General features: G+C 33.4%; 3 protein-coding genes across 16 annotated transcripts in view; all 3 read left to right on the top strand.

The window, feature by feature from the left end:
* Positions 1 to 1,739, top strand: part of LOC106131076 (uncharacterized) — a 7,412-nt gene extending 5,673 nt beyond the window's left edge. For all 6 annotated transcript variants that reach the window (XM_060944867.1, XM_060944865.1, XM_060944864.1 and 3 more), the window contains 3 exons: positions 215 to 275; positions 518 to 685; positions 1,546 to 1,739. In XM_060944867.1, the coding sequence (XP_060800850.1) occupies positions 215 to 275; positions 518 to 685; positions 1,546 to 1,713 (397 nt within the window). In that variant the 3' untranslated portion in view covers positions 1,714 to 1,739. The remainder of the gene's footprint in view (positions 1 to 214; positions 276 to 517; positions 686 to 1,545) is intronic.
* A 1,927-nt stretch (positions 1,740 to 3,666) lies between these two features.
* LOC106131327 (uncharacterized) lies at positions 3,667 to 23,833 on the top strand. 4 transcript variants are annotated; one of them, XM_060944860.1, is made up of 9 exons: positions 3,670 to 3,889; positions 9,573 to 9,765; positions 11,957 to 12,091; positions 16,694 to 16,953; positions 17,868 to 20,376; positions 20,700 to 20,906; positions 21,418 to 21,436; positions 22,185 to 22,290; positions 22,636 to 23,833. In XM_060944860.1, the coding sequence occupies exons 2-9, from the start codon at positions 9,660 to 9,662 to the stop codon at positions 23,416 to 23,418; spliced, it is 4,125 nt and encodes a 1,374-aa protein (XP_060800843.1). In that variant the 5' UTR covers positions 3,670 to 3,889; positions 9,573 to 9,659; the 3' UTR covers positions 23,419 to 23,833. The 4 variants fall into 4 exon arrangements, with proteins under 4 accessions (XP_060800845.1, XP_060800843.1, XP_060800844.1 ...); XM_060944862.1 differs by lacking the exon at positions 21,418 to 21,436 and having other exon boundaries at positions 3,667 to 3,889; positions 22,180 to 22,290; positions 22,636 to 22,775; XM_060944861.1 differs by lacking the exon at positions 20,700 to 20,906.
* Positions 23,834 to 31,493: 7,660 nt separating this feature from the next.
* LOC106131298 (vascular endothelial growth factor receptor 1) lies at positions 31,494 to 62,312 on the top strand. Of its 6 annotated transcripts, none has more exons than XM_060944564.1 (24): positions 31,494 to 31,530; positions 46,754 to 47,113; positions 47,199 to 47,311; positions 48,679 to 48,805; positions 49,422 to 49,576; positions 49,701 to 49,860; positions 50,182 to 50,314; positions 50,676 to 50,854; positions 51,103 to 51,245; positions 51,541 to 51,823; positions 52,049 to 52,192; positions 52,782 to 52,903; positions 53,179 to 53,359; positions 53,492 to 53,743; positions 54,031 to 54,255; positions 54,850 to 55,009; positions 55,551 to 55,633; positions 55,872 to 55,904; positions 56,660 to 56,805; positions 57,111 to 57,233; positions 57,309 to 57,481; positions 58,349 to 58,493; positions 58,660 to 58,849; positions 60,174 to 62,312. In XM_060944564.1, the coding sequence occupies exons 1-24, from the start codon at positions 31,509 to 31,511 to the stop codon at positions 60,569 to 60,571; spliced, it is 4,050 nt and encodes a 1,349-aa protein (XP_060800547.1). In that variant the 5' UTR covers positions 31,494 to 31,508; the 3' UTR covers positions 60,572 to 62,312. The 6 variants fall into 6 exon arrangements, with proteins under 6 accessions (XP_060800547.1, XP_060800549.1, XP_060800545.1 ...); XM_060944566.1 differs by lacking the exons at positions 31,494 to 31,530; positions 60,174 to 62,312 and adding exons at positions 34,141 to 34,716; positions 59,454 to 59,578; XM_060944562.1 differs by lacking the exon at positions 31,494 to 31,530 and adding an exon at positions 34,142 to 34,716.
* Positions 62,313 to 72,089: the final 9,777 nt, after the last annotated feature.

The raw sequence follows: 72,089 nt of genomic DNA, 5'->3' as shown, positions 1-72,089 counted from the left end.
CTGGTGACTTTTGGTTCTGTTTAATTATAAGGAATAAATAACGCAACTAAATATTAGTTGCGTTATTCCTTATCTCTTCTCTCGTCTTTTTACGCATTGTGATATAAAATTATAAGTTATTTAATTTTCTTTGAAAAATGGCTAACAGTGATGAGTTAAATTATTGAAATAATATTTTATCCTGGTGCAAACGAAAGAATTTGCCTTTTTTCAGGCTTAGCGTTTTGCCTGAAGCTATGAAGATGCCACCTAATGTAAAGACATACTTTATGCAGGTATATTTGTTATTGTTATGTTAATAATTTTGTACATACATACTAACCGTGTCAGCTAAGTAGACCCCGAAGTTCTATTAGCCACGAAACACAATACCTATGTAACGGCCATGCCTTTAAGCATCTTTATTGACTTTTTAATTTGTGCGAGAAGAAAGTTGCTGGCATAGAACATGTTTCTCTTACTCACCAGACCATTTAACTAGACCTTATCAAAATTGTATGAAATATGATACGTGTAGGTATGTCAGTTGAATCCTGGGGCCAGCTTCGGCTTCGGAGAGAACATGCGTGACCGGCGGATCGTGGCACTCACGCCTGTGGACTGCATGTTGATGCCAAAGATATGGCTGCTACAGAAAAATACAGCTAATATCTGGACTCGCATACAACATTATTTGGAGAAAAAGGTAAACAATAGAATTGTAAGATTAGATCCGTAATAATAAAAACTTCTTTATTGATTTTGTTTGTTACTGTATATTGATAAACGTAAGGAAATTTAAAAGAAGAATTTAAACTTAATGTTTTATCAGTTGTATAGTTACCAATCACAGTTACCAATAGAAGCAGAATCTTATATCTAAACATATATTGTGTTAACATCAAATATCTACATTTACTGATACGCCAATATTATGTAGGTGTCCTCATACTCGTAGAATCAAAACCTGTTTTGGCATGTCCCATGTAAAGTCATATCAACTCCTATTGTGGCACTCACGCGTTGCTCGCCCACTGCCTTGACTACTCGGTTGGTGAACCTAACTGGTTTTAGTAGCTCGATAGGATTTAGAATACATTGAAATCTAAATAACAACAATAATCATTGTACGCAAGTAATGGTAGTTATATCGTATCGATTTCTTTACCGATCATAGTAGACCCAGCGTTTTCCCAAGGATATTCCTTTCCGGGACTGGGACAATTGACACAAATATAATGATATAATATTTGGTCGAAGTAAAAAAGTATAAATAACTAAGGCTGGCTGACTGAACTGAGCTGGCCAACGCTATGTTTGAACTGCCTTCAAGCTCCTTGCTCGTTTCGGCTCTGAACGGGACGTGTTTTGTCCGGAGTCTAAGAAAACATTGGTACATGCTAAATTATCTATGGATTGGATTGGACTTGTACATTATCTATGGATTCGGTCACACCACAAACAATCATACCCATGTTCGGGCTCAATTCCAGCTACGTCTCGTGTGTGGCTTTGATGTGAGGGGTTTCTTGAAATTGTTTTTTATTTATTTTTCTTTTTGTACAGATACCCACAAAGAAGCAGCTGTTCAAAGAGTTTGTCTCCCAACGGCGTTGGCAAGATTTCCGCAACCAGATGGTGGATGACGTGGTCAGCCGCTCCAATACCGTCAACTGGACTTCCGTTCATGATGTCCCGTACTCTATCAGAATGGAAGAAATGCTCGATATTTAATATAATATGATTTTATTGTAATCAGAGTTGTAGTATTTTTTTATATTCCTACTTTCCTTTTTAATTTAGTAACAAAATGGAAGCTTCGCCTCTATTATAACTTAAGAATCTGCAAATCATAGGTAAGTATGCTTCGTTATTGTTACTCATGTGGAGAGGATGAATGAGAGCAGGTTGACTAAGCAGATATACAAGGAGAGTGTGGAGGGAAAGGTCGGAGTGGGAAGACCTAGACGAACGTATCTTGATCAAATTAAGGACGTCCTGGTAAAGGGTCAGGTCAAAAGTACCCGAAACCGCCGAGCTTGTATGAAGAGAGTTATGAATGTGGATGAAGCGAAGGAAGTATGCAGAGATCGTGGCAAGTGGAAAGAGGTAGTCTCTGCCTACCCCTCCGGGAAAGAGGCGTGATTTTATGTATGTATGTATGTACTTAACATAATTAGTTTAATGATTTCGGATGTGTTTCAAAACTTGAAGAAGCTTCAAGGCTGTAGTAACTAAAACTACTAACAGTAGAACAAGACCCAAAGTTTAGAAAAACACCGAACCTCATGGTGCAAAGGTCCATCAGACTACACCGTAACTTATATTGTGATCCGATCTAATAAATAATCCATTTTATTGTGTTGTACTCTGCAGCAACGCCCCCTGTTGGAATTTTTGTTCTACCTATAGCAATTTAATGTACAACAGAAGACCATTATGTACAAAAAACAATTTAGTATGTACGTACAGTAAATTTGAGAAAAAATGATACTTTATAGGGCGCTGCTAGAGAGTATACAGCAGCGCCACTCAGAATACTTACTTGTATTTATACTAGAACGCAAATTTTTTAATTAGAGGATGTACGAACGTTTATTAGTATGTACGTCTTAGAATAATAATGAAAATGTAAGCAACTTTTGTTTTATCTAACTTTAAAAGAAAGACCGTAGTTAGGTATGTTGCAGTGAACACATCTTCTTTCCTGTCAATAAGGCAATTAATAAAGTAAGTACTAAATGAATTACACAGATTTTGTAACAGTAACAATTTCAGGAGAACTATATTGACTGCCTTTTATTTTTTCATTATGAATTAAAAAAAACTAGCTTTTGCTAGGTAAGCTTTAAACACGTAAAATAAATTAATCGTTAAATAATACTAATGCTTTGCAGGACATTTCTTTTAAAGTTAGATAAAACAAAAGTTGCTTACATTTTCATTATTATTCTAAGACGTACATACTAATAAACGTTCGTACATCGTCTAATTAAAAAATCAGCTTTCTAGTATAAATACAAGTAAGTATTCTGAGTGGCGCTGCTGTAGAGTATACTCTCTAGCAGCGCCCTATAAAGTATCATTTTTTCTCAAATTTACTGTACGTACATACTAAATTGTTTTTTGTACATAATGTTCTTCTGTTGTACATTAAATTGCTATAGGTAGAACAAAAATTCCAACAGGGGGCGTTGCTGCCGAGTACAACACATTTTATTGACAGAAACAAAACAATACTTTTGTTTATTTTATATAAAGTCATGGGTAAACTGAGCCATTAAGGCCTCCCTCAATGGTTCAGTAATGTATAACTTATAAGTCAAAATAAAAAAATTAAAAATTGAATACACACATAGTTACCAAGAATAAAATTGAATATAGCGAATAACGAAAACCTACAGTAGGTACGGATACATATTATGTCGTTTATAAAATCAAATTCTGTCTAATTAGATCAGGAAATTAAAAACACTACAAGTTTAAAAACATTACTAATACCTACACACAGATTTAGAATTAAAAATATAAATAAGTGAATATTTTTTTAGCTTTCTTTCGTCGAAGAAATTGAACCTCGAATAGAACGCAAATGATGCAGATGACGTTTCACCTCACGCAACGAAGGAAGGAGCTTCGTTTTGCTATAGGTTTGGCGGGAAGCGCCCACACTCTCGTGATTGTCGAGCGGTATCAGAAAGCGAGGCAACATTCCGACTCGACCGCAGTACCGCGAGAACCGAACCACCGCGACTACCGACGACAGCCACGGCTGATCGAATACGTAATTTTACTGATATGTAAACAAACTTTAACTCTTTTCTTTTTTCACTTATTATTCTTTGCTAATTTTATTTCTTTAAATTAATAATAGCAGCGCTAACACACGATAACTGAACAGCGATAACAGGTGAGAATTTTTGTATTTTATTTAATTTCGGTGTATATTTTATTTTTTAAACTGTATCGAGATATAAATTTTCGAGATTTTAACGATTTAAATCTGAGTGTATTAAGATTCATATTTTAAATAAATTGTATTTATTTATAATCAAGTATATAAAATTGATTTAATTCCTATTATATTAAAAGTAACATACAGACTAGCTGCTTTGATTTTATTTTAGTATAGTCACAAAACAAATTTATTTGACGACCCCAGTGATGAAAATGTAAGAGAATTTCAAGTGAGTCAGAAATTCTCATAAGGGAAAAAAACTAAAGAAGTAAAAAATTGTGACAAAATCTGTCATGAGCTTAGATGAGCCTGAGCGTAATAAATCAGTGTCAGATTGAATGGTTTAAAGGTAATGCCTACAAATCCTTGACATTTTGTGCATCTTTAATATTTCCTGCTATTAAATATTGTAAACGATTTTTATTGCCCCATCTGCATATAAAATTTAATGCAGTTTCATTATATAAACCACTACATGGCAATTCCATTAGGTTTTTTTCAAACAAATTTGACTAACTAACCTATGAATATAAAAAAGTTTATTTTTATATAAACGGAAGTACATACTTAATGAGCGCTTCCCTCTTCAGCAAATTTCCAACTAAATTTAAGTTACCTATGTTTGACATTAATAAGCGCAACCTGGAATTGGAGTAGGAGAAATATGTGATGAACACGTAGGTACAATACAGAATGGAATAATTTCGATCCATATTTTTAAATACCCTATCCATATCAGTTTTTTAAGCAAAAAGGTTGTTCATCTGCAAATTGAGAAACTACCTACAAACAAATGCGGTTATTGCTCAATTGCATGCAGTGTAAATTTTCTCCATCAGGAGCAGACAGGTCATGTTGGATACATTGCTAAATTGTCGATGACAACACTCAGTGTGGGGTCACCGCTAGGGCTATCACATGCACAGTTATACTTCCGGGAAATTAAAAAGGTTATACAAAAAATTAAGAAAGCGAAATAAAGCGGCTTTTTACGAGATGACCTCTTAAATAAATAGAAATATAAATCTGTGTGTCTTTGTGTGCCATGTGGTTCTCGGCAGCAATATTAAAAAGAATAGGACCACTCCATCTTGTTCCCATGGATGACGTAAAAATTTATTAAGGAATAGGCTCATAAACTTGGGATTCTTCTTTTAGGCGATGGGCTAGCAACATGTCACTATTTGAATCTTAATTGTAGGTATTATTATGCCTAACAGCTGAACGTGGCTTAGTCTTTGAAGACTGCTGGCTTTGTCTAAGTTATAAAAAATATCCATAAAAATGCCAAAAACATCATAGAACTCTAAACATTACAACCCTACTCAGTCACCAGGAAGGTTATCATAACAGCATCAGGTTATATATTTAATGAGCTCAATTGACACGGTAAGATTTACAAATGGATAACGATACTTTATGTGATAATTTGCAAGGCTGACTGTATTTATATTTTGATACTGCATAGGGCACTCAACATTCGATGCAAAATGCGTTCACTGTTTACTTCTTAAAATAGGTGAAGTCATCTTTAATTAATAATATCTATGAATAATGTGTACAAGGATTGAGAATATAATAAAATTAGTACGGAACAGAGTAAGTAGTATATTAGTATCTCTGTACCTAATAATTATTTGTTTTGTTTTTCTCTGTCTGTTTATCTGCTTTAGCGTAAAGCTTATCTCGGCATAAAACAACCATAAAACGAGAATAATACAACAATATAGGTAGGTAATTTTGTAAGTACTTTGGGATTACCAATGTTAAGGCCATATAAATAGCAGTTAATTTTTCCGAGTTGTACATTTGTCATAGAACCAATAAACATAAAATTGTTTTTTATTCATTGCAAAGGTAAATTGCTTGTGATTCCATCAATGTCGAAGATAAAATATTCTCATTATTTATTTGTCCCAGTTTAGAGTTGGAATTTTCAAATAATGCTGAAAATTAATAATGTCTTTAATGTGGTGATGATAAAACCTATTTAAGTTCGATAAAAATTTGTTCCGCGAAGGTTCTGGGACAAGCTATTGGCCCAGATAGGAATTTATTCATTTTTCATGGCGACAGCGCCTCGCACGTCCTGGCACTGAATGCCTTTTCTTTCAGTCGCCTAGCCGCCGGCTGTTGACTTGCATTTTTATTTTTGTATGGGATTTGTGCAAAGTCTCCCTGTAATAAATGTGACTGATTGAAGAATAAAGAAATTAATTTTTGAATCAGTGCCCTTCAGGATTACCAACTTAAGTCAACTTTTGCAGATCAATTATTAAATGACAATCAAGCAAATAGTAAATAATAGTTTTTGAAACAAACACCTTCTTTCTTTTGTAGATTAAATAAATATTAGACATTTATTCCTGTCGTCCATTTTAAGCAAATTACCGTCTTTATTTCTTACGGAGTAAACAAACCAACAGTCTCGCAAAGACAGAAAGGTCACTAACAAAATTGCATAAGAATGTTTAGCCAACAACACACTTTTTTGACTTTATGAATGAAACTATGAATGAAACTGAAATAAAAGATGGTAGTATCAAAAAGAATATTATAAAAGAAGGTAGTATACTCGTACACGGAACAAAAGTGACAAATTAACGTGGGCAGTATCTACAAAATCAATCACTTTTCGTGATCGAGGCGGTGGGAGTGTGGAGGCGGCTTCAATGAGTAAATCTTGCTAGCTCATGTTTACTGGCCTGATGACAGTAACATATTGTGTCATTGTTCTTGCTTAGTTGTAATTTACCTTCTGATTATACTACCTATATTTTCCGATTATACCTACCTACTTGTGCAATTCCTTCCTTATGTTCTTACTGATTTGTTCTGAGTGCATAGCGAAAGAGTTCTTTTGACCAATGTATTTTATGCACTTCAGCTCTAAAACATTCTTCAACAATATACCATCGACATAAGTAGGTAGTTACCTAGAAATAAGAATCTTCTCATTTCTGGACTTAAAGTAATAATCGTATAATTTTTAATCGCCTTTTACAATGTATATATCTATTTAATTTGATGCATTTAGTAACATTTAATAAATTTATTATACAATATCTAAATAACCTAATGAATGCAAACTGTAACTACACATAAAAAGAAGATTGTAATTGTAACTTCAGACAAGGCGAAGGCAAATGTTATATCTAACAAAATTAAATCCAATCAACAATTTGTTCATAAAGGTTTGCCAAGCAAGGTTTGAAAATCTCACTTTCATAACAATCTACATATTTTTTGTCTCTGTTTACCAAAGTTACGCAGAGTTCTAGGCAAAAGTCGCAAAAGTATAGGTTGCTGCCGATTACAAAGCAAGTTTCATGGGCATTGATGTCATGTGTTCCTTAAAAAGAACAAAGACTTTCTCTCTACGTAGGGGTGATGAGGTAAACCTACCAAGAAAATAACGCGCCTTTATTGGATAAATTGAATGTTTCTTGATGACCATTACCATATAAAGTGTTCCCTGTCCTTGCATGTATGGTGATAACTTTTAAAGGTTTTCTTCAATGTAGTTATCTCCATTCATTCCATGAATTATATCGGTTCTAAGAAAAAGAAACTAGTTTAACCTGAAATAAAATCTCGGTAATCTAATGGAAGTTGGAAATTCAATATACTCTTTTAAATAATTAAATTGAAGTGGTATCTTGGGTAATATTTCACATTATGGGTGGTTTAAAGGTGAATTTATATATCTGAAAACTAGTTTTAGGAGGTAAGTGTAAATTTTAAAAGAGGTCAAGGAATTTTGCTTAAATATTTATAATTAAAAAATAATAGATTTCTAGTAGGTCAAAGTGATAAGAAAATCGATTTTTGATTTGTTTTTATGTTGCATAATAATTATATTTCTCATGAAACATTATCTATCTACCTTAAAACTTTACATTTCATATCAAAATGATATTTCTTTTTCAGATAAAGAAAAAGTGCAAATGTTAGAAATGGCGGATAGCAATAAGCCTCTGAAATATATGTATATATTCAGTTACTCACCATACGAAACCTACTACATAGAGCATGTATATTATATATATATATATAATTATCGTACAAATATTCAACAAAGTATTTTCTGATAGCTGTGCATACCTTTCAGAGTAGCATAATGGACCAAAATAGTTATGACGCCACCGTTATCTCAATGTTATATGCTAATTAAAAGCTAACAAAAAAGAGGAGCAAGTAGCGACCATAACATACTAAGTTACATACTACATAAAATCAGAGTCCTCTTTCCCAGAAGGGTAGGCAGAGACTTCATCTTTCCACTTGTTACGATCCTTGCATACAACTTTCGTTTCATCCACACTCATAACTCTCTACGCAAGCTCGTTTAGGGTACTTATGACAAACCAACTTTATTAAAAGGTAATTTTTTTTTGTTCAACAATACAAAACCACTTGAATTGCATTTTGTGAAGCCAACACTAAGTTCCTAGGAGAGAAATCGTTATATTTATTATCGTTATTTTTGCCATAGGTACTTTGCTGCTAGTTGCCCAAAAATATAATGCATATTTCGTTGTATGAAGATACCTTGTCAAGGTTTTGCGGAAAAAAGATCCTTAAAATTATTCAGAAAATCGGACATATATTAATGGTTCTATTTTGACTGGACATTATTATTTCTGAATTTTTATAACTGGTCTTATGATGAGGTCAGTAGTACCGTAACTAGTTTTGACGTAAAATAAAAATATACTAATTCGTAGATAGGTAACTATTTTTTTTAACTTTGACTGCCGTCCAACAATTGGAGGACCAGGTAATTTATTGACCTATTTGTACCCCGGAAAGGAAAAAAAATCTGACCAGATCCGATAATGGTTGCTGAAAGTGCGTGTAGGTTTACCAGCAATAATTCCTTACGATGAGTTATAGTTAGTTAGTAACTAATACTGGTTGCATTCAACTAATATAACAAACTCGGGATTGTTTGATTGATACCGCTGAAGTTAGCCCATAATACCTACCTATAACGTGAACCCTATACCTACCTATCATGTACGAACGAATCAGATAGAATCATCATTTCATCAAAAATAAAAATTTGAAAGGAAATGGTCTCGCGCATAGTAAAAGGTACTAACACCCGTATTCATAAACAATACTATGAGTTCTCACAGTGTGCGTGGATGCACAGGGTTAAATGTTTTGTTTTGATAAGTGGAGTTATTTTTTTTTAACTGATTGCGTGTGATGTTGGCAGACAATGTCATGATTCGTCATTTTGAATTTTCTACCTCAAAGTTTTAGATATTGCTAATAATATTTTTTTAGATTATTTTCTATGTGTTACAGTAGTGTAATCTATTGTAAATATTTTTTAGTTAGATTTTACGGGAAGGCTTTCGGAATATTGAATCCGCCGCTATGACGTCAAAAACAATGAGTACGATTACACCTAAATCGGTAAAATTTGTTAATATTATTTGTGGAAGGATAGATTGATTGTAATTGATCATATTTATAAGATAGAAAACGCTAATATTTATGGTTATATTCGCGTTTCCTCCTCTTACATTTTATAAAGATTCAATCTAATTAGGTAAATCATAATAGAGTAGGATTTTATTTATTTCATTGACTATTACCGTTTTAACTGACAATATTTTTTTAGACTACAACAACTGCCCGACGACACAGCTTTGGATTAGCGAGGACATCATCATCTCTGCCGAAGAAGTTTTACCCTTGCGAAAGCCTGATGGGAATTCGCCAGAACCCGTGGACGCCGACCAAACGTCGTGGACCCATTGCTGCCGAGGCTGCCAGTCCAGGACCTGCTGTTGTGTCTCTGCCTACCCTTATAGGTAAGCCATCGATACTGTTACAGTGTTTTCATCGTTACTGTTATTGTTGTGACTAAAATCAGAATCTTTAAATTAAAGCTTCATTTTCGGTACCCCAATCATATTTATAGCATAAGTTACGTAACCTAGTTAAGGTTTATCAGAGTTCTTTCTATCAGTTTTTTAAATCGATTTTTATCTAGAACCATCCATAGTTCTAGATCGATAATCTAGACTTAAGAATAGATGAAAAATCGCAAATAGACATATCTACTCGTATTCATTTCTGATGTGCGATATCATACCACGAATGGCCGGTTCCCGAGCAAAATAAAAACCAAATATTATATTATGACAAAGTAATCATACTGCGCCTCAGTTTCTTCTATTATATAAAATATACACACCTGAATAACAAACCAAACGAAATGTATCGGCAAACAGAGAAAACCCCAAATATGTTATGGTAAGACTAAACATTGTATAAACATGACTTCAAATAGTTATTTCTTTTGTGTGAGTTATTAGTTTCGGCAGCGTATTGTTGGTCTACTCTCGCTGATGTCATTCCCAGGTTGGCGAGATTATCGCGGCTCGCGGCCGCAAGCCTCGGCCTCGCCGCGAGTTAGTACACATAAATGACATCATTTTACTTGTACACTGACTTAAACGATGTGTACTTGCTAGACAGTGGACAGGCGTTGTCAAAACTGGATCTGATGGTTTGTGATGGTCTGTTTTTGAAATACTGAATTATGCCTCTCGTTAAACTATTGTTCATAATTCTAATTAGGGTTTTTTCTACTTAGCTAAAGAGATAATAGTAGGTATCCTTTAATTATTTTCCGTTCAAAGAAAGCCTCTCTTAGTGCACTCCTAAGAATCGTACATACGAGTACATCCCAACAGTTTCAGTTGTAGGTACGTTGTCGGTCAGTCGTTCAGTAACGGAAGAGTTTCATATTCATATTTACAGTGATTGGCGATTCTTTGATTGAGTTATGTTTCTCGCTAACAATAAGCCTATCTAGCGAAGAGGTTTAAATGTGATCGGTGTGCTCGTCAAATAAAGCCGCGCGATCACCACACTTTTCAAGAGCAAAATCAATTCCGTATTCATCTTTACATAGATCACTCGTGTCAAGCGAGAATTGTTTGTTGACGTAAACATTAACTTACATAAATTTGCTATCTGCATTAGTTTTAGAAATAAAATATATTGCGGACTGGTTGAATCATGATAGTCTATGTGTGGTGATCAACGGGTTATAAGAATTTATTACAAGTAGTATTTGGAGCGATCGTAGGCGAAAACATTGACCGGGTCCAAGGTGAGCTCAATCAGTGCACGAAATACTTTATGCTTGACATGGGGCAGATATGTAAATGGATGGTTTCGAAGATATTTGCAGTAAACTGTATATTTTTTATATATCAATAAGATAATTTTAAGAACAAATTTTATCAATGTTCTAATTTTACTATGTTTTTGACTTCAAAAAAGAGGTTCTATACCTATGCAACCGGTATAGTATGTTGTATGGTCGCGATTTTCTCAAAAACTATTTTTTTTATTGAATTACATATCTTATATTTATCTTAAATTAAATGGAAGACCTGCATAGATATGTCATGAAACTTTCCAAGGAGCAACGAATTGAAGACAATTTTTAAGATTTTAATATTTTTTTTGCCTGCAATATACTAAAAATAAAGAAAAAACATAATAAAGCCGCCCCATCAAGCACATTTTTCTGAGGGTGTTACTCGAAACAAAGATGGGAGAGAGAAAGTAAAGATATTTAAGCATGATTTTTATATCCTTAAATTTTTATGTGACACAGTAAAGATGCTATATTTTCTGTAAAGTAACAGTATTTTGCTAAACAATTAACACAGGTTTGACATAATATATTCTGTTGGTGCGCATTACTTCTTGGACGAAATCACGACATAGTTTTATGAATATACAATACATACATTTAAAAACTGAGAAAAGAATGGTTTTATTTAGTAAGACTTTATCGAACCTTAAATTCGCAACAGTTAAGTATCTATTATGGAGGTACTCAAAACATGAATTTGGAAATGTAGATCTACAATATGCTGTAACGATTTTTTTTCTTTATAATTGTGCAAAGTGTGGACTCGGTTAAATATTAAAGAAAGTGCATTTTTTTTTTACCTAATCAGGCAACATGTTGCTTTTCAGGTAAACCCCCGCAGGAGTCCCGGAAGTCCCGTGCTCCAGCTTTCACATTCGGTCACAAACTTGATCCTGTGGGCGCTACCACTAAGTCAGGACCAGGACCTGCTACCTACAATACTGAAGGAATGACTGCTAAAGGTAAGGTACACGACATAAACATTTAATACTACAGCAAAAACTTCATGCTGTTTTAGTGAGAATTTTCCTACCACTCCGAGAAAGAGGTGTCATTTTGTGTATGTATGTAAAGGGAGAAATAGCAGAAAGCAGACCGAGATTAAACGAGAAGAAAACGCAAAGAAGAGCCAGAGAGTTTGTTTTATTACCATTAGGTACCTGATCTGAGCTTTGAAGCTGTAAACTACAAATGCGATCAAAAAAGCTTTATGATAAAAAGATGTTAATAATTATGTCATTTTATATTTTGGGCAACCAATTTAGTTTGTCTCCTCCAACTTCAACTAATTCAAAGTTTAAATATGTATTTTATCTAGGTATAAGCCTTAGATTTACGTCATGCATCTACATGTTTGGATTCTGAATAACTTATATGACGTATATTTATTACATTACGAAAATAAAATTATAAAAAATTTAATTTATCCAAAGACATCGTAAGTTTATCTAGTAGATACTTTTTATTTAAACGCAACGTGTAAATAGCAAATAAACTTCAGATACATAAACACAACCCTATTCGGTGCTATTTACTGCGTACGAAATGTAGTTTCCTGAACCTTCCATATGGGGTTGCGTGCTCGGTTTGAATTCCTCGACTTAACTGCTCGCCAAATTGGCTCCCCACGTCGTTAGCCACATAATTTGGATGTCGGGCTGGACATTTTCGATCTTCGCACGACATGAAAGCTATTAAAACTATTCAATCTCGTAGGGTTAACATTGGGTCATTGAAATACGTTTCATTATGAACCTTGTGGCGTTTAGGTAAACGAGATGAGAGATAATTTAAAGATCCATAGAATAACTACAACCTTTTTAAGCGGGCTAGTTTAACAATATTCAAGAGGTTAACCTTAAGACACGAGATCTAGCAAGTAACCGCCAGAGGATTTGCCACTGATTACTTGGTTAGCGCTGTATTAGTTCATAGGCGAAGGCTCGCGCGCTCATGAAGAATATGAAGAGGGGCGCAGTCACGACCAACCTGTTTATATATATTACATATTACAGTAGGTTTTTTTTACCGTTATTTTTGACAATGTGGAATAATAAGGTGGTATATGTAACTGTGGAATAATAATTCAATCGGTTATTTAAGACGCAAAGCAACAACCACCAGGGCGGAGTTCTGTCGAAAATATTTAAACTTACCTACCCCCTTGTGGCGGCATTAACATTGTAGACTATAAATATTACATAACAAATCGTACAATAATAGCTTTTAGCGCCCTATTAACACGTAGCGTTTTCATTGCGTGGTCTGTCAGTCTCTTATCGTCATCGTAGAGTGAGCATAGCGCTAATAAACCGCGCCTACATTGTTGTCGCTTGTCGTCGGCCTACTGAAGCGCATCTTGGTTCATATCGGGTGATAGATTTATCGGAGACCATAGAGTAAGCATTATTTTCTTTGTTTACAGTAGAGCATACCTTACTAAAACTCGATTATTGTACATGATGACTAAAATATAGTAAAATTAAATTGCTCTATCGTTGGAAATGCAATCTCTTCTAGATTATTATTCCGACATTACACGAGGCCGAATAAGGTGTTCTATGAAAGATATATCTAGTTTTAAAGTTAATGAAATTGTTTGAGGACCTATAATTTAATATTTTGTGAATTACCTAAGTATGAGTCACTTGTCATATTCACTTTGGTAGGTATTAATGAGATGACCTTTTGGAGGCAAACTAGCATAAGTGTTGCAATGGGCGAATAAAACTACTCTATGTAAAAAATTATAAAGTTCGTATACAACTTCTCAATATATTACAAATTTTCGTTCTGTCCGTATAGACCTATCGTTCAGTTTTACTAGTACCTAGAACTAGGGAGAGAAAAAATACCTGAAAAAGTTATAATTTTTTACGATGAAATTTTATTTACGCTATAAATGATTGTTACTTTGAAAATTTTCTCACACGATTATACCTTTAATAGATATTCTAAGACAAACCCAGATACAGAAAGGCGTGGGTAGCTCTGCAATTGCCGTTTACTGGATAATTGTTGTCTTTGAAAACACGATATTGTTCTATCGTCAATTATACAGTCTGCCGCCCACTAAACGATTTCGAATTTACTTTAGAACTCCGGTTTTTGCGACTCATTCTAATTCTGTAATGGGAAATTTATATCACGTGAAACATAAGATATTTTTTAAGTTCTTTCGCAACTTATTATGCGACACATGTGTATGGTAAGGCACATAAAATACTTCTTAAACTGGGTCACGACTGCAGTAATAATTAGCATAAGCGATGTCGTCTGCAGTGTTTTTATTTTCTGTCTCTATGCTAATTCGCATTTATAGCGCACATTTCAGTCTAATTGTAGCTTTTTAGGTATAACTGAAATGTTAATTTCTTGGAGAATGAAGTGGTAGACAATCAATATCAATATCTTACATGAACTCAATCTTTAAACCGAAGGCAACGTTTAACTGCCCAAAAATTGTTGATAAAATACCTATAGTCATTTTGTTTTATGCACGTTATAATTGTAACTGTATAAAATTTTATTCGTCGTATTATTTGTACTCGTATTTCCTACAGTATCTCGTTCTCTTACTCCATAAAAAAATGCATATATAAAACAAACGCGGAAAGTAATTTAAGCCCATATTGTATACTAAATATCAATCCGTACTCGTTTAGTTGCTTGAATGGCATTGGGTGTATTGTAAGTTGTTTCTGCAGCCGATGTCTCCAAATATGTACGTAAGGATGAAGGTGATCGGCTGACTCATTGCCCGTGTAGGCGCCTTACCAGACCCTGAATTGACTCGATCGGAATAAGCTCAGACATCCACCACGCTTCATTTACCAATATGTGTTTACTCGTTTCATACAAGTCTGAGTGTTTGTGTGAATCGGTTGAGAACAGTGAATCGTATACTCGGAAATTATAAGGTAGGTAAATGTTTATTAGAAACATTCTACAGTGATTTTATGTATTTAGATTCATGAAACCGGTTTGGGGATTAGAGCTGTTATAATTGTTTAGCATATTGCCACAAGTTTGTCAAACTGAAGGTTGTATTATGTATTTTAATTATCTTGTTACTTTATAGTCCGATTGTAAAGAATTAGTTGTTACAAAAATATCACCGTTGAATAAACTCCATACGTCCCTGACGTGAAATTTAAAAATGCTTACGTATAAACACAAGAAATAAAAGTTAAGAGGAAATAAAACAGGATATTAGTGTCTATTAAAACTAATAAAAATTCTCAAATTTTTAAATTTTTTGAAGCTTGCTTTTTGCTACACCTTGATTAGGTGTAGATAATTTTGTTTGGGTTTTCATTTACGTAGGTTTATTAATTTGGCAAACTGTCTTAAGTTATTCGTTTTTGATTAGTTTGAGTTTGAAATTGTTTCATATAGAACTCTTTTATATATAAAACTCTTATTTAAAAATTATGTGAAATACAGAATTTCCCAATTAAAAAACCATAAGGTATCACAGAATTTATAAATGTACTTACTAAATTACGTCTAATTTCCGATTTCTGCTTTTTTATTTAGGGTATAACTTATTTAGTACAAAAAATTTTACTCATTACCAAAAAACAAAGGATAACTTAAAAACGTAACATCTTTTAGGAAACTACATATATTAAATAATATAGGTCAATCAAGTAGTCTATTGACTAATTTACTTGGAAACAGGACGAGCATTAGCACCTGCTGCGTCTTTACACAGTCGCTGGCCTCCGATGCGAGTGGCCCCCACCCCAGCTCCTTGCGACTATGAACCCCTCAAGGCAGCCAGAGCAGTGTTAGACCACGCTCCGGCTTTCTCCATTGGTATACGAATTAATCCACCACAGCCAGGTGGCAAATCGCCAGGTGCATAAGAATCTTAGACCTATGATCACAGTAGCAATTTCCTCATCTTCGTTCTTGGCTGTGTATATTTTTAGGTCACACATGCTCTGCTTTGTATGAATTTTTTGTTTGTAGCACTCGACTATTATAAATGGTTTAAGCTAATTTATTGTTTTTTTTAATATAGTTTTTATCATTTTTCTTACACGTATGAATCATGTTTCGTTACGTTACACCAATTTTTTTTCGTCTCATTTGTTGGTAGTATTTCTACGTACCTGTTTGCATTTCTTTAATATTTTGAGTATGTTATCATGTCATTGCATTAGACAAAAACACTTACGTACCTACCACATAGGTATTGCATAGGTTAGGTATTGAATGTTACCGCTTCTGTATATTTTGAAAACTAATGTTTTCTTATTACAAACTTTTATGCTGCAAAAAATATAGATACTGTTGATCGCTACCACATTTCGGGTTTTTCTTTAAACTCATTACCATCTGTTCAACTCTAACATGACCAGCTTCACATATTTTAGTCATGTAATTGAACCCATAATAAAGGTATGCAATTTCATGTTTATATTTTTGCGTAGTATGATAAGCTTTTGATAGGTAAAATAAAATGATGTCATGTCGTGAAATAAGTTATTGAGGTCAATTTGTTTTTTCAACTGACGGCATATACATATTTATATTTTTCTGTTTTTCCATTCCAGCACCCAACGTGTATTCCATGCCGCCCGTTCTTGGTGAAGCCAAGGAAGGTGGTAAACGAGCAGCGCCCGCCTTCAGCATCACAGGTCGAGCTAAAACCATTGAAGGGAAGACACCTATGCCTGGTCCCGGGACGTATACTACAGACAAGGCAGCTATTGTTCTGACGAAAAGACCTCCGGCATACACCATGGCTCCTAGAAGAGAGTTGAAACCACCGTCTGCATCTGTGCCTGGCCCCGGTGTTTATTGCCCTGAAAAGGTAATTTTCCTTAAAATTTAGGTTTTAGTTTGTGGAAATAGCTTATATCATAGAAGCTATAATAATGCCTCTTTAAATATTTTATAAAAAAAATCACCAGGAAAATTAAGTAGTCTAATCATTCCATCTAACTGGTACCCAAGTTATCTTTATTTATTCTTAATCTTAGACCTCTCTCATGTAAGTTTTGTGTAGCCGACATCTTTACAAACATGGCGCAATTTTCTTGTTTTATTTGTGCCATCATATTTGTCAGGTGACTATGATATTTTCTGAAATAATAATGCTTTATTAAATAATATTAATGTACGCTTCATTTTAATCCAAATACTAACATTAAGCAATGCGCATGGCAGGTTTGTGTGAATCTCCCCTGGGCGCCTGCACATACCTTTGGCATTCGACACTCGCAGTTCATCGGTCAATCGGCTCATTACCCAGCTCCTGAAGGATTGATAATATGAACCGTCGCAATATAACCCCACGTGTCTGTAACCAGCTTTATCATGACGCTCCCTAACATCAGCCCCTCTGGGTTGCTCGTCGCTTTATCGAAATCAAGCTTTAGTAATAATAAATTTACTTATTTCCTATTAGTGTTTATTTGTAATGAATATTGAAATTACGTATTAAATATTTTTCTAAATTAAAATAAGACTTTGTAATTTATGAAATCTTCAGAATTGTTTCAATATTGATAAAGTTAGCATGTAGAAAATAGTTTAAGAAATATACATCAGAACGGCCATTAACAAGTTTTTTCATCTTGCATGCTGCTCATAAGTGTTCGTCTAAGTTAAGGTACTTTCTACTTATATTATTTATTAACTAAGATTACATTGTCTATATAATAAACATTATTTGATAAGTTTCCATATTTCATTTAATATAATATATCTTCTTTGGAATTTCAGGTTGATATGATACAACGCTCTAGTTCGCCGAAACACACTTTTTCAAGCAAACAAAAAATTGTAAGGTCCGAAAACATTCCAGCTCCAAATGCTTATAGTCCCGAAAAGGCAGATAAATTTTTGAGAGAAAAATCACCCGCTTTTTCGTTCAGAACTAAAACTGAATTTATAAAAGTACACGACGCACCCGCACCCAATATTTATTCTCCAGAAAAGGCTTTACATTCATTGAAGAATGGACCTAAATATACGTTAGCAGGAAAGGGAGTTGCAGAAAAGCATGAACTTACTCCAGCTCCTAATTGCTACAACCCTCAAAAAGCAGATAAAATTTTACATGAAAGTTCACCTGCTTACACCATAAGATCAAAAGAAGTAATTGATAAGATTGAACACACACCTGCACCGAATGTTTACGCTCCAGAAAAATCTATGCATATGTTAAACGGTGGACCAAAATTTACGATTTGCGGAAAAACAGAAAAAAATAAAGTGTCCGATACACCAGCACCTAATAGTTATAATCCTCAAAAAGCTGACAAAGTTTTGCATGAAAGTTCACCAGCTTATAGTTTTAGAATAAAGGAGCAAACAATAATTCGAAGTGATTCACCAGCGCCTAATGTATACACTCCAGAAAAATCCATTCATATGCTAGATAGTTCACCAAAATTTAGTATCAGTGGTAAAGGTCATTCCGATAAAATACCAGACACTCCTGGTCCTACAGCTTATTGCCCAGACAAAGCTGATAAAATATTACACGAATCATCTCCAGCATATACATTTAGAGTGAAAAATGAAATTACAAAAACAAACGACACTCCAGCACCAAACGTTTACGCTCCTGAAAGGTGTCTACATACTTTGGATAGTTCTCCAAAATATTCTATGGCTGGAAAAGGACCTGAACCTAAAATTGACAACATTCCTGGTCCAAATGTATATAGTCCAGACAAAGCTGATAAAATCCTTCATGAATCATCACCTGCTTACACATTTAGACCTAAAACGATAATAGAAAAACCAAGCGATACCCCTGCACCTAATGTTTATGATCCCCTTTTACAAGATGGCACACCAAAGTATAGTTTGTATGGAAAAGGACTTGAACCAAAACCATTGGAAACTCCTGGACCCAATGCATATGATCCTCATTTATTTGACGGTACTCCAAAATTTAGTATGTACGGAAAAGGTCCTGATGCAAAACCTTCAGACACTCCAGGCCCAAACGCATACGATCCTCATTTACTTGATGGAACTCCAAAATTTAGCATGTGTGGCAAAGGTCCAGATGCTAAGCCTTCATTTACCCCTGGACCGAATGCATATGATCCTCATTTACTTGACAGTACTCCAAAATTTAGTATGTATGGTAAAGGTCCGGAATCAAAACCTTCAGATACTCCGGGACCCAATGCTTATAATCCCCATTTACTTGACGGTACTCCAAAATTTAGTATATATGGAAAAGGTCCTGATGCAAAGCCTTCAGACACTCCAGGACCAAATGCATATGATCCTCATTTACTTGATGGTACTCCAAAATATAGCATGTATGGCAAAGGTCCTGATGCAAAACCATCAGATACCCCTGGACCAAATGCTTATGATCCACGTTTAATAGATTCTAGTCCTAAGATCACAATATCAGGAAAACGTAATACTGGAAAAGTATCTGACGTACCAGCACCAAATGCGTATAATCCACAACTTCCGGATAATACTCCAAAATTCACCTTAGCAGGAAAAGGCCCAGATGGAAAACTATCAGACACTCCAGGGCCAAATGTTTATGATCCTCATCTTCCGTTCGATTCTCCTAAATTCACAATGTCTGGAAAAGGGCCTGATTCTAAAACATCTGATGTGCCTGCGCCAAATGCATACGATCCTCATATTTTGGATGGCACCCCTAAATTTACAATGTCTGGGAAAGGACAGCCTGCAAAAATAAATGAGACTCCAGCCCCGAATGCCTACTGTCCAGATAAGGCGGATAAAGTACTTTTGGAAAGTTCTCCTGCTTATACATTTAGGTCTAAGCATCCATTATATCAACAACTGAATACACCTGCTCCTAATGCATATGACCCATGTAAATATCATTATATGTTAGATGGAGTGCCAAAATACAGTTTTGGCATGAAAGGACCTGAAGATAAACCAGTAAATACTCCTGCTCCAAATGCATATAATCCTGATAAGGCAGACCAAGTTATATTAGAAAAATCACCAGCTTACACTTTATCCCCAAAAGGAAAGGACAGCAAAACAAGTGATACTCCAGCACCTAATGTGTACAATCCCGAAAAGGCTGACAAAATCCTGTTGGATAATGCTCCACGATATTCGTTTAGAATCAAAACTAATTGTCGCAAGCCTGATAACAACCCAGCACCCAACAGCTACAATCCTGATAAGGCTGATAAAGTTTTAATGCATAATGCACCACAATATACATTTAGAATTAAAACTGATACATTGAAAGTTTTAAACACTCCAGGTAATTATTAATTTCTTGTTAATTGATTTTTAATTTACAACTTTAATTCCACCTTGTTACGAAAAATATATATGTATATCATTTTATCTATATTGGCAAAATTTCATGTCCGATGGAAAACTGAAAATAAGAATAAGCGCAAGAATATAAACTCTCGCTTACAAGAGAGTCTTAGGTTCTCGTAAGTCGAAAATTACATTCCTTCACTGAGGTATCTTCTCTTGTAACTTTCTGGAAAACTAGTTTTTTAAAAGTATATAACTATTATTTAGTCTTAAAGTATCATAAGTTTTTTAAATGAATGAAAAATACCGACGTTACAGCTCCGAATTCATACACGCTCCCTACACCAGTAAAGACACCACTATACACAATTTCTGGAAGACATAAGGAGCCAATAGATGAAAGATTAAAAGTTCCTGCTCCTGGAACTTATAATCCGGAGAAAGGATATAAATTTGTTTTAACATATTCCCCACAACATACTTTTGGTATAAAAATACATACTGACAAATATGCGGAAACGCCTGGTAAGAACAATAAGCAATTGGGTGACCTAAAATCAACTAACATAGGCAAAGACTTTTTAATCAAAGCGGTTCTATTGTTTTGTAAACGACTACGACTTATAAATTTATATTATTTTAAACATTGATAATTAACAATAAAAGCATGGCAGTTGTTTTGCAGCCTTCAATGGATTTTCCCAGCTTAAAATTATTTTTAGTGCGATAATTAATAAAAAAATAGAAATGATACATAAATACATGGCTAAAAATAAATCGGAATATTTGGACTCGATTAACTCTGGTTCTAACATATCAGTTAGTTCTTTTTCAAATTAAACCAATAAAATCAACGTCAAGTTCCTAATGATTGGTTCTTTCAGGTATATTATAATGGCTTAACGTCTAACAAATTAACATGCACTTCAATTGATACATCATTTTCTAATAAGGGTTATTTAAGTTGATTAAAGATGGAGGTAATAATGATATTTTGATTTAACTTTAACTTTGAATGTCTCACGTTTGGTTTCAGCGCCTAATACATACAGAATAGGCTATTACACTCTTTTTTGAAAACTGTTTTAAATCAATCCTGAGACTGTGTTATACCTATAGAATTTTTATTAAAATTTTTTGAAGCCGAAAAGTGCTCTAAAAACGATTTATTATTTATGATTTTGTATTTTCGCGCGAAAACGCCATCCGCCATGCTGTTTTGACTCGTGACGTCATACTTTTAGTAAACAATACGGCTCTACGTAAGACTAAAGTAAAAAGATTTTTGTAATAATGAATTACAATACATATTGTTGGTGTAAGAGAATGTTTAATACAATAAATACTTACATCGCTGTTTTAACATTTCTTAACTCAGCAGAACAGAAATCGGGATTGGACGCAAAAAATTTCGCCACCATCAACGTATTAATCCTCGGTAGATTTATATTGTCTGCTTTCACAAAACCGTCTTCCATGATTCTATTAAATTATTAAAGAGTAAAAACCCAAAAACGTGATAGAAATTTTAAAATTTCAAAATAAACAGAGCCTGACATCATCAATATGTTTTCGATTCGATATTTGTTTACTAAAAGTATGACGTCACGTCAGTACCCAACATGGCGGATAGCGTTTTCGACTTTTGAAGAACAGATTAAAAAAGAGGATTTTTTAAATTGAATTATAAAATCCATATTGCACTTTTATGAATAATGATCGATGTTTTTCTTTTATTTTTTACAAAATCTATAAGATACGTGCATTTTTATATTTTTTTTTACATGGTGTAAAATAGCCTATTCCATCGGTTCTGGATACGCCAGTGTACACAATTTCGGGTCGGCACAAAGTACCTGTCGATGATCGTGTACGTGTGCCAGCACCTGGCACCTATTCCCCAGAAAAGGTAAAATATTTTTTGTACCTTGTGTAATGTTTTCTGTTAAAAGAATACTATTGAGTGATTTTGATGAATGATGAGTAAAATAAACGCGGTGAAAACGAGAGCGCTTAGAAGTATGATCGGTGTAAAATTGAGTGACAGAATAAGGAATAGCGTGAAAAAAGAATGTTGAAGATATTGAACCAGGAAGAGGAATGGGAATGCTTAGATGGTTTGATTTTTGATGTCGAGATGATGAATAAAATAAGGTTAAATCAATATTATCGAGCTCCGTTAGTAGACTTTCAAGTAACGTTGAATAAAACCTAAACCCATGGCTTTTTTTAAATATAATATTTTCTGTTTTAGGTACAATTGAGTAAAACACCACAAATTACATTTGGAATCAAACACTCTCCATTATTAGGTCAGTTGAAACCAATGGAATCGCATAACGCAGTTGGGAAACAAGTGACCGCAAAAATAACGTCACAAAACTTCTCTCAAACAACTCAAAAGAGTAAAGTTAGTCAAGTACAGAGTAATAACGAAGTTGTAGAACAAAGAAACATTGTAACTCAGAACGAAACTAATGATATTAGAAACGAATCGAATAACTACGATATTCAGAATGTACGCACACATGTGACCCATTTACGGGGAAATGATGTTCGGAGTTTAACTGTCACACCTGAGCCTATACAAGAAGTATTGGCTCAAGAGATTGTTTGGGTACCAGAACAACCTCGCCGAGGTTCGTATACTATAGATAGATGTGATGGATTCACAGAAAGATTCGAGAATAACGAAGTGCTGCCCACTGATAACGGAATTATCAAAACTGCAATACAAGGCGAGCGTGGCGCTACATACAATGAAGCGAGTAACAGTGAAGTTGTTAAACGAAATGGTTTCGAGCAAACTATTGATAAGAACGTAAAAAATGCTTCCGCTCACGAGAAGACCCAATCGGCGACCGAGGAAGTTCTATCTGGAACTGAAGTACAGCATCTTGCAAATGGAGGTATCTCTAAAACGACGACAACGACTACAATTAGAAAAGTGGGGACAGCCGCAAAGACAGCCAATGCAACAACTACAGTGACACGCACTGCAACGGCGGTAACATCGCGTGATGTCGGTGTAAAATAAAATCAGTGCTTATATTTCATTGTAGGTACATTGTCATACATTTGGCTTGGCTACGGTGAAACAGTTTAAATGTACTATTGCATACTTACATTTCGCTTCTGAACAATTTAACGACGAAGCCGTTCTGTTCGGACCATTTAATTAATCCTTTGTTTGAGCGCCTGCTTACGACTACAGTTTTATATTCCTACTAGGTTTTTACGATTTGTCTCTCTATGCTTGTTTATAGATCGACGTGATATCCAACAGTTAACTTTTTTGCATAAGTACATTATTTATTATATATACTTTTCGTTATCAATGATGTTTTCAACTAATTTATAAGAAATAATATTTTTCTATAACTTTATTAATGTTATTTAAGTACTAATTCATGTGTTAAATCATTAAGAAATAAATAATAATAAACACATTATATTTTATTTTATTATTTAATATACCATGTTGCCAAGAAAATTACATTGATGAGCCAACTGTTGTAAAATTTGTAAAACTCAAAGATTGGTTAAACAGAGTATTACACCAAGCAACTTTTTTAGTGATGCCCGTAATGGAGGAACAGGGGAACCTAATCCTACTTAGATTCAGGTAGTTGATAGTAGTTTTATGAAATCTGGGAACATATGTAGTTAAATCAAACCATTGCATTCCATTCAAGATAATTGCGGAATGTATGTAATAAGTAAAAGGGTGCGTTAAAAAACAAACAACAAATATAAAAGGAATGACAGGCACTTTATCAAAGTTCTCATTTAAAAATAATTAACAAAGCATATTTGTATTATCGCCCTTTTTCCATAATCATGGCGGATGTGATAATTTGTAACGGATGTTTCAAAGAGGCAAGTTCACCCACGCCGAGCAATGCGAAGCGCGCGACAAAAACATCTATGTGGACGATGGCCCCTGTGTCTGATAAATTTATTAATATGTTTTCAAATAAAACACACTAGGTACGCGTCGGTCATAGTATCAATCATGAGCATTTGAAATGAAAACTCATAACAAGAAATAAAAAGTTTTGGGTTTAGGCCAAGCTTTACACCCTTATACAAAATTTGATAATTATGGAATGCTTTGCTTTGTGTGCCGTGAGGTTTCCGGAACCAATACAAAAAAGAATAGAAGATGCAGTCCGTAATAAAATCGATCCCAAAGAATGATGACGACAGGCGTCTTCCTGATTCCGCGCCGGTCATTAAACGGTATTTGAAGAAAAAAAAATAGACCCAGAGATAAAATAGAACGGAGGAAACTATTTTAGGTTAAATTTTGCAAACAACTCTTAATCGCAAATCTACTTGCGTAAGATTGCATCTAAAATAGCCTTTTTTAGATGGAGTAGGTACTTTGTGTTTTAAATTTTATTGAAATCGTATGTGCATAGGATATCAATCATCACATCATGTTGTTCCAATTTCTATTATATCATGTATTCAGTTCAGTTTTCGAATTACTGAGAACCGTCATAGGAATTGTAAATTGTGAAGTGTCAATACCCTTTATTTCTTGTTCCTAACGTGTAACAAACACAGAACATGATCATTCCATCTACATCGATAGGCGCGGCCGTCTTCAGCGCTCGGTGGTTGATTGAACACTACCTACCTAGAAGTATTTCTGCTAGATAGATTAATTGATTCTGTCGACACGCCCGAGACAGATGTAGTGTACATCTATCCCTAGATAGAGACAAATTGTATAGATAGGAGAACTAAGGCGCACACAAGGACAAAAAATGAAAAGGTAATGTTTCCGTGGAATTTGCGGTTCCTAGACATAGACATGATAAATGTGTCGAGTCGTCATGCAACTATTTATTTAAAATTTTTGAACAGTAATAGTAAGCTTGAAATACCTTGGATTGCGTGACGAAGCTCCAAATTTTTTAATTACTCTCACTCACGCGTGTTACTTCGCGTCGTCAAACTACTACTTTGTTTAAATTAACATTGATTTCAGTGACGCAAGTTGCGAGGCATTACCATTTGTATTCTACGAAAGTGTTTTATCAAAACGGAAATATTTAACCAAAAGTTTCTACTAGTTCTTATCTTAATTTTTGTTATAATTAGTTCTTACTTTTAATAAAGGATGAAGTCGCCTAAACCTTTTCTAAGTAAAGTTAACAATGATAAAAAAGATAAACACACACATATATATAAATGTACAGATTAAAGAACGCGATGAATTTCCCCTAAGAATGTATTTTTGGAAACTTATAAGGCAAGATGGCTCGGAAACTCGAAAACAGTAAAGTTTTGATGATCTAAATCAGAACTTCAAAATAGTATTTAGTTATCGTTGATCGTTATTAATACCGTATTGGCTGTTGTCTTATTAGATAGACAGAGCCAACAGTCTTGAAAAGACTGAATGGCCACGTTCAGCTATTTGGCTTAATGATAGAATTGATATTCAAATAGTGGCAGGTTGCTAACCCATCGCCTAAAAAAGAATCCCAAGTTTCTAAGCCTATTCCTTAGTCGCCTTTTACGATATCCATGGGAAAGAGCTGGAGTGGTCCTATTCTTTTATGTATTGGTGCCGGGAACCACACGGCTTCTTATTAGATTATAAAACAAATACATTTAAAGACTTTTGAAATGACAAAAAATTGTACGACTGCGTGTTGTTTTATTTAGAAAAACCATTTAAAAAAAGATTTAGAGGTTTCTCGACTACTTTTATATGATACATACGTAATACATTGCGGGTGTTGACGCCACACACCCGCCTGATTGACGTAATAGCGAGCCGCCCGAGCCTCGCACCCCTACAATAAACCAAATTAATGCTTGTCCCTATCGGGGATGTGCCTACACTTCACTATCTTGTCAGGCTATTCACAATGAAAACACAAACTCAATTGGCTATATTTTTGCAATAAAATGTTGATAAAACTTATAAGTATCATGAAACATAAATACGCTACATTTGTTGTAGCAATGGAGCTCGATGATAACAGTTATATTTTTTTTTATAATCAAACAATTTTTTGATAATTAGTTAACTTTTACGTTGAGGGAAATCATTGTGAAACCTTCATATTTATAACAATGTGTAGCTAATGTATAAACTAAGCTGGTTTAGGTTTATTTGATAAAAACACTTTTGGATTCTGACCATAGGCAGAGCCCGGGCTCTCTTCAATAAGGACGCAACAGGGATAAACGCCAAGAGGAAGACCTTACTTTCTGATTAAAAATAACCATTAAAATGTCAAAACTCTTAAGTAATTTTATTATTCACTAGCTTCCCCCCCGCGACTCCGTCCGCGCGGATGTCGGTCTTCGCGTGGATGGTTTATTTCTCCATTTGGAGTAATTCTGACAATGACATCTTATTAATACCTATCTATTGAACCCAATTACGGCTAGGCCTATAATAATTAAGGAGATCCCTCTATTGAGCTACTGCTGTTGAGTTTGCGTTCTGTAGTAAGTATCGGTCAATTTAGACCAAAAAATAAGAATGAAGCTACAGTAATTCCCATCAAGCTGAAAATGAGTATAATTGTGAAAAGTGAAACCTTGAGACAACATCTGTCTCTCTGTTTAATTGTGTACGTGGCTAGGGTCGTATACCTGCTTTATCTCAGAATGCTCAACACATGAAATACCGTTAGTCTTTAAAATAGTAGTCCTTACGGGGATACCGTTGACGGCTATGACGATGATGGCGACGGACACCACGGCCTCTCATGCCCTAGGAGTGCCGGCCGTTTAGGGCGCCATGCCGCCCTTAATAATATAATCCTCCGTGCTCTAGCCACCATCCATGTTCCAGCTGTTCTAGAACCAAACGGTCTGGCTCGGGATGATGGCAAGAGACCGGACGGTATAACTTTGGTACCCTGGAGATTGGGGCGGCCTTTGGTGTGGGATGCTACTTTTGTCGACACACTTGCTCTTGTCTTATCTTCAGGTTACTAAATCTAAGGCTGGTTCTGCTTCATATGAGGCAAAAAACCTAAAAAGGCGCAAATATGTAGGTATCGGTAATACCTATACTTTTGAACCTTTTGGGGTAGAAACTCTGGGACCGGGGGCCTATCTGACCATCAGCTTTTCCGACAATTGTCGAAAAAGCTGATTGAGGTATCTCTTGACCGGAGGGCTGGAAATTATGTGGCTCAGAGAATCAGCATTGCCATTCAAATTGGCAATGCTGCCAGCCTTCTGGGCACACTCCCGCATGTTGATACTATGCAGGGACTGTACAATTTAAATTTTAGTTTGTAGTCATCTTTTTTCTTTCTTTTTATAAGTAATTTTAGTTTAAATTTGATTTTATTGTAATCTCTATTATTGTTCTAAGATGATTTTCTTCACTTAAGGTTATTCTATTTTAAAAAAAAAATAAATGCGAAAGTTAGTCTTGAGTGCCACTGCGTAGTGAAAACACGTGTTTATTCTAACCTATTTCAGACTTTTTCAAGTTTAATAATAAAAATGACGCTTGCAACTATTTGCATCGTTATATTTCAGAAACGGTAGCTTTATTAAAAAATATATTGATACCTTTTTTAAAGATAACTTTATGATCTACAATTTATGTCTGAGGTATTTTCCGATTTGAAAAACTTACCGTTTTGAAGAAAATCGCGGAACATCCATTTTTTACCTTTGACCTTGGGTAATTTTTTTTCCTTAAACCGGAATCATGGGAAATTTTGAAATACTGCTTTTGATTGTATTTTTTAAACAATTATACTCATTTTGAGCTTGATGGGAATTAATGTAGCTTCGAATGTCTAGATTGACCGCACTAAAGTATTTTTTTCATAGTAATTAGTAGCGGCTCACGTGTACCGCAAACAGTTCAAGCTAAATCCGACTTTCGGCGCTACAGTTACGGCGCTGAATCCACTGCGGGTAACGTAACGTGTTCGCGGTTCTACAGAAAAACGTCTACGGATAAACTGAAAAATTAAGATTTTTTTTCTTCGTATTTTTCCTGGATAATAAGTATCCTATTTTATGCCCAGAATAATAACGTATAATTATACCAAGTTTCATCAAAATCGAACCGTTAGTTTTCACGTGATGCCTGAACATACAGACAGACAGACAAAATTTTTTTTATCACATATTTGTGTTTGGTATCGATCCAGTAACACCCCCTGCTATTTATTTTTTCAATGTTTTCAATGTACAGAATTGATCCTTCTACAGAACAACGTCTATAGATGAACTTAAAAATTAAGATTTTTTTTCTTCGTATTTTTCCAGGATAAAAAGTATCCTATTTTATGCCCAGGATAATAAGGTATAATTATACCAAGTTTCATCAAAATCGAACCGTTAGTTTTCACGTGATGCCTGAACATACAGACAGACAGACAAAAATTTTTTTAATCACATATTTATGTTTGGTATCGATCCAGTAACACCCCCTGCTATTTATTTTTTCAATATTTTCAATGTACAGAATTGACCCTTCTACAGATTTATTATATGTATAGATAGATGATCCATAGCAATGAGCAGTGTTTTTGGCAAAATATTTTGCGTTATGTTTTTGTCAGTAGGCTTTAACGTTTAGTTTGTTAAAATTTTCAATTTTTAAATATTCCGACATATTTTTCCACTTTCCTAACCGGTCATATAGGTTACTCTTATTGTCTTTATATTTTTTCATTATTCAATTTATAGAACAAGTTTTGTGTGGCTCCCATCAATTAAGATTAGGGCTAATTCATCTCTTGTCGTTTCATAATAGGCAACCCAGGGAATAGGCTCATTCATCTAGTTTTACTTTTACCATGATCCAATATGGGGTTCCTGAGTTCAAAGTTTGAGGAGGTCCGACTAAAGTCGCTTCATGTAAAATATCTGATTTACCCAGTACCTTGGTTAAAAGTAGTCCTCAGGGCTCATCTTTAGCGAGCTAAGAATGTTAGAAGAAAAACCATCCATAACAAGAGCAACAAATCATATGTATTTTTAACCCCTGAATAAGGTCTTAGTCCAAGGCGACTTGCCGTGCCGTACGACTAGAAGTATAAGCGAAGCAACATTCATATGTAAAGTAAGTACCTACTACGGTAAATATAAGTGCTTTAATGACCTGTTGTTGACCTTTAATAAATCCCTTGATACATGGTCGAGGGCATCCACATTGTTATCTAGCTTCTATCTAGACATAACAATTTCATCGTAATTAGCTGTCGGTCTCCCTACAACCTTCGTGCTTTCTACTACTTCAGTGGAAAGTAGATAATTCAACAATTAACGCTTTAATACACCACTAGTTGAGTTAGTAGGTACTGTGATATATTGTTCAAAATTATGAATTTTTCCATAGAAACACAGGCTACTTGTACAAATTTATTTTGGAAATTAAATTAAAGGATCTATTTGGACAGTTTTGTCAGAGGAATAATAAACTTAGGCTAGTTTAAAAATACTATACAATCGATGTGCGTGAACATGAAGAGTATCGTCAAAAATAAGACAGTAAATCAATATGCATTAGCTTTTTTTAGATTCTGTATTCCGTAAAAGGTCTATCAGCGTAAATTTGTCACGCAACAACCGTCTTAAAAACTATACATTAAAAGGCTTTAACATCGAATGTTTGTCCTTGAAAAGTATGTTGTCTAGGCAACTTTTTGTACACCGTGTTAAGTAATACTTCAGCGATATCAGCGACATTTAAACGACACGCGACAGGTCATGGCCTAAGATATACAATAGGAAAGGTAGAGAAGAGAAACTTGTGTCTACATAGTTTTATGTCCATCAGTTTAGGGGCAGCAAGTTCTCTAGAGACCATTTGGAACTTGAAACAGCGATACCATGTCAATCTAATTTGATCGGATGTACCAAAATGGGAAATTAAATTTGTGGAATGATATGGCATTTCATAAATATGTATTATGCCGCCCTCGAAAATAGTGCATTCTGCATGCACATTATAACCCACGATGTTCGTTACGTTACGTCTTACAATACATGTGAGAAAAATGATTATTATTAGTGTAGAAGTAATTCTGTTCTATGTTTATTTAGTATTGTTTAAATTAAAATTTGCTTATTTAAGAAAAAGAGTATACTGTAAAAATCTGATGGTCAAAGAAGTTTACTAATCTTTGATGTGATTAGATTAATAATAACTTTTTTTTGGATTGTAGAGTAGTACATTACTGTATCCTTCATTTTGTGGCCGCGGCCTCCGCTGCTTACAGCGCCCTTGTGCACCACAATTGTCATTAGGCCAATTTGGGAAATTAATGTCCACTGTCTATTGCCACAGGATTAAATTGGTATTTATTATTTCTTAGTAACGCCAACATACAACCCTCATCCCTTAATTAAGATGTTATTATATTGTCTAAACAAAGGTGAAACCGACAGCACTATATAAATATGAACTGTTTGAAGGAAATAACATTTAATGCACTTACGTTAATTGTTTTTTGAAGGCTCAAGTTCTCTTAAATATATTTAAATAAATAAATATGTAGTTCTTCAATAAGCCAAAACCTATTGTTTCGGAACTTTAAGTTCAAGTCATCATAGAATATTGTATAAACAAAAAAAAACAAACATTTATGATCAAAAAAGTATAAGTTGACATAAAGTTTATTTATAATGATGTATTATAATTTATGACCACGAATTTTTTTTACTTATTTGTTTATATATAGTGCTATTCATATTTATTTCACTTAGAGGCATTGGAGAATGAAACAAATAAGTATATTTGGTCTGTATAATATAAAATGACATATAAACTATTTGTTTTACTGGTGTACTAGCGTAAAAAAAAGCTTTATAGATTAACGGTAACAGTAAGTGTTAAAACATGGAGCTCTGGAAATAATTGTAATCCGAAACGTGTATCACTATCGTTATCACTATCGCAGAGTAAACACAAATCGAGAGATAACAGAATTTGTGAGATGTCATATTATCATACATACATACATACATAAAATCACGCCTCTTTCCCGGAGGGGTAGGCAGAGACTACCTCTATAGTCATATTATCAAGTTGTCTACAAAGTGTATTTATTTGTGATTGCAATATCAGCTGATAATGCGCTTGTCACTTTTTGCAATTTGGCCTTTACATGGAAAGTAATGTATTTTGTCAGCAGTTTTGGTATGTCAAAGTTATTCTTTTAGTACAAGTACTTTCCTGCCATACATACTTATTTTTTCTAAACTCAAAAATAATTTATTTAAATGATTTGATATTTTAATAATAGGTAATTATGTACTTTATCGATTTAAACAAATAAGATCACTTAACACCAACATCACCAGATTTCTAGGTAATTTTCAGCTTTTCCTTTGTTAGAACGATTGAGTATCAATTACATATAATATGATCGCTTCAAGGATAATATTTTACCTACTACCACGATTTATAATTATTTCATGTTATTTCCTACATACAATGAAGACAACATTGGTTTCTTCAAACTCAGCTGACGCATTCGTTTGAACGTGCATATATTTACCTCATTATGACCGTTCAATTTATTATTTGTTATTTATAAATAGTAACGCATCACTTTTACCGTACGTATTTATCAATGAAGGGATGACCCGCGTAAAATTAAATTTGCATATTGTTTTAATAAAAAAGTGACATCTACTATATAATCCAATGTTTTTATATATTTTCAGTAGCCAGCAATTCAGTTAGAACCACTTGGGAATAAAACTTGGGCAATAACTATCAATTAGCTTGCAAACCATAAACACGCTGTTTCTCATAAAACAGAAAATGCATAACATAAACTACTGATTGAGATTTAGTGAGTAAGGTATGAATTAATACATTTGCCAAGTCTGTATGAGACTTGGCAGATGTATTAATTCAAACCTGCAAAATTTTGTCATCATGTAGAAAAATTATTCAAGTTTTTAACAAATACAAATATAACGACACCATTTCAAAGTTACCAGCATTTGAATTTGGCAGGTATCAATTTCCACTGTAGGTACGTTTTTTACAATTGGATTAATTAATTAAACTGAAATTTTCAAAGAAAAAACACAAATACTAACGTACTACTATCTACCACAACTTCACGGTATCAGATTTGTGTTCTCTAATGGCTATGTAAATAATGATGTCTTTATCTCTTACGGGCTAGACAGAGCCAACAGTCTTGAAAAGATTGAAAGGCCTCGTTACTAATACTATTAGAAAATTTGCTAAAAATATGAATGATATATTTATATTTAAACATAATGTGACTTATTTTTACAAAAGCCGTTAAGGAATAAAATGCCATGGGTTCATTCGCAAACAACCTTAAAAAATGCAATTATGCATAATTTTTAATTGCATAAATAACGAGCGTATTACTCGCGTTACGGTGGACCGTTCCACGCCACGGGGGCCGGTCATATTTTCAAAAAATTCCCTGGCGATCAGTCGGGTTAATTAAGTTTACGTTAAATGTTTCGCTATATTTGTTTTTACTTTACACGAAGTTAATTTATTATCTTTCAAATGTGTACAAAATTTAACTTTACAACAAAATAGGAAGCAAATGTTTTGCGCTTGTTTTGCTTTTATTTTTTATTGTATAAAACATACATACAGTCACGTCTAAATACCTTGCGGAGATGCATGAACAAGATCAAAAGTCTTGAAAAGATTGAAAGGCCACGGTTCAGCTGCGATGGAATTAAGTTTCAAACAGTGACAGGTTGCTTGCCCATCGCCTAGTCGCCTTGTATGACATCCATGGGGAAGATATGGACCGGTTCCACTACAAAACGTCGGGAACCACCCGGCATTATTACCTCTTATAAAAAAAAATATAATAAGGGGAATTACTTATGGAATTTGCTGAGGCACAATATCGATGGTGACGTACTAGAGTGCTAGGCTAGGCGTTGACTTTGAATTTTTTTTTATTAAACCATACGAGCTAACCCCAGGTAATAAAAAAATAAAGGTTATTCAATAAAGTCAACATCAAGTTTATTGAACTTCAGGTTTATTGAGTTTATTAAACAATTTCAAGGAAAAAAAAATATGTATCGTTTTTTATTTATCCTCATTTATCGTGGCTATACTGTGATGTATTGAAATATGTAAATTTTGATAAAAAGTTCCAATGTTGTAAGGTAACTTTACCGTTGCCTTGCCAAAACTTTTTAATGGACCTGTGAATGAAAATGTCTGAATCAGTGGAGCAAAAAAGCGGCACGGCAGTAGGTATGTGCTGTGCGTTGACATGACAGTCAGTCATTCTCTTTCTTCTTTTATATATTTAGATGATTCTAGATGACTGAAATTTCAATGAGTAATTATGACACAAATGTTACATTTAGAAAATAAAAATCTTTCTCCTTGAAACTAACTCATTATTTGACTTTCCGTGCAGTTGAAAATAACCAATGACCGTTTCAGACTGCATCAATCTTAAAGTTTCGACACTAAAATTTTTATTCTAACACATAAACGTCATTGAAGAAAGTACTTACTTTAACATAAGATAACAATAACAGTAAAATTATAGACATACAATAATATCCGTGTATATTGATGATCTCATGGTAATCCACTAATTACACCGATAAAGATTAGCTTTAACAGTTTATCATTTAAAGATTATATAGGTAAGAAGACAGTGATACTAGCCAAGCTGATAGTAAGATAAAAACTACTAGTAACATGCTTACTTGAGAGTCATGTTAGTATTCTTTAACCAAAACATTGAACGTGATCTTTATTACCTTTTGAACGTAAGTGTAATAATGTAGCCCGCGATAGGCAACCCTATGTCGTCACCGCATTCCGTGCAAGTTGATGCCGCGCACCGGTCGTCTCGCTCGACCACGCTGCGTGCTGTACTCAAAACAAAATAGTAAAAACTTTCGACGCAATCCTTCTTTAAATAATATCAGAAATATCCAAATTATTTTAAATTTTGACTACGTTTGTGTGCTAAGATCCAAAATGTGAAATAGTGGAATTATACGTTTTTATCACATGTTTACAATTAAACCTCACATATTGTTCAAATGAAGTGACTCAGAGTTGGAATAAGGTGTTTTCTATAGCAGTGATTGGAATTTATGCAACGACTGGAATGCGTACAGTTCAGCTTCGTTGAAAGCGAGTTTTAAAATAGAAGCAATCAAACGAAGGAATAGACTTGATTCCACCAATTGGTAATGGTGGACCCCGGTTGAATAAAATATAATGAGACTGTTGTAAAGGATTTCTAGATAAAAACAATGAAGACTGTCGGAAGCAGAAAAAATATCAAAACATTGGTCGGAATAATTTTATTAGTCTCGACCATGTTTGGAGGAACAGGTTTGATAATTGGTTTTTTTGGTATGCTTATGATAACTTTTGTTAATACACGCATTCTATCTTCCCTTGGTAGCATGCTAAATATTGGCATATTTCTAGTGGAACAGGTTCTGCAAGTAATATGGATTTGTAATGAAATTTATTTGTGTATAGCATCCATTACTTTGGGAGCACTTAATTTAAAACGTATAAGTGAAGAATCGACGACGTCACAAAATGTAACTCACTTATAATCTAAAGCCAATTCCAATGCTACAGATAGATTGTATACTCGTACTATTATACGAGTATGCTCACTTTAAGTAAACAGACACATCTGCGTAAATTCTACGAGAGTAAAGTAAACATTGAATCATTCTGGTGAATGAGTTCTAGGTACCTTTACAATATTGCCAGACACCGTCTTGGTCATATAAATTAGTAATAAAATCTATCCAGGCTATTATTGGGATTACATAGGTATTATACTTATATTAATTTAAAAGCGAATTTTACCTTTCTGCGATCTTTACCAATTGGCTTATCAATTTGATGTAATAAGCGATGAAGAAATAAAATTAAACTCTAAATTACTATACGACATAACACGAAAAGTCGTAAGCAGGTAATATTTTAGGTGCATGTCTGGGTTGAGTACCTATTTGAGATGAAATTACATTGGGATGGCTTTAGTTCTTGCAACTAAACATGAGCAGAATGCAGTTGTTACTCAATAATTGAGGTTTCAACACTCACACTTTCTTGTTATTATCTTGTTGCCAGCAATTGACTAAAATATGGTCACTAATTTAGTTTAAGCAAAGCTTGCTCTATTTAACCATTTGTCCCTTAATATCTTGTAAGCCAGTTGCCTGGTTGTCTTCAAGTACAGCTTCAGCTAGTGGTGTATAATATATCTACATGAAAGTAAAAAGAACACTGTGCAGATGGTGTCAGAACTGCACTAACATCGGCATTGCACAAATAATTTTAAAATCTTCAACAGCAACTAATACGCCTTTATCCCAGTTGAAACCATTCACCCGTGATATGATGCAGCTACCAGATGTATTTATAACTGGAATCATATTAAACTGTTCTAAATTAAACCCAGGCAGAACAATATAATTTGATGATACGTTCCCATTAGATTCCTAAATGAAATCTTTATTATTGTTTCTGTTAGTTACAAATTAATAACAACCGAACAGATTTACATGTGAGTTGATTTTTTATCTACATTTTTAATACGAGCTATCATAACAGAGAGTGATAGTTAATTTCATTGTTAAGTATCACATTATTTACAATAAATCTAATTAGGTGAAGTTTTATATGTGAGCGGGTGCAGGAAATTCCAGTTGCACCTGGCTGTTTGCGTTATCTATCTTGGGAGGTGACGCCCTTATTAACGGTCGACGGCCGATAGGCAATCAAGAATATTTAGACGCGAAATTAGCGCACCCATATACCGTTATAACGTGTATTGTGTCTACGAGAGGAATGATGTAAACTTATGAAATTTTTAAGGTTAGAACTAGCCATGATATAGAAAATTGGTAAAGATGAATAAACCAACGTAAAGAATTTGTATCTTGCTCAAAGTAAATATTATATTTGAGTCTAGGTATATGATACTCCAGTACTCCAGTACTTCAGTATGCAGTATTCTTTTTATTTTCTATGCATATTTTTTTCAAACAAATTGATGTACTTTTTTACATGAAGGAAAGAGGAATAAGTACTTACTTTCATTTTAATTCCTGTCAAACAATAAAACACAAAAAAAAAAAACATAAATTATCAAGATAATAATTTTATTAGAACGTCGATGGGTTGCTTCATATTCTGCTGAAAGGTATTTAACACTTTAGGTATAAATAGACTGCTCTGAATAACTGTTTGGTTTGGCTTTTGTAGCCTGACTACATTTCTATCATCAATACAAAACTGAAAACGCTTTACCTTTCCTTTGATCGAAAGTTTTAAATCAAATATATATTATCATCTACACTGATATTAAAAAGAGGAAAACTTTGTTTGTATGTTTGTAATGAATAGGCTCAAAAACGAAGGGACCGATTTTAAAAATCCTTTTAAAAATATGGCAACTTTAAAAGGTGAACAAAGCAAATCGTTTAGCTGTCTGCTAGTATCTTAATTGGGATATTCATTCCAACCTCATTTGCCACAATATATGCTACAGATTCTGTCAAGTATATAGTATATATTCTGATGTACCTAGCCGTATCATGATAGTCAAAATTAAGTACAAAATCGTACTACACTTAACAATAATAATGACTATCAATACCCAACTCAAGTACTTACTGATATTTTGTTTCAAATGCAATAAGATATCTACCGATGGTAATGAGAAGTGATTCAGCTCCTCTTCAGAACTATATAACTCATATATAGCTACCATAAAAATTAAGTGACACAGCCTCCCGTTACAGCCTTATGAGTCACGGATTTGGATGAATACACATTTTGCGAGAACGTGTACAAATAGTTCCACATGGTCGACCGAGAAGTTTGAATGAATCAGCTTACTTATGATGTCTAAGTTTGTCTGGATTTCCGGTTTAATAAAAATAATAATTTCATCAATGAGTCAGAACCTTATACACTACCCAAATGACCTTTGTAATTTATTGATTGTTAATTAATATCGGAACAAATTATAATTATTCCCTATTTGTACATTGAGTTTAGTGCTGCTCAAAAAGTAGTTTAATTTTTTTTAACAGCTCCTGCGTATGGTATGTGAAAACTCAAATGCCTAATTATAAATATGGAGGCGCCAGGTACCAGCTACTAAATCTGCCAAAACAGTGCGCCGAAGTGTAAACAATTTTACAAAATAGCTTCCAAACTCTGGAATGTCTATCAGACAGTAAATATTAGGCATCATTTAAGAGACATGTTTGCTTAATCGCAACATTAATACCTTAAAAAACTAATAATATTACCATATTTATTGCCACTCATAAGTTTAACAATGGTGTATCCATATCATGAATACAAAGTTCTGTATAAAGATAAATTTAGTTTGGCAATGACACGAAGACATTACTCTGATAAGATAAAAGCGATAAATTGAACCATCATTGATGGGCTCATAAGATATTGTTTGGTTCTTTGACCCTTTTTCTTCGTGTTAATTCATCTTTTGGTATTTTTATTTTTATTCTCTTGTGTTCAAACCAAACACCATATTCAAAACATACCGTCTTAGTCGTCCCAGACGAATTCGAGATTCTTTTGAGTAACTGTTACGTAGGTCATTAAAAGATTAGCCTATAAAACGTTGTCTTGAGCATATTTTGTTCTTCCTTCAAGAGCAGGCTTTAGTTCTTCTCATTTACCATAATTAGGTATTTGAGTGAACACAATATTATATAGGGCTTGCATTTTGCATTTATTCCTAAGTGTTTTGCATAAAAACGACAAAACCACCACTTGCTCTTTGGACTTAACAAACAATAAAACAAGATACGGACCAGGTTTCGAAAGATTACTACTAAAATGTGTAAGGACATTCAATTTGCAGTAAAAAATTCACCAAAAGACATCGTGTATGTATTAATAGATAACATCATTATAGTCTTCCGTCTATAAAACAGCTGTTGTGGCTTGTGTGTATTGCGTTCTAAGATAACCTTGAGATATTGTATTATTCAGACATTAACAATGTTTAATTTTTTCTATTTGGCAGTTCTAAGCAAATTGTTAGCAGCTCTCCATTTCGCACTAATGACCTCTGTGGCATCGAAGACAAACTATAAAAAAAGAAGATGTAGGTTCAATTTCTGGTCGGTTCGTGATATTGATGATCTTGAAATTGACATTGATGTTGAATACCATAATATAGTTTAGTATATGGTATCGCCATGTAAGAAATAGTCAGTTTGATGGACATTTCAAATATATAGGAATATATATGTATTTAATTATAAATTGTGCAACTATTGGGTTACGTATGACCTACATTGTTTTTAACTCCTCACGTACTCGCGAGTCGTTGTTTTCGTTGACATAGGCACGCAATGTTTTTTCCCTGTAGTTTGCGAATTGATCTTTTATGATGATATGTTGATTTCTTAATGAGATATCTTACAAATTATGTGTTATTGTCGGGTCATCTTAAATGACCTTGACGCGAGTATTGGGCAATTCAATCTGTCTGGCTTATACGGTAGACGTATAAGGTTGTTATCTAATTTGCAACGTAAAATATTTCTTTGTAGGTATGAAGAGTTATTCCAGTGATAGAAAATCTTTATCTGCTTATAAAATAATTGAATCATGTAGATTCATTTGATTGAGAAAGTGGATCATAGACTAATATAAGTTTCTTAAAACATTTGAATAATTACATACATACATACATAAAGTCACGTCTATATCCCTTACGGGGTAGACAGAGCCAATAGTCCCGAAAAGACTGAATGGCCACATTCAGCTGCTCGGCTTAATGATGGAATTGAGATCCAAATAGTGACAGGTTGCTAACCCATCGCCTAATTAATTGAATAATTGAATAAATATCAATTTAAGTATAGCAAAATGAAATGCTTCCTTTTTAATGGTTACGAAAAAGTTAGTTGATAGCTCTGTCCCCCGAGATTACGTTACCTTGCCGTTGCTAGTTGTTTTTCGCTTGTTATTTTACTTACTTGAGAACTGCAAATTTTATTTCACTTCTTGATGCTGACGACAATAAACAGTGTTAATAGTATGTTAACATATTACTGGATAACGCGTAAATATAATTAACTCCAAAGTTAAGGAAAAACGTCAATGGTATCAAACAACACCCATTCATTCATCCGTTGTTTTTGTTTACTATAATGACTTCTTGGTATTTCATAACGTACGCTTATTTAAGTTTTTAAAAGTTTTGACGCAATTCTTTGATAAATATTTATTTGATCAATAACAAGAAAGCTAATGGGCAAAGTTATTCACAAAATATATAAACACATACTCATGACGTCAAACTAAGATGAAACGATTGTTTGATTCTGCTTAGGTATATTGTGAAAAATATTATAATAGTACCGCCTCAACAATTTCATCTTTACATTTGAATATGCCACTCATATATTTATAAAAGTTGCCAATTACTGGTTATATGGTAAAAGATAACTAGATCATAAAATAAATATGCTATACACCAAAAAAAAAAAAAATTCGTTACTATTGTAATCGTTGTTGAATATTGGCATACAGTAGGTTCCATAATCTAGTAATTAACTATGAAAAATTAATCTTAAACCTGTGACTGTGACAAATGTAGTTAATAACAGCTAGCTTATTTAGCACAGAGATAAACTGGACCTTTAGGAGTAATGGTAGGCTACACTTTACCCGAAAAATCCCAGGGGAGCAAAGCCCCACGCTAAAGTCTAGTTTATTATAAATACAATTACTCGGTTGACCGGAAGAAATCCCGATTGGGATAAGTCCAGCGTTGTACATATTCTTCTAAATCCAATGGCTGTTTTGAAATTTGTTTTATTTCTTTTCTATGTGCAATAAAGAGTTTTCATACAAACAAACCACTTAGATCATAAATAGTTTGCATGTACTCGATAATCTTGCAGAAACATTAAATCATACCTTCGAATTTGGAAAATAGAAATGAATCAAAATTGTTTTTATTTAATGTTTACAAAAATGTACGTACGGTAATTCTGTTAAATTAGCGGAGATTGATGCTTAAAACAATCATGTGATAATAGTGTATAACATTTTTCTTTACAAAAAATATACGAGTACTCGTTGTATGCTTTCTGATGTTTTATGCTAAATCTACTAGGCATGAGTTTAATTAAAAACACTGCACAGAGTTTCTTATCATCTTTTCTTTGATTACTCATTCTAGTAGTTGTATATGGACAGGATATGTCAAAAACCTCCAGATTTCAGAATATTTTTACTAGCGATGAAGTACTTCTATGAAATTTATTGCCTAAATTATAATTTATTTCAAAGTGTCGGATATTTTTCCGAGCTAGCTCAATCTGAGTAGTTGTGCTCTATACTAGCCGTAATACTAGTACGCCCGCGGCTCCACGAGCGTGGATGCGAAAAATTGCATTAATTTCTGTCTCCACCGGAATTTCCGGTTCCGACAGAAAAATCGCGTTAATTTCGGTAACTGCAAGAATTTCTTAAATTCGGGAAATCTCTGAGTGTACCCCATACACTACATCAGAGACCTACATGCTTTATTACAAATCTCTAACCCAGCGGTTAGGGCGTGGTTTGGGTTAATTTAACAGTCAGACAGTAATTTCTCTGATTATAAGATGATGATGATGAGACCTCTGTGCTATACCTTATTCACTAAATATCTTTTATAATAATCACTCGTATAGGTATTACAAGTCCCTATGCTGATCGGCATAAAAAAGAAACAATATGCGCCATCTGTTTCTATTCAAGTTAATTGCTCCGAACGCGGATCGTAAAAATTAATTAATCATATTAACACGTTGCTATCTCTAAATATAACTGAACACTAAGTGAATATTTATTTATACCGATATTACTAGACCAAAAATTTTTATAAAATAATTATGTTATTATAATGCGGTATATACTTTTATACCCTTTATTGAATAAATTTTATAGAACTATTATAATAGGCATATCGATCACTTAAGCCAAATTTTTCATATAAGATTTTATTTTTTTACTTGCAGTTAAATATTTTTTTTAATAATGGTTATTTTAATGGGTAAATTTTAATAAATGGTTTTAAAGAATATTAAAGATGATTTTATCCATGGCAATGATATTATAATGTTGTTTTGAATATCTAATTTTGACAAGTAAAAAAGGAACAATTTTAGGCTAAACTATATTGCTGTCCTAAAAAATAGATTATTTAACCTTCAACTTAGCCAGCTCCTTATTTTTTATTTATTTTTTCCTTGTCACGGCCGGAGAATATTGCTTTAGTAATCCTTGTAACTTTTATCTTATTTTTTGGTTGCTTTTAAAGCATTTTCTGATTACAATTCGTATTATCTTTTCATTTGTTTTTTAAATGCTTGAAATATTATATCTTAGATATCTGTGTAAAAAGCAGCTTGAGAAAATCTTTCCCTAGATAGACCTTCCCTAGACCAGGAATATTATACGTACCAAATTTATGTAGCTTTGTCCTCATAAAAGCTTTAATAATTCATTGTCCAGTAACTTAATCACTGAACATCGATATTAACGCTGCTTTGATATAAGTGTAATTATTTTAAATTTTGTTTAATTCTTTGACCAAGGTTTGCAAGATTAATTCGCACGGGTTCTGAACACACACAGAGTTGTAATGTGCTTTGTTAATGGATAAAGGTCGTAAATCGTTCATTTATTGAGCAGAAAAACAATCGGGGCGTTTTTACGGACGCTATAAAGTGTGAGAATGTTATGAGGGAAATGCCAAACTGAACTAGTTTGTAGTAGAGCTACCTATCCCCAAATTATTATTTCACTAGATGTTGTCCCATATATATCTTTCTATACTAACAAATACGATTTATTGCTCAATTTCATAATTTTTACATACATACAATCACGTCTTTATCGTTTACGGAGTAGAGCCACGTTCAGCTGTATGTATGGCTAAATGATGGATTCGAGATTCAAATAGCAATTTTTGTAATTGTCAGTTATTAATGAATCTCATCATTTATCAGAATGCTTTGCGTACCCGATGGACACCAACGAATTCAACCATATGTCCGTTGTCTAAGAATACAACATTAACAGTATATAGGTAGATACTTAAATTAATCACCAGTAAAGTATTTTTTTCATGATTCCATGATCTTAGCAGTTGCAAATGGCGATAAGATTATACAACTGAAAATCGTACTAAAGATTGAATAAACCAATTGTGGTTATTCTTAATAGACCGAATACAACGTCTATGTGTCTATATTCGCCTGTTAAACTTGATGAGTACCTACATGTTCTTGTATTGTTTCTCTATATATTTTCGGGCTTGATCTAGATAGATCCGATGGGATATACCATATCAAACTTGATAAATAGCCGCACAACAAGTTTAAATTGTACTTAAGAGTAAATAATATAGAACTTCATTGATGTAAATTTTAGCTACATGTCATTGATCTGCCTTTGAAGGACATTCTCAGAGAATACTCCAGCCAAATTTTTTACTGCTTTGACCAACGACGTAGTTGATTACTGCGCAGGGTTTGAATATAAAATGTACCTATACTTGTACAAAGTCGAGGCGGGTCACCGGCAGGTAAATATTATGTGGCTCTAATGAATTTGTAACGAGTTCTGGCCGACCGAATCCCAATGAAAATTACAAGTCATGATTGAATTGAAATGCCCACGACTATCCAAATTTGTTGCTAAAAATTTAGTTGGTAGATACTTCGTATCAGATGACATGTTATAGGTATTTGAGAATTGGTTTTAAGGAATTTAGGAAATGCCAAAATCGATAATGCTACTATTACCTACTCGATTTATTTGTATTGTGAGGATAATAGTACCTACTATAGAAGAATAAAAATTCCTATTACTACTGGTAATATCACCGAAAGTATTATATACTACATAAGGAGCAGGTTTTGGTACCTATGTCAAATAAGTGTTTCAGTCAGTCATGTTCTTATCTGTTCTTCTGAAATTATCTCGAGGTTGATTGTAATGGGGAATCCTCTTTCTTTTAAGAATTTTTTTTTAAATCAGCAACTTTTTCAGAAATGTTTTGCTTCAATTTAGAATCTAAAATTGGTGACAATTTTAGCCGAATCAATCACAATTAAACTCATATCATGGCGATATAAATACCTTAATCAGAGTTTTAGACATATCAAAACATAAATTTGATATAAATTAATAAGATAATAATGTCTAATTGTAATCTCATACATTTGTTTCTCATTCCATGTCATATCTTGGGATGACTATTGTTATTATTAACGTTTAGCCGATAACATCCTTGGTTGACTTTAAATGTTTCCCTATATTTTGAGGAAAATTCCAAGATGCTGTTAGAAAAAAATGTTATTACTGTTGACTGCTTCTCTAACACCAGCCTTGGGAATGTCTTGTTTCGCCTTGAAAATATTTAATTTACCATTTCAAAGCTTTTTTATACTTCCCTACCAGGATCTGAAAAAGAAAAGATCAGTGCATAAGGAGGATCACCCCAATTCTGCTTTTCTGAATACCGGCTATATATAGTGGGCATAATGGATATTACTACAGAAGTACATTATACTCGTATGTTAAATGCTCAATTGTTCACGTACACTGTTGACCTTTCAATGTCGGTATTTATAGATACGATAGAATGGTGCTAGGAAGTAATAATACCAATACATGGCTCCTTTGGAATCATGTTTTATAAATTATTACATATTTCTTTTTTTTAACAACATTTTAGAAAATATATTTAATATAAAGAAACTTAATGAAGACAAACTAAAACTACTTTTAAAAAAATATTGCAAACTTAAATTAAATGTACAAGTTGTACTATATACTAAAAAAATACATTTTTTATGTTTAATTTAATAAAAATAATAATTTTTAAGGATTATTAACAGAAATCAGGTCAGGTGTACCTTATTAACGGATTTGATACAATTCTTATCGAACGAAGTTTTGTTCTCCGTGATTTCTACTCTCCTGGAGTATATTCATCATTTTTCATGTATATCTACATATATATTCATGTATATCTAAATACCAGAATGTTTATTTCTTGTTAATTATTCTATTAAACATAAAACTTAAGCAAACCTTCGTTTTTCTATTCAAGAAGAAGATGAATAAAGACCACAGATATGCAATGAAACATTGGGTTATTATAACATTAGACCACATACCCTCTCCAAGGTAGCTCATAGTTTGCTTTATGGAAATAAAGTGATAGATCAAAGCCATTTTCAAAATTTATGTTTAAATTTAATTTAACACATTTCTTAGGAGAACAAACGTGGTTATAACCTGAAATCATGTCGCCGGCAGTTAGTAGAGAAGTTAAATTAAAAGGAAACGTCTCATTTAGACATTTGTTTGCAGGACGTAGCTACTAAGTGATATCTTAACTCATGCGTCCGGTTTGGTACACTACAATAGAATAGGTATGGTTTATTATATGGGTTATTATTTGTTGATAATGAATATTACAATGACATTTTACTATACCTATTGTAATTTGATTTTTTAAAGTTATAAATATAAACCAGATTAATTTATAAACTCTTTGTGAATATAACTTATGGAATTGTCATTGTTAAATTTTGTACATTAAAAAATTATATATTAACGTACTTACATAATAACGACACAGGCATACACACCTACGCGTAAGGACATATTATACATTTTTTCGAATAAAAATCCCAAGGAAATAATTGCGTCGAAAAAGTAGTTCGCCAGTAGATCGCATATCAGATCAATTTAGAAGTTAGTCACATCTAATATCAACTTGGCTATAAAGGTTATGTTTTGCCATTTGATCGTGGGGCAAAGTTTTATGATCAATCATTTTCATAGGTTTATCTAACAAATATCGTGCAATGTAACAGTATTGCTTGCATGAAGAGAGTTATGAATGTTGATGAAGCGAAGGAAGTATGCAGAGATCGTGGCAAGTGGAAAGATGTAGTCTCTGCCTACTCCTCCGGGAAAGAGGCGTAATTTTATGTATGTTTATATGTAACAATATTATCGAATAAAAAGTGAATGATAAATATAAGTACCATGGAGAGAGTACTTTGAGAAACACTTGTATACCTATTATCTGTGCAGCAGCTATCATGAAGTACCTATCTTTGATATGATAATTCTTATCAGACTCGGGGCTGTAAAAATGTAAACAGTAGTTGTGGTTTTTAAAAGTTCAATAAATCACTACATATTATAAAGTATATTTACTTGTTCTTTACAACAGAAATTCATTAGCAACACGCTTCGTCAAAAAAAGAGATAGTAGGTATTATCAGCAACATTATAAAGTCCCCCTATTTTCTCCGTCTTTTGTATGCGCTAATCTCAAAAAGTTGTGCGAAGACGTAGCGGGTCGTGAGTATTATTTAAACATCATTACCACTGCAATTAAAAATTTGTTACATCTTAGAATATCTTCTATTTAATTGCTTTTCTAAATTGTTTTATGTACTTACGTCTATATTATTTATAATAATAACAAAGTTGTCGGCAATGCAAATATTTATAAAGGTTGAGAGACAAAAGCAATACCGCCTACAAATTCATCGAAAAGCTGGATTGACGTCCGAAGGATACTTATATAATTGCCTATAGTACATTATTTAGCCACTAAAGACGTCACCGTTTTCACTTAATGTGATGACCGTTAATTTGTTGATAAGTAGAGCCGCGGGGTCCTAATCACTTAATTGGTAGCTCTTTCCAGAGTTTGATACAATCAATTGTTATCAGGGAGAGCGCGACAGACCGGTTCATTTGCCATCCTATTGGTAGGATTAATTTCCCGAATGTTGACCGCACCTTCGTCACGCCCTGGACGCAGCTACGGGCTAATTAATAGTGTTTTCGATAGGTGTGCGGTCTCATGTTACAAACTCCATCCATTAACATGATAAGCTTACAGCTTACCCGGCTCTCACCCCTCTCGTACTTGGATGATATATTGCATCGTCGATCGCTCTTACACCACTAAACTAGCTTGTGACAAGGTCATTTATGTTTGTCGTCGTGACATGATTAACTGCTGATGAGGAATTACCCTACCTTATGTCTAATGCCGGAAAACTTTATGCATTCTTTCATTTTATCTATTAATTTTCACTTTTACAAATATCACATTTAAAATTTTACCATCATAAAAATGATAAAAAATACAATAAGCGACAGACTTTAAGGCTTAGTTATAATTTATATAGGTATTTATCATGCAAAGGCGCGTGTATTTACACGTAAAATCTTTTTTTAACTTAGTGTAATTTAATAGGTACGTATACTTAGATAATCATATATTATTTGCCATCTGAATCCTTACTATCATTTTCAGAGGCTCAAGAAACATCCGGTCCGATTATTAATACAATGGAAAGTGAAATAATTCTACAAAGAGGTCAAAACTTCACATTATCATGCAAAGGACACAGACCAGTAGAATTCACACAACAAATTTTAGGAGAAGATGGTTTCGGTACTTCGTTTCAGAAGATATCCCGGAATATGACAGGAAAAAATTCTGACTCGAAGTATATGTACCAAACTGAACTAGATCTGATCGACGTAGACCAATATGCCGTTGGTTATTATGCTTGTTTTGATAATACAATAAATAGTAGCGAAATATTAAACGATATTATGGAAGAACCCAATAACACCGAACATGTCTCTTATATTTACATATATGTTAACGGTGAGATCTACAATTAATTAGTTCTTATAAATCATCAGTGCATGCGCTTGCAAAAATTTTTACTGATGGTTTACCACAATTTTAGGCACGGACAACCTATTTGTGCCAATGGGAGAATGGGTCATACCTAGAAGCAGATCGAAAGTTGTAATTGGATGTAGACCCACTACTCCTGATGTACAAATTAATTTGCTAGTGGTACGTATGATTGTATGTCAAAAATGTGAAAATATACAGATTGTTTAATTTGATGTCAATTAACAAAAAGTAATCAAAAGTAATCTCGTCTCGTACATTATAAAGTTGTAGCTCAAATATATAATATTTGCTTCGGTATTTGCATGAATACATAATCTTCTTTCATAACTAGAAGATCCTCTACTCTTGCTAAATGAGGTAAAGTTTATAAGAATAACCATAAAAATATCAAATAACCAGGATTTGAATGCTGGCATGAAAGAAAATCGATACTTATTGTTTTGATAAAAGTCAGTATATTCCATCACTTAATCTTGGAATGGTTCAATATTGAATTTCGGTTTGCAAAATCTTTAATTAAAGTTAGTTATTCAGGTGATCCTTTGTAAAATTTTTTTATAAATAAAATGAATATTTTTCGGATTAATCCATTTCTATCATAAGAACATACTTTCAATATACTATATTGCATTCTCAATTATTGTCACAATCTGGTTATTACATTTGGACTTAGATCAGTATTGTAACTCCTGGAAACATTGCCTCATTGTATCCGCCTATAAGCAAAACTAACGCTTATAGCTGAAGTAAAGCAAGTTCTGCATGAAAACATAAACAGAGATAACGCTTTTAATTTCATGTCTTTTTACCGGAACCCTTCTTAATATTCAGGAATATCCAGAATTTAAAGATGAACTTGAATATGACCATTATGATCCTAAACTTGGGTTCATCGTTGACAGTACGTCGTTTCGGGAAACTACAGACTGTATCGTAATTTGCAATTTAGCAATACCGGATAATAAGACGGATCCAAAATATCTATTTGTACTGAAACGTAGGTGAATAGATGCATTTCTGTTGTGGATTAAATAAACCATATTCACTGGAAAATTAAATTGTTATGCATTCTATGAATTTTATATCTATCACGTAAATTGACAGTACCATATAAACATGAAATTATAATTTTCTAATGAATATGGACGAGATGTTTTTCAATTTTTTGTTGTTTTTAGGCCTGTTGAATTAATTATGTCAGGAACATTAAAATCTGACGAGCAGCTTTAATACTCATATCGTGGTAGTTATAAATTATTTTCACCACATTATCTTGACGAACGTTATTAGGTATTTCCGTTTATCATTCAAAAAACTTTATCACTTTTTTATGAGCTCTTTTTACAATCATATTATCTAAGTAAAAAAATAACAGAATTTTGAAATAACTTATGGGTGGCTCGTGACATTTATTTTGCCAAATAACAAAGTTTCAAAACCGAGACATACTAAAAATTGAAAAACATGTAGCCGAGATATTTGTAAGCCTTACTAACCAATATATTTATTTGTCGATACGACAATAGCGGAGTAACGAGAGAGCAGAATATTTAAAGTTCTTACCCAAGATTGGGTTCATAGTGAAAGCGTGTAGGCCTCCTTACCAATGCCATGGACTTCGTGGAAACGAACAGTATCAGAAAAATATACGTTGTAAGTAGTGCTACGAGTACAATCTTGATGTCATAGCGGTAGCGTGGTGTGATGGTTTCATTCACGTTTTTATTTTATTTTATTTTATTTTATTTTTTTATGTGGCCTGCATGTTGCTCACAACTTTTCTTTTCATTTCTTTCGCCTCTTTGGTGTATTGCTCTGTTACTCACGTGCACCATGTTCTTATGTACATATTCTTTATCTAACTTACTAACACCTAATACTGTAGTTAAATGTGTGCTTATGATTAATATGTTAAATGTATCGTAGGTGTGGATTGTAATTTCGTTGGATTTGGTTATTATAGATTATGTTCAAGCTGAAAAATTAATCCACCAAAAACATTGTATTGTTCGTTGGTTCTGCTGTAGTGTTTGCTATTTTACTATATGGCTTTCACAAAGAACGGATGGAGTAGGCACTTAAGTTATATTAACTTTCAATATTTTTATCAGATTTATGATTGCAAAATTATTATGGTTTACTGTTGACTTCATTGCGTTATGAGTAAAAAATTTTATAAGTTATTTTACACGAATAATGTTTGATATTTTTAAGACAATACGGATTTGATACTGCTTTTAAAATTTTTTAAATTGTCTTTTTACTTCAGGTGCAAAAGTAACTGTGCCCAAGCCGAAAGTCACGGCAGATACAAAATACTTTTTGGAAGGCGAAAAGTTTTCTCTCCAGTGCAATGTAAACTATCAAAAGAATCAACCAGTAGATTTAAAATGGAGTTATCCTTCCCCTCTTACATCTATAAAGGTATTTATTTGTTGACTAAATAAGTGAAAAAGTATGTTTTACATTTACGTTTTGATCGGCTGAATTTTTATTCATATAACTTCTAACGATATATAAATTCAGAACATACATTATTTTTGTACAGGCTATAACTTCTAACAATGAGCTTGAGGTGGAAACAAATGGGCCACATTATAACAACGTTACTATAATAAATGCGACAAAAGATGATGCCGGTGACTACGTGTGTATTGCAGAAATTGGACCCGATTATGAGAACAGGAAATTTCGAATGATACATGTGGGTCAGTATAATCATTTAAGGAGCATTGTAATAATATTTATATTGCAAGATACGTTGAGTAGTTTGATAACTTAGCCAAAAAAGTATTCTTATTAAGCTTTTGTGTTTTGCTGCGGCTATGTTATCTTTATTTTTATAAGAAATAATTCTTATAATAATAATAGGGAAAGAGGCGTGATTTTATGTATGTATGTATGTATGTTATCTTTATAATTTTTATGTAAAATTGCTATGTTATAATAGATATATCAGTCATTATTGCTTATTGTTTTACAAAATTCTCATTCTTAGACTAATATCGTCAATCCTTTATTGTCTTTAGATAAGCCATTTATAAATTTGAGGCCACCACCTAGTGTAAGGTTCGACGGAGACGGAACCATTACAGCAAGGAACTACAGTAACATGAGACTTGTAATAAATATTGACGCTCATCCAAAGCCAAAAACGACTTTGTAAGTATATATTTAGTAAAAAGAATTTTAATTAATAGTAATGAGGTACAAAAAATTAAGAAAACCTATTTTATGGGCTGATTATAACCAAGAAACCGAACAGCTCTTTCCTGTTAACAAAACATTTCAACAATCAACAGTCTTGAAAAGTTTGATAGACCACGTTCAGTTGTTTGACTGAATGATGTGACAAGTTGCTAGCCCATCGCCTAAAAGAAGAATCCCAAGTTTATAAGCCTATCCCTTAGTCGCCTTTTACAACATCCATGGGAAAGAGAATGAGTCATCCTTTTCTTTTCCATTGGTTGCGGGAACCATGCGGACTTAATCAATGATTTAATGTATGATTAAAAAATTTCAGCTTGCGAAACGGAAATGTCATAACCATAGGTCCACCAAAGTATGCCGTTAATAACAATGCTATGGGAGACATTGTGTTGACCATCAAAAACTTGACTGTAAGAGACTCCGCAAATTATACTTTAGTTGCTGATAATGGTGCTGTGAGAAAAACATTTACGTATGATTTACGAGTAAATGGTAAGTGATGATAATGATCTATGTGAAAAAAGATTTTATGTATAATGTATTTATGGAAAACAAGTATTAATTTTCTAGTTTTTGTTTATCTCTTAGACCACCACTGGCTTTAATGATTCTGAGTTTAAGCAAGTAACCGACAACGCAGTCAGGATACTTTATAATGAGATAGACAATGGAAGTAAACAAACTTTTACTTTTACCTGATGTTTTATGAAAATGGTATTAAAATAATTATTACTTTACAGCTCCTCCAGAAGTGCATTTAAAATCAAATAAAATTATTAGAAGGGACATTAACCAGACGATTACATTAAATTGTACCGCTACTGGATATCCACTTCCAAATATTCGATGGCTGTTCAATGCGACCGGATTTGAACTAGAGGAGGTAATTATTGTATGTGTGTGTAAATAAATAATACCTTCGAATTTGCGGCATCGATTTCTTATGCAGTCGTTAGGGGATTGTTCTACTATGCTATTCAAAGTAATGGAGGCAATAATTTTCAATTCCCAAGTGCGTGAGCGTCACTCTGAAAAACTACTAGCAATAAATATATAATTCTGCCATACAGCCCATAACTTGACGTGTAGAAAATTTAATATAATATCACATTCTTTTTTTATTAACGAAGATGATTTTTTAAGGAATACTAAATAATATCTAGAAATCAATATTTCAGGTTCCTGAATTTGAACGTACTGTTCTATCAGTTTACGAAGTACAATCCTCAATAGTTCTACCGGTGCAGATGTCAGGGGAAATCATATGTATCGGTGAAAATTCTGCAATTTCTAGCGATAAGAGTCAACTCTATGTCTACGAAATCAAAAGTGGTTTTGGTATAAAAGATACTCCGAATTGGTATCCAGAAAATGATAATGTTACCTTAAAATGTTTGGCCTCTAAATATGACTACGAAAATGTAACTTGGCTAAGTGGTAATGGATATAGTAACGACATTGGTAAGTAAGAAACCTTTTGACCTTTGTAAAGTGAGACTTATTACGTAGCTTCTTTACAAAAATAAAGTTAATAGCAGAACAACAAAATTTGTATTTTTAATGTTATGTATTTTTGAAATTTGTGACTTTAAGATACCTTTTTATTTATACTGTGCGCGTGTAGGAACTCACCGAAAATAAATACAGCTTTGTTTATAATACCATTATTTGTTTGACGTATTTCAGTGAAATATTTTGAGAGTCCATTTTCTCACGTGGCCGTTTTAAAAATACTTCGCATTCCACAAGGCAAGGCAGGGAATTATACTTGCGTGGCAGTCAGGAATGACGGTGAAAATGAAAGCCGAACAATTTATATACAAGTTGAAGGTAAGTAATTTATCTAAGTTGATATTCTATGTTACATGCACCATTACATTACTGAGCTTTGAAGCCAACGAGGAAATAGCTAATGAGGATATAATAAGAGAGAGCCAACGTCATGTACCTTCAATTATTATATTTTACAAAATATAGTAATAATAAAATGAACTTTATGTGTTCACTCATACAATTTGTTTGGTTTTGGAAGTCTTTTGTAACTGTAATTATCATTTTAACATAATTTCGGCACACTATTTGCCTAAAGTTTATTTCACGTTACGTTCTATAGAGCCTTGGTTGTTATTAATTACCTAATATTACATGTTTGTCTGTCATTCTCGGCGTCATTTATATCATCACCGTGACGTGATCTTATGAAACTCTGTCTATTTTGTATTACCAGAACATATCTGGACTAGTCAGGCGGCTATGCATACTTTTGACATTCTAGTTAGATGGGTTTGATGTTTTATTTATTTACCTAGGTATTTAAAACTTTATTGTACAAAAAAACGTACAGAAGGCAGTCTTAATGCCGTTTCGCATTCTCTACCAGTCAAGTTATAAGTATATAATGTTATTCTCATTTTTAAAGTAAATAGAAACCCCATTATCACGGAGCCAGTGGATGAAAATTTGGAGGTATCTGTATACCAGCACGTACAGTTTAGTTGTGAAGCGGATGCCGTACCTCCGCCTAACATTAAATGGTACAAGGTAAGTCAAGCTTCAACCATTTTTTTTATTAGAATAAAGGAATAGTTTTTGGCTGTACCTATTATCATTTACATTTGCAAATACTTTTAGCGAATACTACCTACCTAATATATTGGTGGAGGGTATGACTGGGAACACGCAAAAATGAGAGAGAAAGACGTGTATATTTACTTTTCCTCTTTAATAAATACTGCAAACATCAACATTATTGTTTCTTTGGATTTTAGCTCACTCTTGGACTTGATATGAATAACAGTATAGATTTTTGCTTTTAGGATGGAACTGAAGTTATAAACGGCACTGATGGATTGGAGATCAAAGAGAGTTCAGATCATACTGTGTTGAATTCTACGATTATAATCAAAGATATGAAAGAAGAGAATAAAGGCAAATATGAATGCGTAGCTAACAACTCGTTGAGTTCCGAAAGTAAATTTGTAAATGTTGTTGTACCAGGTAATATTTTCTTCTTTTTCTTTATTGTTTATTTTCGTGTTTATTTAATATCTTATACTGCATTTACGAGGAAAACACAAAGTGATTTTAGATTATCATAAAATTTTTGATGGTGCGATATGTTTTTTTCAGGAAAACCAAACATTGCGACGTATTTAGGAATTTTCGGTGTAATTTTTTTCACTCTATTGGTAATAGTAATATACTTGACATGGAAAGTGAAGAAAGAGAAACAGTTAAGAAAAGAACTGGCGAAGGCTGGGCTACTTTATTTCAAAGAAGGAGTGCCACAATCACTCAACCCGGAATTGAACATCGACGAGCAAGCAGAACTGCTGCCATACGACGAGAGGTTCGAATTTCCAGCTGAAAAACTTTTTTTAGGTGGGTATTTAACACTCAAAACTTGTTACTATGTTGAGTCGGTGTTGAAAAATAGTGGAAATGAATGAGAAAACGTGACATACTGTCGAAGACTTGACAAAAGTAAAATTTTTAAAGATTATAAATTTTAAGATATTTGTGCTAGGTACTTATCAAAATGAATTGAAGACCGATGCAATCTGATGATATTACTTGAGTTATGATGAATCCGAGATATTTTAAACAAACTATTTGTTCCTTATAGGTATTTCGTATCATGTTTTGATCATATTCCATACTGGTTCCAGGCAAGCAGCTGGGCGCTGGTGCGTTCGGCGTGGTGTACAAGGCAGAAGCCCGTGGCATCATCAACGCTGAGGAGACAACTACGGTTGCTGTTAAGACGGTGAAGAAGACTGCCGACAACATGTACATCAAGGCCCTTGCTTCGGAGCTCAAGATCATGGTGCATTTGGGCAAACATGTTAATATTGTTAATTTATTGGGAGCTTGCACTAAGAATATCGGCAAACGTAAGTTGTTTTTTCCCTTCTCGTATTATTTCCGTTTTCATTTTAAATTGTCTGCTGTAAAATTGATGGTCTGCTAAAGATGAAAATAATCTAGCAAAATTTTGTGCCCTTAATAGACTATGCGAATATTATTGGATTAACTATTAAGAAATCAAACTTAATAAGATAATTGTTTTATGATTAGTTTAAATTGATATCATTCTGTGTCTTATCGATATAATCTACTTGCTGGTAAACAGACTTTGTGGCGGTTAATTCGAGGGACCATGTTTTTAACCTTGCATGAGGTGATATGAGTGTATTGATATTAGTAGTAAACAAATGAAGACATTAAATTATCTTGTTCACCCTCAGAATACAGTCTTTTTTCTGTGACTACCACTCTGATGGATAATATAAAAATGATGGTAAAAACTATAGCATCTTAAAAGGTTTTTTTTTTTCATTTAAAGAGGCATAGATGGTAGTGGTGGAGTACGGTCGTTGATATTATTTTATTGAAGAAATCTAGCCGTATAAATTAATTGGAGTAGAGAACAGAACATGACAGAAGGTAGAAAATGTAGCCTAACCTAAAAACTTTCACTTTTCCAGGAGAATTGATGGTGATCGTGGAGTACTGTCGTTTCGGGAACATCCACAACTATTTGATAAAGCATCGAGAGGTATTCATCAACCAGCTCACAACGGACAGCAAAGAAAAGAGCTTTGGTCGCGTCAACAGAGGGTACTCCTGCAGCAGCGCCGGCAGCGGGCAAGTTTTTTTGTTCTTAATATTGTCTTTGTGTATTGTCAGATTCAAATTATTTTCATAACCGATTCATTTATGTTGTTTCCGGTACCAGTAGAAAAACGAATAGGACGACTCTATCTCTATCATATGGATGTCGTAAAAGGCAAGTAAGAGATAGCTTTTAAACTTGGGATTCTTAATTTAGGCGATGGGATAGCGACCTGTCACTATCTCAATTCTATCAGTAAGCAAAACAGCTGAACGTGACCTATCAGTCTTTTCAAGGCTGTTGGCTCTGTCTACCCTGCAAAGGATATAGACGTGATTATATGTATGTGAGTATTTATTCATAAGCATTAAATGTATTTTATAAAAAAGTGTATATCGGCCACTTTATTACTTTTGTTGGTGTTTGGTATATGACAAGGTATGGATGGCTGAGGAACGTTGTTTTTTCAAATTGTCGCCAAAGCCCTTAAATTATTATGATAGTCCAACAATATTCTGTTATATGGATAGTGCGGTAGAAATGTACTTAAGAATATATTGTTTATTTTTTCAGAATGCATTCTGATTACGGCGGGTCTAACCATACGCAAGCAACAGATCATACTTTTTTGAATACAGCCAATTCTACAAGAAAAGGTAAATTTTATTTAATTTAAGTGTTAAGGATATATTTGATTGTTTTAGTAAGAAGAAGGCACTTGGCTGTACATTATTTCTGTTTTTTTGTGAGATAAAATTGACTCACTGTCCATTTAAATTAACCTCACAAGTATTCAGATTTACCTGTCCCCAGACAGATTCAGAAAATAATATGTAAAAGTTTTAAGCTTAAATTTTATGAAAAACAAATTATTTCTTAATATAATTTTACCAGATAAACCGAACCAACAAGTGGAATTGACCCAAGGTAACTTTTGAAAACATTTTGAATGTTGTATCTTCGTAGACTAGAACAGTTTCGTCTTCTTTCATCGTATATAATTTTTGTTATTTTGTACTATTAAATTTTGTATAAGATACATTTATGAAGATTGTTTATTACTCGTATGAGGTAATTTTATTATTAACGGCTATCTTCGTAAATTTAGTTTTTGTCACATTTTGTTTCAAATCATATTTTACGTTTTCTATGTTCACTATTGGTTCTTCTAATGCATGGAAATAACTTAATTTGCACACCAATTAGTGTTGGTTGTTACGTAAACTCTATGCTTTCATCTTAAGATTTTTTTTCTTACTAAAAAAGCAAAATTCATGAGGAATATAATTATCATTTAAAAAATAATAATAAAATAAAAATTTGTATATGCATCAAGATACCTACTTCCAATAAGCGGACTGTCGCCTCCAAGAAACAGATTTATTCATAATTTTCATATTTCTTTCAGTCTATATCCCTTGCGGGGTGCGGGGTGGACACCGCCAACAGTCTCGGAAAGACCAATAGGCCATGTTCAGCTGTTTGGTTTCATGATAGCATTGAGATTCAAACAGTGAAAGATTGGTAGACCATCGCTTAAATTAAGAACCCCAAGTTTATAAGCCTATCGCTATTTTATAGGGATATAACAGCGATAGGCTTTTAAACTTGGGCTTATGGCTTGGGAGCCTATCTACCAAAATTATGAGTAGCTATTTAAAATGTTATACTCATTCTTTCAGTGTCGGAAGGCTACGTGCAGCCGGAATGGCGAACTAACTACGAGAGTGACTACCAGAGCGCGGCGCCCAGGCCGCTGTTCTCTCGGGACCTGCTGGCCTGGGCCTTCCAGATCGCCAGGGGGATGGAGTATCTGGCCAGTAGAAAGGTGATTATGATTTTTTAAAAAGAGAAGCCGCTTTATTTTGACTGGTCTGATATTGTGAAAAAAATATTGTAAGAAGTTTCTTGGCAAAATTGGATTATTTGTGAATGATCTTGTATTTATTCTTGAACGAGAAATATGTTCCATTTAGTGGTTTTAATGCAGCTTTTATTAATTGACCCACCATAACAACAAGCTTTTTACCATAGCTGTTGTACTTGTGGCCCCGAACTCGGGTTTTTAAAAAAAAAGTCTTGTATTTGTGATATATGTTACGATTTTACGTATACATTTTCTTAAATTTTCAGGTTCTACATGGTGACTTGGCAGCACGAAACATAGTATTGGCGGACGACAACATAGTGAAAATTTGTGACTTCGGTCTAGCTAGAAGTATTTACAAAAACGATGAATATAAGAAGAAGAGCGACGTACGTACTACCATTGGGGTAAAAATTTGATTTTAATAGAAAATACCAAAAATAAGTTGATCTATAATTTTCCAGAGCCTGTTACCAGTAAAGTGGCTTGCGATAGAGTGTCTCAACGACCGAATATTCTCGACGCAGTCCGACGTCTGGTCCTTCGGAATCGTACTCTGGGAGTTGTTCAGTCTCGCCAAGACACCGTACCCCAGCATTCCTTCCCCACAGGATTTACTGCCATTTCTCAACAGCGGGTAAGAGATTTGTCATAAGGTATATAAGCCGTTATTTACTAAAATTAAAAGCATGCAAAATAAGTGCAGAAAGTAAAAAAGGTATCAAAATGTCATTAATTACGATTAATTAGTGATTGCAGTGTGTTTTGAGTTCTTTTGGGTTTCAAATTTTTGTGAGTAAATATTAACTATCTATACAGGGTGACATTTAAAACAACTGCATCCTTTTAAACATAGACTATACCCATGCTTCTGAGCTGTTTGAGCCTATTTTTATTTAAATTAAACGTCATTATTTTCACAATTAAAAAAAACCCTCAAAAACTACGTCACGCTTTATTAAAGACCAATACTACAAAAAGAAATTAAAACTAAACATGTAAATAAATGTCTGATCAAGATCAAGTAAAGTACAGAGTTGTCGAGATCGCTCAGCTGAATGAATTGTGTCGTTGACCTCTGAAGCTTACGCGTCGCTTTTCCGCCTGCCGGGGTTATATGACGTATTTAGGATCATGGATTTTTATACTTTTATTTCTTTTCGTACTTTCTGAAATATGAACCGATATTTTTCTTTTAAAATTTTTAAATATCCTTTAGATGAGTACACTTAACGGTTAAATTTATGCAGTTGAATTAAAAGTCACCCTGTATACCTTAATTGCCCACTAATAACCACTTAAAAACATGTCAACATCGTGGCTTTAAAAGTCGACAGCTTTGAATGGTTTTATTCACTTTTATTTTTTGAAATAAGCAGTAGCATCGTGGCGAGAGCTAACAGACGTGATATGATTTTCTGAAACAAACGCTTCATTTATTAAGCATTTGTTTATTGTGTCTTCTACTAGCCAGTTATTAATTCGAAGTGTTAAACTTACGCAGGCGTCGCTTAGAGAAACCCCAATACGCTGACGACCGGTTGTATAGCGTAATGTTACAGTGCTGGGAACACAAACCGACCATGAGGCCGAACTTCACGCAACTCCAGGAAACCCTGGGTTCATTCCTCGAGGACAACGTGCGAAATGTAAGTTATTAAAAATTTAAAAGGTCATTTACCCTCCAAATTAAAAGTAGATTCTTTTTCACGTGCCACTGCCAATGTTTGCAAGGTTGGGTACCGGGTCTTACGTTACTTTGCTTTACAGGCAGCAAATCAGATATTTATGAACTTGTAAAACATTTACTTTCAGCATTACGTTGATTTGAATTCCACCTACATGGATCTAAATGCGAAAAATGCCGGACAAGAGGACTATTTAGCAATGATGAATGCACCAGACTACCTGAATCAAGTGACGCCAAGCCCACATCACTATCAAAATGGCCCCAACGAGATTGGACAAAGCTTTTTCCCGCCATCGCCAGGGACACTGCCGCAGGGTAACTATTAAGAAAATTGTAATAATTAATATTATAAGTACCTAATAGTCACAGTAAAAGAAAATAAAAATTACATATTTTTGGACTACTATTTTGTCATTTTCGTTGTGGACGTATTGAGTTAATACTGGGATACAAATGCAATGGAAATATAGAAATGAAAAGAATTATACTTGAACGATACAAAGCACGGAAGCCTTATTGATGAGTTTTTAATATCCTACAGACTTAGAAAAAGTACCTACTTGCATAAAGTGCCTAAATAAAAATTTAAAGTAAAATAGGTATAGATCTATACATATAATAAGTATCTTTGAACTAAAATTGGTAGTGCAATTACTGTACTAAAATTTTATGTAGGTTATTTACCTACAAAAATTTATTTTTTTAAATCATAACTGGAATTATCTTGTACATGCAGCCACAGGAGAGCAAGATGAAAATGGTAACTAAAATACATTATTAACAACCTTAGAAAAAAAAAACAAAACCTTTTCGTAGACTCTCATTTTTTGTTTCTGGTTAGTAAGTAGATTTCCATTTATAGGGAAATATCGTAGTATTTTTATTAATTAAATTTAAATTTCATTATTCTTTTTATCAGACGGAATGGAAGTGACTACTGTTTGATTGAGCACAAGTCACTTTGTGGTCACACTTTAAACTATACGGTAAACAACACCTCAAAGTCATTGGTGTCGAACTAACCCTTGATTGATTTGATCTATTTATAAAATACGAGTACTTTACTTTTCCTTGGGTTTCATAATAAGCATGTTGATTTTCTTTTTGCTTCGCTGTTATACCCATTTTTATTTTATTTCCAATATTAACAGGAATAGAAATTTTGCAGTAGTATTCGTAGTATTTTCTTTTTGTGTGTATCTTGTCTATTTACTGAATAATTTCTTACCTATTTATTGTTATTAATTGAAGATTATATTTTTGCATGAAGTTAGCAAAGCTTTACGGAAATTCCAATATATTAGTATTGGGTAACAATCAGATAAAATATGCTTAGATAGCTTTTTCTTTTTATATACATAAGTTTGTAATAAAAAAAGCAATTATATAAGGCCCAGTAAAAAATATCATTTATTTTTAAACTTAAAAAAAAATTTTTTTGTTATTCAAGCGTTTATGACAAATATAAATTGTTGTATTTGTTGTACGTTTAGGTGGATTAGACTATTGACTAAATAACGTTATGAAAGTTCCTTTCTAATATCGAATAATCAATTTTTAGATTTCTCTTTGTTTTTTATACAGCACTTGTAGTGCAGCAGTGAATGAGGTGATACTAATATCTATCTTCTTTTTGCAGATCCGGATGGTTACTTGCAAATGACGCCAGTGAACAAATCTTTTTCTCCAATGTCACCTACAAATAAATTTGATTTCGACGCTCGGAAAATAAATAGGAACTCTCCGGAATCTAATAGTTATGGTTCAGAGCTGACGCCAATGCTGACTTTGAACAACTTGCCGGCGCGGAGTGGGTCGGAATCAGATATGGACGGGGGCCATTCTCCATACCTGACCATGTGTCCTCGAATCGAGGAAGAAGCTGACGAAGTATTCGATATCAATACGAATAACGCCAAAAACATACACAATCACAACGGAGCAGTGACGAACCCGACGTATATTACATTCGGCGTGGATAGCGAAAAGAAATCTCAGAACACGTACATCAATGTACCAAATGGTCTAGTCAAATAAGTTTTGTACTCACATTTATGCGTATTGTTTAAATAGAATGTATACAATGATTTAGATCTCTCGTAGTGATACACATTTCTTATATAAGTACAAAGTGTGAAAAAAATTGTACCTTATTTTTATCATTCGGAGTTACCTTCACAGTACTCTTCGCTCCAAGTTTTTTTATAAATTTTCTTATGTCCTCTTTCTACTTTACTTATTATGTGGTTTAGAATATTTTTTTCTTTTTTAAAATAACACTGCTTTTACATTAAACTACGTCTTATAAATAAAAAACACAATGAATAAGTAGGTACATGTGTACAAATGGTGTGAAGATATTATTATGTTATTTTTCTGAACTTATAAGTTTGTTGAGTTATATGATTGCTATATTACAAATCTATATAGATGTTTTTAATTCATTAGCCTAAAATTTTAGAATGGTTATTGTACAGATATATAGTTGTAACACTGTAAATGGATGGTGATGTGATATTTTGATATAGATTCGTTGGAAATGGGCTCGTTTTATTAAATCTTGAATGAACTTATGTGTGTAAGTTTTTTATATTATAAAGTTGTATGTTGTGTTATAGCATCAGATACAATATATTTAGGTAAAGAATACAATTAAAAAAAATTCTAGTGAAAAAGAAAGAGAAATGAAATATGTAGAATAACAGAGCTACATCCATAGAACGCATTTTGCTTAAATAATAACGTACGAAGGCATAAATTAAGGAAGTGCCTATGTAAGGATAACCTTAGGTTAGGTTTCGCTTTCATGGGAATAATCCCATGAAAGCGAAACCTAACGAATTAGATGAATAAGTCTATTGAGAATGCCAGTAATTTATATATGCTAAAGATCGTATGAACTGTATTTTTTTTAGTTACAGATAGAAGTAGCTATATCAATATAAGTATTTGTTTTATTTGAAATTAGTTACTTTTGTATCGCTCTTATGAACTTTACAGATAAATGAATTAAACGTATTTATGATTTCATTGTCAAGGTTTTGTAAGCATCTTGTAAGTACCTATTAGGAATCTATGAGCTTCCGTTTATAGCTACTTTTTAAATTTTGATTTCTTGAATACCTATAACGTGTATTATGAATAATACCTATTAGGTTTAAAGAAAAACAGTATTTTTTTTTCAATTTAAAAGACCTAAACCGAAGGCATTTCATTGTACATTTCTTTTAGATTAATAATGAAGTAACCCATCGATCGGTACATAAGTTTAAATGTGCAAATATTAAGTGTGTTAGTTATTTTTTTAAGGTTTGTTGGATGGTTGCTGCGTCTAGTCTCTTTAATAAAAGTTAACAACATTTAGATGCAAAGTAATATTCAACATCATTTGATTAAGTTTATATTTACTATTTGGTCACTCTTTAATTATATTGCATTTATTATATAAAATAAAATTTTATATTAGTATTATTTTGCTTAAAGTGGTTATAATATTTTTGTAAACCTATTCGTAAAATATTTAAAATAGTTACATTTTTTTTATAAAACCATTAATAAATATGTATGTTTTAGTATGCATGTAATAGATTTCATATTAAGTTTCCTATAGAGTGTATATATTTTAATTTTTAACATCAGTTCACTTTTACAGAGGAGGCTTGAATTCAGATTTGAACCACTTTGGATAAGATTATGTTATAATTCATAAAAATAGTCGATATTGTTTATGGAATATTAATGATGCCATACTATAAAATAAAACAGCGTTACAATTAAATTAAGTTTTTATTTAAGATCCCACGTTTAAGTGATCATGTATATAAGGAGTTTTACTTATGTATATTCATGATTCCCTAAAATTGACAACTCGAAGATCTATCTCTAGGTATGTTAAAACAACGTTTTTACAATAATAAAAAAACGTTAGCGTTATAACACAACTTGATCTTGGCTGCAATGGTTATAAGATTTTCATCATAAATAACCTTAAGATAAAGACAATATATAAGCTAACTTCTCAGTGTAAATTTAAAATATTCCTCTCATAAGTGCAACTACTGTGTTTTCAATAGCATCGGCTCCCTGAAAAAGAAAAGATTTTGTAATAAAAATGTTCCACTTGTAAAAATAGAGAACTTAAATTAATTGTTTGGTCCAAAATATTATGAAAAACTTACATCTTTAAATGCTTCCACTATTCCCATTGGTATGTCTATAAGCATCTTCACGAGGCTTGCTAATGCCTGCCAAAAACAAAATCATCAGGTTATACACATTTTTTCATATTACAAATATATAAAAACACATATAATTTTATCTTTTAAAAAAGTGCAAAATGTAGTTCACTTTAACATATATATATATATACATACATATGGTCACGTCAATATCCCTTGTGGGGTAGACAGAGCCAACTTGAAAAGACTGATCGGCCACGTTCAGCTATTTGGTTTAGTGATAGAATTGAGATCCAAATAGTGACAGGTTGCTAGCCCATCACCTAAAAAAAGAATCCCAAGTTTGTAGGCCTGTCCCTTAGTCTACATCCATGGGAAAGAGATGGAGTGATCCTATTATTTTTTGTATTGGTGTCGGGAACCACACGGCACTTTAAGAGATATTAAAATAGTTTAAAACATATTAAATATTATTTAAAAGCAAAAACGATCCATTTACGTGGTCAGATAAATGATGTTGGTCGCAGAAACCACTTGACCCGATTTTGTGTAAATGGTTGTTCCCGCTCTGTCTCTTTTGTGTTGTCAATGTATGTTTTAGACATAAGGTTATTTTCGTTTCGGTGTTAATGATAATCGAACTTCTTCGATAAGTCTTTATTTCCATTTAATTTTATTTATCAATCTTTCTCTTAGACATAAGGTTCTTTTGGTTTCGGTAATAATGAAAATGGAAAGTTACTTATTGGTCTGGGATTCGTAGTCTTTATTTCCATTTATATTGACATACACATTATAAAATATAGATTTAACTAGCCACTACCATTGTGCGGTGTTAGGTAATTTAAGGAGTAAATAAACTTGTTTTAAAATTAGCTTTATGATTTATTCATGTAGTGGACTTCATTTAGCTATAATAATTCAGTTCAGTATGTCTTATAAATCAAAATATATAACTTACTCCCGATCTTTTAGGTTCTTGGATCGTAGCTCCCGCTGGAGACACAGGCAGAACGACCGAAGCATTATCAGCTGAAATTGCTATCCTGATCCACACACTAGTGATTATGACCACCAAACAACACACACGACTCATCCATAACATTTTTCTATGGTTTACTGATCAGCTTAATTACTAAAGTCATATATAATACGAAATTTAGGGTTCCATAAGTTCGTAGAATTCTACTCTCATTGATGTTCATGCTTGGCGTCAAACTCTGAGTTACGTACATTATGTTGAATACTTTTACGGCGAGGAAACCTGCACTGCTCACTCATCTATTTCGATAAGTTATTTTGAACAAATTAAAGCCAAGTTGCTCTAGGGTCACGGAGTTCAGATAGCAGCACTCTATTGTAATTACCTGACCTTTCCTTGATAAGTTCGTAATCTTAGGTGAATCCTAGAGAACGGATCGATAAATAATAATGATCCCTCCGGGGAAGAGGTGTGATTTTATGTTCTATGTACGATTTTTTCATATTTGTTCGCATAATATAAAATTACTTATTCATCTCTTTCGATTTAATTGTTGCTGGTTACAACTTCTTTGTTATGTTAAATAAAATTGGGAGATTGGAGCGTCGGTGGTCGTATCGGTATGGTGCTCGGTTAAAATGTGACTATTTTAGAAGTTATGTACATTGGTTTGAATACTAAAAGATGATCTTACGGTGAAACTTACGGTGATCTGTAACCATGATCGATCCAATACGGGTTAGGTTCCCCTGCAAAGGTTGCGGAGGTCAGACGGGAGGCGCTTTGTGTAAAAACCTGACTCACCCAATCCAGGATCAAAGTCAAAAGGATATCCCGGGCTCCTCTTCAGACTAGTGAGGATGCAACCGGGACTAAAGCCAGGAACTAGTAGTTTATTATAAATGAAAATTAAAGTAGGTTGTTCTTGGAACCATTTTCTTCCCAGCCCAACATACGCTTTACCAGAATTTAGGTATTTGGCGTTGACAGCCTTGCATTTTACGGTTGTCTAATAGCTCTATAGTAATCAAATTAAGCAGTAAAGGTTACCATGGCATGAAAACATTTCATTTTGTTTTTCTATTTAACAATTCGTCTATGGCGTTGTTGGCCTTCTAGATTATTTCACTTCACGGCATTCCGGGCTCTGCTTTTCAGTACCTACACAAATACGCCTTAGCTAAACAAGATAGTATTTATTTATTTTTAAGTAACTGCACCTTTGGAGTAATTAAATTTAATGTGATTTAAATTTAGCTATGTAACCCTAAAGTTAAAAATTTCCTGGAATGTAGTTCACCTTTTCAGTAGTCCCCTTTTAAAGAAGACAAGATTAAACAAGTAGAAGTAGTTAATACTTACTTTAACAGAATTTAACCATAGGCACAATAATAAAAAGAAATTATTTTTCACGAATTTATTTTAAATAAACATTAAGGTGGTACAAAGTTTGGTAGATTAATTTTATAGAAAGAATGCGTATCATTGGTTGATACATGAAATTACTAAAGAGTTTATTTTATTTCATTGAGTGCGTATTAGGTCTCAACATAATATATCATAATAGGTTTCTTTAGCTCCAGTCTAATGCAAATAAGCCTTGCATAAGTTTGGCACCCTGAAAAAATAAAATATAAAATTATTTTTTTTCTCGTCGTCAAATTTATGCCTAACATAGTTTGAATTAAAAAATGTAATATTTTACTGCGTTCTCGTGAAAGGTGACAACTTACATGAAAATATTGAAAATTTTGATGAAGCTTAAGAAATACGAAGCACTCATGCCAAGTGGAAAGATGTTGTTTCTGCATAATTCTCAGGGAAAGAGGCGAAAACATATTTCAACGACTAAATTTTTATACTTACATTACTACAAATCGCATCGATGACCTCTGGTATTATCTTTTCTGCTTGCACAAGAGGTTTAACCAACTGAAAAATAAAATTAAAAACATTAAATTAATGCACTTATTAGGTAAGTATTGCTCTACTTCGTAATTATTTAGTTCTATAGATTATTATTCATTCATTATACAAATCGTCCTTAATTTTGTTGATTTATCTAATAAAAAAAGAGTTTAGTGTTTGCTTTCTTGCTTTACAGAAACCACTTCGATCTTTTTTTTGGAGTTTTTATATAAGAGAAATAAATTGAAAATGTTAAACTTTTTATTGGTTGAGAATTTATCCTTACGTTTGGTTGTGATGGGGTTGTAGATGGTTTAGGCGTGGTGGTAGCTGCCGTAGTTGTCTCGTTAGACGCTCCAGCAGGAGTCGTTGAAGCACCAAGAACAAGCGATACCATTACAGAAAAAGCCAAAATGGCGAAAACAAGTCTCATGTTACTAGCCATTTCGACCAATTGTAAGTACTGTCTCGTGTATTGTAAATTTTATGCTTATATAGATCTGGCGACCGAAACAAATGTCTTGTCAAAACATCGATGACGCTTTTATAATGCTTTGTTGTGAATTCTGTCTTCTTATTTGTTTTAGTTTCAGGAAATTGCTAAGGTTAAATTTGGAGATGCATGAATGTTCTTCATTTAGTAGATTGATTTAGTTTCTTTGTCCCTAAATTACCACTTTAATTGATAAGTTAAACTTCACAAAAATCAACTTCTTATGTTTTGGGATAAAAGTAAATTAGGTTTTTCATAATCAACCCGCTAAGTAGTGCTCTTTCGATATTGGTGCTTAGGTACAATTTATTTTATGTTATGTTTCACACATTACATAAAATATATTGTTCTGCAGCTGCAGCAATGATATTTTGTACTGCGCATATTAGTATGTTTCTATATTTAGTTTGTGTTCAATCCTGCATGATCTACATTTACAAAGATTGTCAAATATGTTATATATATTTAAAGATGTTAGGTGATAGGTGACACCCATATAGCGGTGTTGCTACAGAATATAGGGTACCTACTTACCTAACGTAAGAGATATGGCAATAGAACAACCAGTAATTAGGTTGCAAAGCAACTGTCTTCTGATCTCACAACCGTTGATTAGAGTGTAGACTAGACCAGAACGAATTTAGCTTAGTTTTGCATAATTTGACATATTTGAAGTAGTTGTATTCTATTAAGTCGGAAACCAAACAGTAATTTATTTTCAGAATAAAACCTATTGAAAGTATTTCTTTAATGTGAGTAACTTTTATTTATATTTGTGCAAATATATTGCGAAAAAAGGCAAGTGAACTCGACACGCTTCGAAGAGGCGAAGAAAAATAGACGCCATAGTATATACGCTAGCCTGATGACGTACTGAGTTAAATAGTCTTAGAGCTGACCAATGCGTACTGGCAAAAGCTGGTAGAATATATCAGAAGGCTTAAGAGTATTACTTATCTTACAAGTCAAAGAGAGAAGATATGACGTATAACTTGTCAAAATGGTTGGTTAATTAAATAGAACTGCTGGATGGCAAGATACACTTCGAATTTCTATGCCGAAATGGCAAATGAATATGAAATCTTGATATAGATATAAAAGAGGACACTGATTGACTGTCATATCAATGCATCGTCCGAACTGGTGGGTCTTAAGAATATAAAAATCGGTAAGAAGATTTCGTATGTAGTCTAAGGTGTGTGTAAATGCTCTCTTCAGAAAATCCTGAAAACGCAAAATGAAATTTCATTTTGCGCGCCGGCGTTTGCTTGTGTTAATTAATTTTATTTATTTATTACTTTGGTTCCTGCCTTAAATGTATGCACTATGATGAGAGTGAATTAGATAGGTTTAAATCATCAGCACTGGTTAGATAGTAAATAAAAAAAATTAATTCATATACTAGCTTCCGCCCACGACTCCGTCCGCGTGGATGTCGGTCTTCGCGTGGATGGTTTATTTCTCCATTTTGAGTAACTTTGACAATTACATCTTATAAATATCTATTGGACCCAAATACGGCTAGGCTTCGCCTGTTCCTGTCTTCTGTTTCGATGTTTTAGTAAGAAAAGATCGCTTAAACTGAAAAGTTAAGATTTTTTCCTACGTATTTTTCCAGGATAAAAAGTATCCCATTTTATGCCCAGGATAATAAGGTATAATTATACCAAGTTTCTTCGAAATAGAACCGTTAGTTTTCACGGGATGCCTGAACATACAGATAGACAGACAGACAAAAAAATTTTTAATCACATATTTGGGTTTGGTACCGATCCAGTTACACCCCCTGCTATTTATAGTTTCAATATTTTTAATGTACAGAATTGACCATTCTACAGATTTATTATATGTGTAGATATCACTTTATATTGTCATATCATTTGATTTCACAACATTGGTTGGCATCAAAATCTACTTAGTTTTATAAGTATAAGACCTGACAAGGTTGACCTTGATTGATATTGTCTGATGTGTAGAACATTAGAACAATCTGTAGAATAGTTTTTACTCAGTTTATAAAAGTAGTAAGTAGTTATTTATTTTTTCATTTAGGCTCAGCTTTTAATCTGCGATCGTGTCTCAATCAGCAAAAACCATTGTAGGAATTTTAATACATACTTTCGTTGCACTTTCCTCTTATTCTATATTCACTTTGATTTAGAACAAGGACTTACAAGGAGATAAAATAATAGGATATTAAGTAAAATACTCTTAGCTCTCGTTGGTCCATAGCTGGCTAGCTTCAAAATATTCGTAAGTTTCCCTGGGTTAAAAGACACTGTTTTTATTTTTATTTTTTTAAGTTAGTTGGGATTTGGCTTGTAACCTTACTTGTTAGTGTAGGTAAGTTGCAAAATAACGATTTAATTTAAGGAGTTGTGGTTTAAATAAAAAATATACATTTGACAGGTAAAAAATATTTAATTCATTGTAACTTAGGCATAAAATTGGTGATAAAGTATTACAGATTTAAAATCCGAAGAATGAGGTGATTGCCTGAAAAAAAATAAAAACAAATTTATTGTGTTTAATCACGCAAAATACTTCTATTGTCCTTGACAATAAAATTTGAAAAAGATATCGTCTAAAGATATTAAACGTTATACATTCTGAGAATGTATAACATAAATTCCGTGTAACACATTAAATATAAGAGGCGGACAAATAGTCAGTATAATCTTAGTAATAAAATTCACTTTAGGAAACTAACCCTTGAAACTAGAAAGCTGAAATTTTTCACAGAAAATGCTTTTACGATGTAGGAAAGAATATGTTCGGTCTTCTTGGAATTCCCACAGGGGTGTAGCCTGGGGCAAAATCTAGTAGCTAAACTATAAATTCGAAAATACTTGCATGTGTTATTGCCACTGGTACTGCTTCGGCTGCTTTAATAAAACTCTCCAAAAGCTGAAATGCAATAAAAAGAAAATTAATTTATCTACAAATAGAATATTTAGGTAAAATGCATTTTCCATACAAAGTATGAAATATTATGTACTTATACGAGTATGAGAGTTGTATGTTCTAAGCACATATGACTCTGTACTATAATATCTTTTAAAGAAATGCCTTTTTTAATATACATCTTGTTTTCAAACTCATTAGTTTCTCTGATGATAGTTTTAACTAAAGCTTGGAATGCAGACTAGTTTTATTTAAATATTAAACATATCATCAGTTTATTATATTTTTTACCAGTAGTTAGTTCTTACAGCATATTCTTGTATTTTTTCTTTATATTCTCGCTAGAGACGAATCTCAGGTAATCTTATACATAAAATTCTCGTGTCACAATGTTTGTCTTCGTACTCCTCCGAAACGGCTTTACCGATTTTAACCAAATTTTGCATGCATATTCAGTAGGTCTGAGAATCGGAACATCTATGTTTCAAACCTCTTATTGATAAGGGACACTTGACATTTCTTTTTTACCTAGAAATTACTTAAAAATTATTTATATGGCAAAACAACGTTTGCTGGGACAGCTAGTAATATTATGAAATTATTCTTACGTTTTCTTTTTTAGATGCTGCAGGGGTGGTAGACGAGGCTGGAGCTGGTGTGGTCGTAGTGGTGGCATTATCGGCACTCATTACTAGCGACGCCAAGGATGCAAGCACCAAAACTATTAGCACCAAACTCAATCCTAAACGAGCCATTGCCTACAAATTATTACTTTCTCGATACTGCTTAAGTGTAAAAAGGTACCTACCAAACTAACAAAACTGCAGCGAAAAATATTCTTATAAGTATTTCCTCGTAATATCCGTAACACCTTCTTTGTCACACCTTGGCCGCTGTGACGTCCAAAAACATAAAGTTGTCACAAATATTTTCGTCCTAATGTGATGTAAATTTGTTTACAAGGCTTCGAGGCCACTAGGTTATGTGATGAATATTCAATGAGTTTTCTGAAATTAAATGGAAAATATAGGGCTATGATACCATTGTACAGGTTTCGAAGACCGATACCGTGAATTTCGGTTTTCCTCGTAATTTTAATATATTAATTAATGCAGGTACCTATCATAGCAAAACATGCCTTAGATCAGATTTAAATGACATTAATGTGGCCCTCTGAATTACATACATACATACATAAACTCACGCCTCTTTCCCGGAGGGGTAGGCAGAGACTACCTCTTTCCACTTGCCACGATCCCTGCATACTTCCTTTGCTTCATCCACATTCATAACTCTCCTCATGCAAGCTCGGCGGTTTCGGGCACTTTTGACTGACCCTTCACCAGGACATCCTTAATTTGATCAAGATATGTTCGTCTAGGTCTTCCCACCCCGACCTTTCCCTCCACACTCTCCTTGTATATCTGCTTAGTCAACCTGTTTTCATTCATCCTCTCCACATGACCGAACCATCTCAACATACCCTTTTCTATTCCTGTAACTACATCTTCTTTCACATCACAACACTCCCTTATCACGCTGTTCCTTATCCGGTCACTCAATTTCACACCCAACATACTCCTTAACGCTCTCATTTCCACTGCATTTATTCTGCTTTCGTGCTTCTTTTGCCATACCCAACTTTCACTCCCATACATTAATGTCGGGACCAACACGCCCCTGTGCACAGCCAGTCGAGCCTTTTTGGATAGTTTCTGACTGCTCATAAAGGCATGCAAAGCTCCATTCACCATGTTCCCCGCGTTCACTCTCCTTTCAATATCACTATCACACTTGCCATCTGATGTAAACTTTGATCCTAGATATACAAACTCTTTCACTTGCTCAACTTTTTCTCCTCCAATCAAAATATTACATGCTGTCATTTCTTTCTCCATTTCAAAAACCAGTGTTTTAGTTTTACTTACGTTCACTTTCATTCCTTTCTCTTTTAAAGCTTCATGCATACAGTTTACCATCTCCTGTAACTCCTCCGCTGATGACGCCAGTATAACCTGATCGTCGGCATAGAGCAGACATTTGACGAGTAATTCATTCATCCTTAATCCACTTTCAGACTCTTTCAAATCTGTCAAACAACTATCCATAAATAGGTTGAACAGCCACGGTGACGCAACACATCCCTGCCTAACACCTTTCTCAATCTTAAACCACTCAGTGTGCGCTCCGTTTATCCTGACACAAGCACTCGAATCCTCATATAAGGATTTCAGTGCTCGTATCAAGAGACTGCTCACCCCATGCATAGAAAGTGCTGACCACAATTCATTCCTCTCAACTCTGTCATAGGCCTTTTCCAAATCCACGAAAGTGCAATAGACTTTTTGACTCTTGGCCAAAAACTTTTCGGCTATGCACCGCAAAGAAAAGACCTGATCAGTACATCCCATTCCCTTTCGAAATCCCGCTTGAGCATCCCATATTTTGTCATCAGTTTCATTCCTGACTCTATTAATCAATACCTTAGCATACAATTTGCCGACGACGCTAAGCAGGCTTATACCACGATAATTTTTGCAGTCCAGTTGTGACCCTTTTCCTTTGTAAAGTGGCACAATAACAGCCTTACACCAATCTTTTGGTACTCGGCCGCTTCTCCAACACAAATTGAAAAGGCAGTACAACTGTCTAGCTACGACGCCTTTTCCTGCTTTAAGCATCTCGACCGACACTCTATCATACCCGGCAGCCTTACCCGCTTTCATACTCTTAAGTGCTTCCACAATTTCAAACATTTCAATTTCGCCTTCCACCTCATTCTCTTTTTCTTCGCTATAGCAGAACTCTTTCTTATTTTCTTCCTTTTTTTCAAATAAACTCTCAAAATAGTCCTTCCATATCTTTAGCACACATTCTTCTCCTTTCACAACGCTACCATCCTGGCATCTGATCCTAGTCAGCTCTCTGGTTATAGTTTTTCCTCGGGCTGACCTTACGGATTTCCAGAATACTTTCAGATTTGACTGAAAGTCTTCTGATAGCCTTTTATCAAAATCCTCTTTATACTCTTCTTTCTTTCTAATCACAGCTTTCTTAACCAAATCTTTCATTTTTTTATATTCCTTACGT

This window comes from Amyelois transitella, chromosome 6 (assembly GCF_032362555.1).
Source record: "Amyelois transitella isolate CPQ chromosome 6, ilAmyTran1.1, whole genome shotgun sequence".
Lineage (NCBI taxonomy): Eukaryota > Metazoa > Arthropoda > Insecta > Lepidoptera > Pyralidae > Amyelois > Amyelois transitella.
This window is presented reverse-complemented; position numbering and strand designations above follow the sequence as displayed.

Excerpts from the sequence above, each read along its gene's own strand:
- LOC106131298 (XM_060944562.1), top strand. The coding sequence starts at position 34,635 with ATGAAGACTGTCGGAAGCAGAAAAAATATCAAAACATTGGTCGGAATA. Across the intron at positions 47,114-47,198 it reads TATTTACATATATGTTAACG|GCACGGACAACCTATTTGTG; the intron begins GTGAGATCTACA and ends CCACAATTTTAG. Across the intron at positions 49,861-50,181 it reads ATTTCGAATGATACATGTGG|ATAAGCCATTTATAAATTTG; the intron begins GTCAGTATAATC and ends TATTGTCTTTAG.
- LOC106131327 (XM_060944860.1), top strand. The coding sequence starts at position 9,660 with ATGGGAATTCGCCAGAACCCGTGGACGCCGACCAAACGTCGTGGACCC. Across the intron at positions 9,766-11,956 it reads GTCTCTGCCTACCCTTATAG|GTAAACCCCCGCAGGAGTCC; the intron begins GTAAGCCATCGA and ends GTTGCTTTTCAG. Across the intron at positions 12,092-16,693 it reads TGAAGGAATGACTGCTAAAG|CACCCAACGTGTATTCCATG; the intron begins GTAAGGTACACG and ends TTTCCATTCCAG.